The following is a 71,409-nucleotide window of genomic DNA, read 5'->3' as shown; positions in this document are numbered from 1 at the left end:
AAACGCGAATTAAAAGCGATGCACCCAAAATTCTTGAATTTAATTATATTTATATTTTAGAAGGATTGCTATGTATAAGACGAGTAGTGTGTCGGATTAGTTTGCCAAAAAATTTTAGGAGTGCCGTGCTTATCCGTATTGGATACGTGTGTAACGTACGTGTAAATACGTCTTAAAAATAAAAGGTGTTATCTTGTGTCGTGCAAAACTAATGCAAGACGTTGCTTTGTATATGACGAGCATACGTAACTACGTACACCTTGTTTGGATGGAGAGTAGAGGATGGGATGGGAGGTGAAGATTGGAATGAAATAGAAAAGAAAATTAATATATTTAATTTTTTTGTGTTTGAATAATTAATGAGAAAAAATAAATTTAATTTTTTTTTCTGTTTTATTTCTTGTTTGGTTAACTAAAATTATAGAAGGTTAATCAAATGATTTTAGTGTATTTGACTATTATACCCTTTACAATCTTAAAACACAATTAAATAATTTTTAAAAAAAAAAGATAAATAGATAATCATTGAAAATTATTTATCAAGAATTGTTAACTGACAGAAGATAAATAGAAATCAAATCTGATCTTAAGTTACTAATCTAAATAATCTCCATATTTCAGATAAATAGCAATCAACAATCCTCACAGTTGCAGCCACGTAGCCTATTTGTGTATGCCACCATGAACTATTAGATTAAGGAAACCCAATTAGAAGGTTGGTGTAAATGAATGACTACGTACAACAAACAAAATTGATGCTTGGTAAACTACTATACAGCACCTTAATACAGTAAATTAATTGATGCTTGGTTTTAGCTGTGGTAAAAAAAAAATATATATATATATATATATAAAAATTAATGCTTGGTTTTAAGCTATTTGGTTATAGAAATTGGTATTAAGCGTCAAACTTGATGTTTAAAAAATAAACAACGTAGATATATATATATATATAGAGAGTGACTAATATGCTTTCGGTAGCATATGGGCCGAAGTGCTACCGGTCCAAATTTGAACTTTCAAAATCCAAAAAGTCAATATGAACCATTAGATGTGATTTCTATATTGAAATGTGCTTAGATACCAAATTTTACATTTTTCTGAATTTTTTTTTACTATTTATTAAGCCACTTTGAAAATTGTTAATACAACGGTGGCTTAACAAAACAGTAAAATCAGAAGCCACCGTTGGATTAGCGATTTTCAAAGTGGTTTAATAAATAGTAGAAAAATTCAAAAAAATATAAAATTTGGTCTCCAAGCACATTTCAATATAGAGATCACATCTAACGGTTCAAATCGACTTTTTGGATTTTGAAATTTTAAATTTGGACTGCAAATCCGGTCGTAGAACGAGAGGGGAGGGATCAAAGCCGAGCGGAGCCGATTGGACCCGAGGGTGCGGTATTGTCAAAGCTTGGAGAGTAGAGTTTCTATCTCGATCGGAGCATGACGGTGAGTAAATCTGATCACCATCGGAGCACAGCGGCTGTTACGTTACGAAACTTTTACAATTACTTTTTAATGATTTAAAGGCAAGAATCGAAAATCGTGCTAACAAAATGGAAGTTTAAACCTTAATCAAGGTTCCCCTAAATAAGTAAATTAAGTATAAATCGAAACCGCGTCGGAATTTCGAAGTTCTAAACCTTTATAGGTCTAGTGCGTCCGCACTGGTGGTGAGTGCGGGTGACTGACCCGCACTGGATTCTGTTTTCCTTAGTTGTTTTCTGAATTTCTTCTCAGTGCGTCCGCACTGGATTGAGTGCATCTGCACTGGAGTATTCTTCTGTGTTGATTGAATTTCTTTCCAAAATCTGTCTAAGTACTGAGTGCGGGTGACCGACCCGCACTGAAATTGAGTGCGTCCGCATTACGCTCAGACATTTCCCTTGTTCAGTGTCGTTTTTATGAAAATTTGACTAAGTACTGAGTGCGTCCGCACTGGAGTATTCTTTTCTGTGTTTTCAAGCTGCCGAAATTCTGCCAAGTATTGAGTGCGGGTGATTGACCCGCACTGAAAATGAGTGCGTCCGCACTAGTGTATATTTCTGTGTATTTTCAACTGCTGAAAATCTGTTCTAAGTGCTGAGTGCGGGTGGCCGACCCGCACTGAATTGAGTGCGTCCGCACTCAGGGTATCTTTTCATAAAAGCCCAAAATTTCTTTCTTTCTCTCTCTTCCCCTCCGCCCCTTTCCCCATTATTTTGTGATTTTCGCCAAGAGAGAAGAAAAAGAGTGAGAGAGCTTCCCTTTCCTCTCTAACCCCTGATTGTTGCGAGAAATCGAAGCTGGAACCGAGTAAGCGCCCATGGATCTCTCCTAGCTCTCCTATTCGGTATTCTTTTCTCTTCCCGTTTCTCTCTAAATCTCGAATTTTCTCGATTTCTCGGATTTTCTCGATTTCTCGGATTTTCGTTTTTAACCCGAGATTTGTGTTCGAACTGCTTGTAGACTAGCCCCTTGAGCTTCTTTGACCGTTTATTTGCCGATTCCTTCCTGATTTTAGCTCGATTTCGGATTTCAATTTTTAGGGTTTTTGTGCCAAAACTGAAATTGGGCATAATCGTGAATTGATTTGTTTAATCCGACCGATTAGACTTGTAATCGGAAGGGTTACCTCCTGATCTTGAATTTCTAGAACATTTAACGACTGATTTGAGATTTGACCAAATTAGGGTTTAACCAAACGGTAAATTGAACTGTTACGAGAACCAAAATAGAGAACTGGTACCTAAATTGTTACCAAATGGAGAGTTTGTATGGTCCAGAGGACTTAGATGAGATTGTGTGTGGTTTTAGAGAATTTTGGTAAGAAATAATGAACCGAACAAATTGATACCAAAAGCATAGAGATTGATTAAAGAAGGTATAAGCCCTAGAAGTAACTCGAGTAAACCTCTCGATCGTGAACCAATGTTAAACCTAGTATACGTGCAATATAGGTGTAGGCTCGGTCGAGCAAGACGTTGCGAGGCATTTCGAGACGCCTGAACCATAATTTAAGCGGTACGCTCGTCGTATTCAGGTGCGGGATTCTTGGACTTGTTTGATACTTTATTTTCAGGAATTAAACTGTTTATTCGTTTGTCATGTTGAATATCTGATTGATTGCATCATTGAATTGTGTAGAGCATTTGCATAGCCCAATCAAATTAAACTCGAATTGATGTGACTTGAGTGATTTGCATGCTGGTATGGTTGTAGGTTGTGTCGATCTATTATGATCTGATTTGATTGAAAGTCATCACGATTTGATTTGATATGTATGTGAATGGATTTACGAAGTTAAGCACTTGGATCCAATGAATTTGCAAAGTTGGGCTGTATGCTGGCTTTGATTCTCAAGATCCTAAATGGCCTTAGGTGAACGGCCCTCAATGTTTCCCAGTACCGGTTGGGACGAGGGAGGGTGATTATGTTATGATGTGTGAATTGAGATCGTGGGTGACTAGTGTGTAATGTCTATGGCTCGGTGGCATTCTCCTACGTGTTAATGCATTTGGAAGGTCAACCGAATATTGCGAATATTGGAAACGACATCTCAAGAGAATTTTCTTTATGTGACTTGAACCAGACCTTAATAACTGTTAAGCCAAGCAATTGCAGATGGGTGTCAGATAAAGGGTCCAGCTCGATTGGCCATCTGTAGGTGTCAGTAACCCTACAGATGTGGGTTTGATAAAGGGTCCAGCTCGAAAGAACATCTGTAATTGCTACAAGCCCTAATGAGTCGAGTTAAGCCAGAATATGTGTTGTGTTTGAAATTCATCTTGGAAATTCCGTAAACTGTGATTCATCTGCTTAATTGTTGTCGAGCATTGGCATTCTGTTATTTATAAATATATATCTGTTTGAAGTGTTGTGGTTTGGGTTTCATTGTTGAATATAGAGTTTGATTGCAAGTCCAATAATCTAAACTGTGGCAAATTTCGCACTGGAAATTTATTCTCACCCCCACCCTTCGGGTTATATTACAGGTATTGGTGCGACTGATTCCGGGGAGGCACGGGAGTAGTAGGCCCTAGTAGCTTACCATTACATGACCCTAGATTCGTTTTGTTGTATAGATTTAGGGTAGGCCTCATGGTTAGTATCCAGATGAGATACTTTTGTTGTATTATATTCTGACCAGACTGTGTACTCTGATTATATATTTAGAAACTTGCTTTGTTTTACTTGGGGTTGTGTCTGAATTGTGAGTAGTCTTGTAAGCATACACGGCATTGTATGCTTACGGCGGGGGACTGTTGTGACCCGTGGCCGCGGGGTGTGACAGCGGCGGTCTAAAAAATGGATCCGATCGTAGAGCAAGATGAAAATTAAATTTTAAAATTGAGTATGAATGTAAATATTTACTTTTATATTATATAAGGAGATCAAATTTAGAATTTTATAAATAATATTTTCTTATCAATTTATTTATTAGTGATAATTAACGACCAATCATTAAAAAAATACTTTCATTTTAATTCGACACTGTTTTATAATATGATTTTATATATCGCTTACATACATGAATTTATATGCAAATGTATGTATTTACTTTTTGTTTTCAATTTTAGTAAGAGTGATTTTACGTATGTCCCTCAAAGTTCATTAAATTATGTATCGTTTTCCTCTAAAATTCATAATATCATATTTACCCCTTTAAATTGCAAAATCTCACAAATTTATCTAATTTATTTCTTTTTCTATTAAAATTCATTTAGATTTATAAAATATTATACCCTTTATTTAAAAAATAAATTATATGTAACATGTTTATCGGTCAGAGGGCAAATAATTTTTTTTTTCACTTATAACATGCACACAAGTAGGGCTGGCAAAAAAATTCGAGGTTCGTGATTCGATTCGGGTTTGATTCGAGTTTAATTCAATTCGAAATGGGTTCGAATTGAAACGAACCAAACCAGGTTCGGTTCGGAATTAATTCAAACCAAACTCAAACCTAGCCTGGATCGATCGAAATATGTTCGTGATTTTTTTGTGGTTCGAATCTCATGAAATCTCCGGTCATCCATTTACCTGATGAAATTAAAATTCAAGATAGAGAGTCATAATTTAACTTAGCCGACACTCCCTCGCTCTCAAATCTCAATAACCTAGTTCTCTCTCCACCTCTCCCTAACTCACTCTCCCTCTAGCTCTAAAATCTAGCCGATGTTCTCGGCGACTGGCTGTCTCTCCGGCTGTCACTCCTTTCTCCGACCTAGATGACTGTCTCTCCTCTCTCTTCGTTCGTCTCTCATAGTTCATACCAGGAAAGCCGTCTCTGGTGTATTTTTTCATGAACAATTTTTCAACTTAAAAACACTTATTTCATAGTTCATACCAGTAAAAGGAAGCCATGTGAATTTTGTCCCGCGAGAAAAAATTAATGTATAAACTACCGGTATAACTAGGGCTGCTAAAAAATAATTTAGTTCGTGATTCGATTCGGGTTTGATTCGAAAAATGTGTAGTTCGCAATTAATTCGATTCGAAATGGGTTCGGTTCGAAATGAATCAAACCAGGTTCGGTTCGAAATGAATCAAACCAGGTTCGGTTCGAAATTAATTCAAACCAAACTCAAACCTAAGGTAAGTTCGGTTCGTTGCCACCCCTACACACAAGCGTATGCATAAATGTTAATATGTATGCTTTAAAAGTAGAAAAATGAGTTATTTACTCTCACGAACTGATTAATTAGAAAACTGTAAATTCTTTTTACGGATTATTTATTTTTATTTGTAATTTTTTTTTTTATAAAAGTGGACTAAAGATCCACTGATTTCATTAGAAATTAGATTGTTAACTGAAAAAAGATACTTTTATTTGTAATAAAGAGCAAAATGGAAGTTAAAACCACCTCCGGATTCGAATTCGTATCCTCTGAGATATCTCAAACTGCGTGACTTTATGGAAAATCCCAACCGTTTAAATACGTTCTGCACGAATCTCGAAGCACACATAATACTGACCCCTACATCACCCCCGAATAGGTACCGGACACGTCGGTCATGCAAAAGTTGAGATATCTCAGAGGATACGCACTCTCCGGATTCTGGGGTATGAATCCGCTGCTCAGTATGTTGGGGCTTCAGTATCCCTAATAATTGCATCATAATATGAGGTTAGCGCTATTTTAAACCTCTATTGTTATCTTTCTGAACTGCTCCAATTGTCCGTTACTGACTGTATTCATCAAGTGTGGAGTTTTTGTTCAAAGTGCTTTGGACAAAATCTCATCCAAAGTCAGTTGTAAACTGTCCGATCTGTGTTAAAATTTACACGGATGGTTTAGATTTATAGAGCCATTTAAAATTATTAAGTTTTAAATATGTTGATACGAATCTTAAAACAAATCAAACGGTAATACCCAACTTTAGATGAGATTATGTCCAAAGCCCTTTGGACAAAATCCAACTCCATTCATCAAAATATCAAATCATGTGACCTGACACACAGACTGACGCCCCAACTTGCGGCCTAGTTTCCACTTTCTACTAACTCCAAACTCTCAATCCTAACAACAGATCCTCTGTTTCGAATCTTTCAACTGGATTTGAAAATTGTCTCCGACCTTAGGGACCCACAACATCTAACCAAATCTTTAAGAATCGTTTAGGCTCTGAGAATAGGAACAGATGATCCGTACCCGTTATCTGCTTGGCCCGCTATCTTCTGACACATGGTCCTTATCTGAGTAACCCAACATTTCTCAGTTGAACACTTGTACTCCACTTCTAGCTAAATTTTGAAGGAGGCCGTTCTCTTCCTCCTTTTCCAAAGCGAGACCCAGAGAAAAAGGAGTGCGTATCCTCTGAGATATTTCAATTTTTGCGTGACCAACGTGCACGGTACCTATTCGGCATAGCGAACGGGGCCAGTATTATTTGTGCTTTACGATTCGTGTAGAACGTATTTGAACAGTTGAAATTTTCCAAAAGAAACTCAAAGTTCGAGAAAAAGAGAGAAACGGTAGCCGCATTTATGAGCACCTCGTAAGGCTATACTATTTCTTTGTGTACACTTTGCCTTAAACCCCAAATCCATACCAAATTGTTCTTTACTCTTTTCTTTCTCTCCTAAATGCATCGAGACCACAAGCACATTACTTTAGGCGACATTAACGACCTCTCCCACTCCGCCGCCGCCTCCCCCGCTGTAAATCACCGGAGGTTGCGGGGACCAGTCCCGGTGGCAGTGCACTGGGTGCTTATCCCACTCCTCCTGGCTGGACTTGGCGTATCGGTGTTCGTACTCGCAGTGGTGCACAATGCGCTTCTTTTTGTGGGGGTAATCGTGCTCTCTGTGTTAGTCGTAGCTTTCCTGGTAAGGAATTTGATTGCGTCTCGATCAAACTCTGGCTTGTTGCTATTTCTCAATAGAGTCCCCGATTCTGACATTCGTACTGCTGCTGATGGCCAGATTGTGAAGATTACTGGGGTGTGCATTTTCAGAACTCAAATATTTACTTGTACTTTCCTTTTATATACTTTTAATTTTGTAAGATTTTAGTTTGCATACTGCGGAATAGCTAAGAATGTAAGATACTGGCATGTGATGCTGATAATAAAATCCATTGCTATCTTTATGACCTAATTAGACTTAATATTCAATTCTTCATGTAGATTGCTTCGTGTGGTGATGTGTGTTTGGTATCTTCATATGAGAAGGTTGCTAGATGCGTCTATACATCCACCTTGTTGTACACATGTAGAGGATGGACAACTATGCTATCAAATTTTAGCGATGGATGTATCAGATGGGATTTAGCTCATCTTGAGGTAATAGCTCCTTCTATATATTGAAATAACAGTATTATTAGGAAAATATGATATTTTTTTTTCAATTATTTGACAACAATGGTATGGCAGGCCTTAGCTTTAGCCTAATAAAAAAAGATAAAGAACAGAAATGATAAAAAGAGAGACAATAGTGTTATTGGAATGAGGGTCTTTGTTAGATAAATCTGCGAGTGAGTAACTTGACATTTGTATCTATTTGGGTGCAATTTTGTGCATAGCACCGCAAATTATCAATGATTCTAAATTGTAAGTTTATTGCATACCACTAAAAAACAGAGTTATATTATCATGTATACCCTATTAAAACACTATTGTTATCATATATTGTTGTTTCCTTCCCCATTATTCTCACTCATTAGCATACATTAGATGACAAGATATGGTACTGTCAGCTATAATAGGCTAGGAACATTCATTAAACATTTGTCATGCTTTAGCGTTTATTGAGATACTTCTGGTTCAGCAGAAGCAAATATGATATTCAAATAAGATGCATGGTCTTTAATGAATTCAAAACCTATATTGATTTGTACTTATCTGTTTTCCGGTTCTGTTGGAGCTTGTCAGAGGCAAGCAGCAGATTTCTACATAACAGATGCCAAATCAGGAACCAGGGTTCTGGTAAAAGCTGGCAATAACTCGAGAATGGTTCCTCTTATAGAAGAGAGCATTCTCATTAGCACTAGGGATAACAACAGAGAACTTTCTTTGACCCTAAAGAAGTGGCTAGATGAGCGGTATCTTTCTGTTGGCTCCCATCTTCTACGCCTAGAGGAAGGGTAATAATTCACTTTTTGGTATTTTGGAAATTACAACTGCTATTTTACACTATTTGTAAGTAATATATCTATTGTTTCTGATGTTCCAATCAATACTGAACTACTGTTCCTTATATTTGTGAATTGCGCCATTAGTCAATGTAATGGAAAAAGTGTACTGCGATTAAATATGAAAACTTGGCTGCTTCTGCTATGAAAGATATTTTTAATAAATTCAATAAGTGGATTTATATGTTTGTTCTGGTATCTTGAACTTGTTACAAAGCAATTTCTCAGGCTGAGATATATAACATTAGGGCAATTTGGTTATCTTATTACTAAATTAACCTTGACTACATGATTAGTGTCATTTGCTAATGTCCCCAAAATGTAGATCCTTATGTTAATTGCAAATGTTGCAAAATGCATAGTGCAATTTAAAAAAAAGGAAGGAATTATTTTGTCTTTCTTATTGAGTTGATGGTTGCAATGAAAATGTACTTCTAACAGTTACATCAAAGAAGGAAGATATATAACTGCAATGGGGATGCTTAGCAAGAAGAATGGTACAGTTGCAATTATACCACCATCTGAACCTTTTTCTACTGGATGCTTGAGACGGCAATTTCTCCTTCCTATAGAGATTGATAGTTTGCTTTTGAAATCTTCTGACATGAATGATTTTATGCCTGGAGTCGGTGTGGCGTGAATTGGCTGCTTTAGTTTTCATAGGTAAAACCTTTCGAGATTTGTATGTTGTTCTTGATCGGAAGAACTTACTAGGGATGGTCAGACGATTCAGTTAATTAGTTTTAACTGAATCAGATTCATTTTGGTTAAAACGGTTTGGTTTCTCATTATATTTGGTTCTGTCCTGCTTAAAATTATGGTATGGTTTTTGGTCTTACTGTTTGGTTTTGACTTTTGACAATTAAAAATCAACCTAAACATCAGTAAATATGTTGGTCTTATAATAAATAACATACTAATGCATAAATGAGGAGGGTTCAAATGCCTCCATTATTTGTACTTCCCTCTATGCCTCCATTTTTATAAGCTTCATAGCTTAAAACCTAAAACTCATATATCAAGATAAGACTGTTATATTGATCTACTCACCATTTACTATATTTCGATTTTGCTGTGACAGTCATCATGAATATGTAAAAATTACTAGTGTGGAAAATTTCTAGGTGTTGATTTTCCAAAATTTTGATTTACGATAATATAAAGCTGAAATGTCTTAATTTTTATTTGTAGTAGAGGGAGTGAAATGTCTTAATTTTTATTGGCTGTTTTCACCTCTTGCAGACCTAAAAGAAAAAATGGTTTCCGCAATTTTGTTTCAGTTTGATCCAAAATCAACCAATAAACATCCATAGTACGTACTATTAATTTTTAAATATGGCAATTTGAAACAGCAACATGCCAAGTTTGCCCATCCAAAATGAGAAAAAGGAAAAGGAAAATAGAAAAGGACAAAAGGCCAACAGATTACCAAGCTGTTACCGGTTGTATAATGGCTGGTATATTTGACACTATACTTGACTAGCATCATTTACTGGTTTGTTTACTAGTATTGTAAAAGTTCTGTTTTGTACTTTGTATAACCACTGGCAAAAACTGTTGTTCTTGTCTTTACCTGGATAAAGAAAGCGTAATATGTTCATCTCTTATTTCTTCACAGGTATGACTGCTAGGTTCACTGATGTTGGCTAACTTATGCCGTACATATAGTTATACTATTTTACTTGTGCTATACCAAGGTGCATTTTGCTCATTTGGATTGGCATTGCAAGAATTCTCGAAATTAGGGGATTCAAGACAGGTCTTGAATGAATTTTGTTTACTGCAGCACATGTATGTAGTTCACTGTTTTAACCAACTTTAAATGTTTTGTGCTATTTAAGATTGACATGTATAATCCAAAGCTGTGAGATATTCTTCTAATATACTTGTTTCAGATACTTGAATATCCAACAACTGCTATTTTGCCAAATGTATCCAGACATTTCATTATTTCATCTTCCCTAGAAAAGCATATATACTTCATTTTCCTAACAAATGCCAGCTTTATTATAGATATGAAGAAATGACATGCATTCACATTTTGCTCGCACTGTCAGTTGACTAAGTTTTTGGTCTTCTCGTAATACACATTTTCCAGTTTTACAAAGCCCTTGCTACCATGGTCTGCATCACTTCTCAGCCTGATCACTGCCTTTAGGTCCACCTCCCCTGCACCAGTACCATCTGCCTAATCAAGTTTGCTCATGGCTTTGTTTGCCAAAGCAAGTTTTGCCTTTATCCTCTCGGCATTATCAGTTATCACCAGACACCTCTTTCCTCAACTCATCCACCATCGTCTCTATCTCCGAAGCCACATCCGGAGAAATCTTATCTGAATTATCACTCAAGCTCTTCCCTTTGTTATAAATTATCAGCCTTATTTCTAACTTCAATAAGTGCCTTCCGCTTCTGATCCTTTTGTTCATGCATCTCAGCTTCCTGAACCATCTTTTGTATTTCTTCTTCGAGAGCCCACCCAAAGAGCGCATGGTAATCTGTTGATCCTTTCCAGTTGCTTTGTGTTTTGCAGAGATGGTCACAATTCCATTGGCATCAATATCAAATGTGACCTAAATTTGGGGCACGCTTTGAGGGGCTGGTGGAATTCCCACTAGTTGAAATCCTCCTAGGAGCTTGTTATCAGATGTCATGTCGCTCTTGCGTATCACCCTGATTCCTACTGGTATTTGATTGTCAGCGGCAGTAGAGAATACCTGTTTTATAGCCGGAAATCATACTAGTAATCACAGTTAAAAGGTAAAAAGGATACTTTTCTGACAACAAATTAGAGACAATTTCATACAAGTAACTTATTAACGATATCAAATCAACAGAAGAAAAATGAAATAGAGGTTTTCTCTTTACCTAGATTTTCTTAGTGGGGATGGTCTTCTTTGTGTTAATCAGCCGAGTAAATTCACCACCAAGAGTTTCAACACCAAGCAAGAAAGGTGTAACATCCAAAAGATGTTCCTTCACATCTACTCTGAGAATGTGGCCTTGCATACCTGCGCCCATAACAACAGCCTCGTCTGGGTTAACCATTAAGCTCCTCACTGTAGATACACCAGCATCTTTCAAACAATTCTTACCTGGTTCTGTATATAGTTCTATAAATGACTCAAATTTGGACCTTGTTAAAGTGGCGTGCCAATGCTTTGCACCAGATGGATTGAGGTTGATCTCGGTTAGGGTTGCAGAGTAGAGCTCAATTTTGGCTCTCTGTTGCCTCTCGAAGCCTCTGTAGTGACAATGAGTCCTATGGCAGGTCAAATGCCATCAATTCTCTTAAATTCATTTACATAATACTCTCGAATGAGTGTTGTCTAGGTCCCCTCCTCATAGAAACGTATTACCATTTGTCCCTTTTAATTTTTATTAAAGAAAGAAATATAGATAGAAAGTGAGTATTCAAAATCGTTGTTTTCACTTAAATGGAATAGCGAGTGATGGCCACCGAGCTATGTGCCAAATTGGAAGCCGCCCGTGTCGATCTCACGAAAACTGCACACTAAGACCATCTCTCTTATATACGCATCATACTCTATTCTCTTGGTGTTACATATGTATATCGGGATAAAATCTACTAAATTTTATTTCATTAAAATTTCGTGCTAGTTTCAAATTTATAAGTTTAACTCCAACTAACCATTTAATATTTTTATGAACTTAATTCCACCATGTAACATGTTTATATCATAGTGCTGAGATTTCTACATCGATGCAGATTCCATATAAAGATAAAAAGTTGCATTTATCATAGTTTCAGTACACGACGCCATTGATTGTGAATCCCACATTTTGTCAAGATATCACTAGAAAAACAAAGCATGACTAGCAAGGTCAAATTCACCTGATGGGCAAGATTATTACTAATGATGACAACAGGAATTGAACCTTCCACATCTCTTATTTATTTAATTGATACAAAAACCTTCAACATCTCTTATTGAACCTTCAACATCTCCAAAGAGTCAATGAATGTAAAATAATCAAATATTTTGACAAGTCTATAAAGGAGGTGCCGCTTTTCCCTAGGAGCTCCCTCAGGGACTACATTTTTGCAATTGATCCAGATTTATACTATGCTTTTGCTGGCTTTTCAATATTTAACTTGCAGTAATTTAAACTTAATCAAAATAATGATAAAAAGGAATTGGAGACAGATCTAAAGCCACTGCTCCAACTTAAAGGATGGTTGTGCTCTCATAATGCCTATGGAATGGTACTTATTTGCAAACCAATAGCATGAAGAAGAACAGCAGAACCTCACCAGTGTTATTGTTGTATGTGTACAATTACAGAAGAATCTGAGGGTCGATTGTTTTCATTAAGTTCGTCAGAAAGGTAATTAGCAGTCGATGTTTTTTCATCTCCTTGATTGTGGAGATGTTCAAGGAATTCCATTACAACAGGATCCGTCCATGGACAACCGAATGGGGCCTCGTCCCCAGCCACCCATCCAAGGTGGCCTCCTTCTGGAGTCACTATAAGCAGACAATTTGGATTCTCCTTTTGTTCGAAAGGATACACAGAGAGATGAGAATTACAAGATGTCCTTGTTTGAAAGATTAAAGATAGCTTTAGCAGCTGATAGATAAAAGGTGTGAGTACCTTAATATCTTCACGGGGAATTCCCCTTGATGGTGCAATTGGATCGTTTTCAGCCTGATGAAACACAGAGCAGAGTATAAACAACCAAAGAAAATAATTAATTTGGAATAGAAAGTGAAATTTTCTCCTAATCATATGAAAAACCTATCAAGCACAATTATCCTCCTCCTTTCATGTGCTTTTAAAGAAAATAAATTGTTATCCTCTCAGCTATAAGTAACCATCAGTTATTTCCAATTACAGAATAGGAAAGAAAAATCTCTTCAGAAAAAAGAATTGAAAAGAAAATAACCTGAATGCAGAGGAGAGGTACAGAAACATCTTTGATGGAGAGTGAACTGCTCGAGTTATAGTAGTAATCATCCGCTGAGTTGAAACCAAATGTTACTGCAGGCCCAAAGAAATCACCTTAGTAGGATTAACTGAGATAGTTAGAAGCATGCAAATACATGAAATAAAGCAATAAAAAAGTACCACGGGTCAATCCTTCATCAAAATCTCTAACAGATCTCGCATTTGCTACCATTGGAATGTTGTACTCACCACCAATGCCTTCAAATAGTAGCGCATGTCTGGGAAAAAAAGGAACTTATTACTTTCGAGTCCATGAAAGATCTATTTATTTAAGATTTGCAGTGGATGTAAAAATATTGTCTACTTTTTGAATATCTTGCATAGTCCTCTAGCAAGAGCACGGTCATAAACATTATTGAAACCTTTATGGAAATCTTCATCTGCTATTGGCAGATTGAAAGGATTACACAGGGATACTGCTCCGGAGAGAACACAATTATGTGATTCCTGCAAATAGTAAATGATGACGATGATGATGATAACAACAATAAAAATAATGATAATACTAATATTTATAATAATAAAACATTTACTTAATCAACAAATGGTGCAGGATGGATTGTCTCTTTTAAAAAGATAAGAACTCAAAAAAATAATTTTTTTTTTCTAATACAAAGTTCTGACACCTCTAATTTGAACTAAGCAACGATGATCAAAATGGAAGAAGATATTTAAATTAAAGTTCATTAGAGGAAGCATTATCTAACTAATTCAATATGAAGTACAGAAAAGGAAAATAGTTCATGCCTGACCAAGGTAGCGAACAAGAATATTTGCTCCAAGAGACCAACCAACTGCATAGAGTTTTGACTTTGGATAGAGAGTTGAGACATGAGAAACTACTTCGCAGAGATCGTCTGTGAATGAAGCTGAATAAAACTATATATAGCACGAGAAACTCATGAGATATTTTTTTTTATAATTTTGTCTGCTTTTGAAAAAGAAAAATAGGAGGCTACTTTGTATTGATAAAGTACCTGAGGTGTAGTTACAGGACTATCGGCACAACCACGACTGTTAAAAACCACCACGCGCCATCCTTTCTTTCTTGCTCTCAAAAGCATATGCCTCACATATGTATCCCCACTGCCTCCTGTTAGACCAGGCTGCACTGAAGATAATATTATAATTATCTAATTTAAGCCCATAATCAATAAAAATAAGCCTAAAAAACAGATATTTTTCAAAAGTATGCCACCAAAAAACATTGGAAATTCCCAATTCGCATATTACAATGGACGAACATAAACCAGGAATTAGATGTCAGCCCATAGATGCACGGTGCCAGGCCTATAAAAGGTATGGTTTAGGCATCCAGATCATGTACTATGACAATGGCAATGTACCACTGCAAAATATGAGAGAAAGGAATCAGAAAAACTACCAGAAGAATGAGCACAGGAGAACCAAAAGGAAGCTCTGTCTCATCTCCCGACACCCAATCAAGCGCGACGGCACCGTCATCCTTAGTTCGAAGGCACTCGCGTCTCAGCTTGACAACTGGCAGCGACCTGTAGAACGCGGCGAAAATGGTCTCCGCGTGGCGGTTCCATCCGAGCACTGGAAAGGCCTTGTACGGGCACTGGAGACTGGCGAAGCGGGAGAGCAACGACCGTCGCGCGCCGACGATCTCAAGCGAGGAACCGGGTAGATCGTCGGATTTGGTGTCTGAGGGAGAAGACATTGCGGAGAGAGGGAGGAGGGAGCGGCGGGGGGTAGGATAGGGTCGAGCAGGAGAGAAGCGTAGATGTGGGTTTGCCATTGGTGTGTGTTGGCGGAGTTGTATTCGTTGATTTTGTCTTTCCTTTGAAACAAAGAATATATGAATGCTTTTAAGTGGAATTCTCCTTTGAAATTTTGAATCCCTTTTAAGAAATCACCTCCTTTGACACGGAAAATAGTTTGCACATAAATCACTTAAATCATAAATATTGACCGTTTATATTGCTTTATTAGCTAAATAAATCTCAAATCATAAAAAAATAATATAAACGACAAAGGACTGCTTTATTTCTTGAATAATTATAGAAATCTCATCACCTCTGTCTCATCATTTATCTCCGCACTTTCTTTCTCAATATTAACTTTCTTAACTGCCATTGATCTCCCCATTTATTCCGCTAATAATTGACATTTATCCCCGCATTAAATTATACTATCATTTAATAACTATCTCCGCATTAATTATGTTATCATTTAATAACAATTCCCGCATTAATTATACTTTCCTCTAATAACAATCCCCGCTAATAAATGTTTATCTGTTTATTGATGTTCAACAAAGTATTTATCATTTTGTTTCTGAGAAGTTTTTATCATTGTCTTTGACATGGTGATACTTTGATTAAACATTACTTATTGACAAGTTCAAGAATAAAGTTCAAAAAAGTATTTATCATTGTTTCTGACAAGTATTTATCATTGTCTCTGACATAATGATACATTTATTTGATTAAACATTACTTATTGACAAGTCCAAGAACAAAGCTCAAAAAAATATTTATTATTATTTCTGACAAGTATTTATCATTATGCATGAGAAGTATTTATAATTGTCACTGACATGATGATACATTGATTTGATTAAACATTACTTATTGACAAGTTCAAGAACAAAGTATTTATGTTTCTACTGTCAAGTATTTATCCATGTAACATAAAATATTCATCTAATCTATTTAAGTCACAAATGTTTTACTAAAAGTTGCAATTATGTCTGAGAAATATTTAACTATTTATCCATGTAACATAAACTATTTATCATTATGTCTGAGAAATATTTATCATTGATGTTTTACTGAAAGTTGTAATTATGTCTGAAAAATATTTATCCATGTAACATAAAATATTTGTCATTATATCTGAGAAGTATTTATCATTGGATGAGGGGATTGTTTAATTAATAGTCCCCAGTTGTGTGGGGACGATTTAAAAAAAGGAAATTTTGTGCGGGGATAACTAATGAATTGATTTATTCTTTCATAAATAGAGATCATTGCAGATGAATTAATAATTTACAAATTCAACATAAATACTTTGATACTTCAAGTTAAACATTACTAGTTTCTGCGGAGTATTAATGATTGAGCGGTCCCCCCATGATTGTTTTGGAAGTTTCTGGGGGTTTTTTGCGAGATAAAGGTGCGGAGATTGTTATCAAGATCCTTATTTCTTATGTATAATTAATATCTTAAATTTTTATTAATATCCAAAAAAAAAAAAATTCTACCCACTTTTGTGAAGGATTTCGAAAATTGTCAAAATCTCACCTGTTTTACAAATTAGAACCAGTGAGATTTTGACCTGTTTCAAGAAAAGAAACCGGTGAGATTCTCACCGATTTTGTGTGTGTGTATTTTTTTTAAAAAATAATTTTTTTATTGAAATATTAGAAATGTTTAATATATTTCTTTGAAAATAGATGAAATACAATATAATTTGATTTATTAGAAATACTGCGATAAATAAACCGTATCAACATTTTTCAGGTCGGATTTTTCGCGGTTGTAAAAAAAATTAATATATTTCTTTATGTGTTATTGGAAAAAAAATAATAAAAATGCTTAGATTATGAGTTATTGATCCCGGTTTAAAAGTCACTTCTAGGTAATATAGAAAATACTGTGATCCTTCTAGTACATTTAATTTCCAAAAAGTTGTATCTATTTTGAAAAATCTTTTTGAATAACAATCATTAAATAATTTAAAATTTTGTTTTTTTTTCAAAAATAAATAAAACTTTTTAGAAATTAAATGTACTAAAATGATGACAATATTTTATGTATTTACTTAGAAGTGACTTTTGAACCGGTATCAATAACTCAGAATCCAAGCATTTTTTTTTTTCCAATAACACATAAAGCCTGAAAAATGTTGATTCGGGTTATTTGTCGCAGTCTTTCTAATAAATCAAATTATATTTATTCCATCTATTTTCAAAGAAATATATTAAGCATTTCTATTTTTTCAATAAAACAATAAATAAATTAAAAACATTATGTTTTGTAAAAAATATATACAAAACTGGTGAGAATCTCACCGGTCTCAAATCTTGAACCGGTAAGAAAATAACCAGAAAGAAGTTGAAAAACCGGTGAGATTTTGATCAGTTTGGGCAATTTCAAAATCTTTCGCAAAAGTGGGTAGAATCTGAAATTTATTATTTTTCTTGGATATTAATAAAAATTTCGGAATTAATATCATCATTATGATAAATCTCATCTGTCTACGTCTAAGAAAAGATTTAGGTTCAATTAATACAAAAAAAAATTAAAATAATATAATATCGGAATTATATATATTTCTAAATAAAGTTAAATAAATCAGTTATATTTGAAATTAGTTGTTCACATGTCTATCAAAATTTTCAAAATATTTAATTTCTTTATCAAAATATTGAAATATTACATTTCTTCATTAAAAATATTGAAATATCACATTTCTCCATTAAAAAATGTCACTTTCAACATTTCCCATATGGAAATGGGCGGCAGTCAGGGGGCGAATGTAAGATTTTGATCGAGTAGAATAATAAATTATTGAATTGGATTTAAATAGTTAATTAAATAGAATTTAAGTTATTGAAACGGATTCAAATCTATTAAATTGAAACTAATTCTCAATTTTTTTTAATGAAATCACTATTAGCAATCGTATCTATTATAGATAGTTAATTAAATTACGATTAAACTTAAATTGAAAGTAATGAGCTGCGCTGACAAATCAATTAAGCAGACGAAAGAGGAGCGTCTGAGCGAAGGAGGATAAGAAGAGCGCCTGACGACCAGAGATCCTGAGTGGCTAAGCAAAAGTTGCGGTTGCAGAGAAAGAGGCAATGCTTTGTCAAGATGAATTTGTCAGCGGAGTCAGAAAAAAAGAAAATTGTGATAGTGGGTTGTGCGATTTTTTTTTTTTTTTGCCAAATGCATGAATTTTAAACAAAATGAGTTGCATCTTAATTATTCTTTTTAAAAAAATTAGTTACGCCTACACAATTTTTTTTTTGTAGAGTTGCATTTTAAATTGAGCAAACCTGATTTCTAAGATAGAGCAAGACCTCAAAAACTCATATCTGTAAATTAAATTTCAAAATCAACTCTGCACCATACTAGATCCACCACTAGCAATAATATAATTGGCTAGAAGAAAAGGTTTTAAAACTATGATTATTCAAAAGTTAAAAGTTCGAACTCCTCTCACACCAACTTCTACCTTGCAGCTTCTGCAAAACTTTTCAAAAAAAAAAAATCGTATATGAAACAAACTTAGTGTTACGATTTAATTATCAACAGCTTATTGTCGTCTGATCGTCTCATCCCTATCCATTGATAGGATTTATGTCTGTAATAAATACATTTACAATTATGTGTAAATATTTGTCACTTTAACTATGGGTCAGTTAAGACTTCTTAATAGCATCTTTCGTTGTATTTGCAAAGTAATTGCTAAATGCGGTCGTGGTAATTACAGTTTCAGTGATGAAAATATAGAATAATTGTTAATTTAATAACGATGTTAAATTAAACAATCTATCTAGAAGTACTACGTTAATTTATAATTAATAACTACAAAGCTTGATATAGTAAAATTATTATTTTTATTTTTTTGGTGGGGGGGTGGGGTTGCCTACTCCCGTTCTATCCATTATTTTCATTCCCCATGAAAAAGAGAGAGAGAATTTCATATAAGCCACTAAAAAAAAATTACATATTTATCATCTCAAATTCTATAGCTAGGTATTTACAATATTAAATTATAATAACTCACATATTTACTTAATTAATCAAAAACTGAATTTAATTATGTTTAATATTTTATACAAAAACTAATCAAACCTCTTGTTTATTTCGAAAACTATCCAAACCGGAAAAAAAAAATTCCGGTTTCAATACCAATTTCCGAAAAAAAATTTTCCGGAAATTGAATCCTAAATCCGGAATAATTTTTTCCGGATTTAGGATTTTTTTTTTTTTAGGAAATTTTTTTTTCAAAAATTTTTTTTTAGGAATTTTTTTTTTCGGATTCTTTTTTTTCATTTTTTATAATTTATTTATTTTTTGTATTGAAGTATTACAAATATTTAATAGATGGTATGTTTCAAGTAAAAGATCTAATTTTAAGTTTATTTGGCATCATAATTCCTGTTTGAAGTATATTTTCATAGTTTTTACAGGATTTAAAGTGGTTTATTTCTTCAAGTTTCAGGGTATGAAGGGCAGTTTTGTCTTTCTTTGGCATGCTGCCTTGTGATTTTTGCACAGAGCAAACTACAGCTCCAAATCAGGAGTTCTTGGTACCAAAATTCTTAGAACATCATGTACTATCACCTAGATTAATCTCAAAGTTTTCTGAATTTTCTAACTGGGTCAAACTAGTAATTTTGTACTGTTCAGTTTTGGTACCAATTACCCATTGTACCAGTTGCTGGAATTTTTGAAATCTGATTTTTGAAAGTCCTTAATTAATTGTATAAAAATCACAAAAATGTGAAGTTTGCTTCTGTGAGTTCCTGGTAATGTCTTATATCCATCTATGCAAGTATTTGGTTAATTTATGACTTTCTTCACTAGTTTCTGGTCTGATTTGCGAGAGGGTTCTGTTTGAGGCATCGAGTATCTGAGTAATGTATATACTGGTACTTAGTAAAGAAAAAAATTCACTCAAATAAAATCATGTTTATATCTACTCATCAAATACCATTAACAGTATCATTTATCAACTTATTTTGCTAATTTTCTTCCGATTTCAGAGCTTAAGAATCAAAATTGAGAGGATAAGGAAAGTGAATGACAATATATAGATTGAACTCAGGCCACTCAAATCTTTGACATAGTTTTTATTCTTTCATATAAAAGCTTATTTTCTGAGAAACCAATTGATAATGCTTGTATAAAATGTGAAAAATATGGGCAAGAGGGGCAGCGTAGGAAGAAAGAAAGGAGCAATATAAATATTCTTTTAATTTCAATAATCAAATCTAATAAATGGTGGAGATAAAATATTACATAGTCTTGTAATTCTCCTTAGAATTACAACATATTTAATGCATTAGTCATACCAGCTTTCAATGTTGAAAACTGATGCAATTTGTAGTATTTTATAGTCAGTCAAATTGCAAGGTGTTGTAGTATTTTATTTAAATTTTTGTAATTTTTTTGCAATCAGATTTGAATTTGATTTCTATGGCCTCGATGCTTTCGATCAAGAGTTTTAATATTGGTAAATCAAAAGTTGTATGTGTATTGTCACATATTTTGTACTATTATTTTTGTTTCTCCATTATTTTGAAATGTTTGTTCTAAATGCAAGAATTTTAAGTTATCAAAGTATTAAATTCTTATATTTTGCTATTATTCGTGATGTTGTGAATTTTAATTAAAAGCTTCATTGAAAAGGAGATAACAAATAAACATAAATGAATCTGTCTCCAGTAAATAAACTATTGTATGGCTAATCTAATGCAATTGTTTGAAACTTTTAGTCCAAACTATTTACATGCGAATGATAGTGGACTATTTATATGGACCTTCAATAAAATATAATATAAGCATGGGGTTAAGTAGTTGCATGGACCTTTAATTAAATATAATATCTACTAAGTTTTTAAGTAGTTGCATGGCCATGGAGTTGAGTTGTTGCATGGACCTCGAATTAATTATAATATATGACCTTCAAAACTTATTTGCATAGTTGAACATCACACAGTTGCATGGTTGCACTTTACACAATTGCATGCGATACCTGTTACATGGGAATTCGCATGCAACAAGTTTAAAAAGTCAACAAACGCCATTTCTTTTGCATGAGCCATCTCTACCATGCAACAAACTGGTGCTGGGCATGCAAAAAACGATTATTCTAGTAGTGAGAACTTACGTGATATGTGTGATTAGTTTTAATTTATATTTGATTAATTGTTGTTTCAAAATTTTAAACAAAATTAATTGAATTTTAAACATAATTTGATATATATTTAAATGAGGAGGGTTCAAATGACTCCATTTTTTATGTCTCTATCATGTCTTTATTTTTAAAAACTTAAATAACTCAAAATTTAAAACTTAAACGTCAAAATAAAACTATTAGATGTGATCTATGTTATTTTCTCTATGTACCCATAAAAAATTATCACATTTTGATTTAGCTTTTATGTGAATCAATAAGTTAAAAAAATCAACGTCTAAAAATTATCCACATTAGTATACATTTTTACAAGCTCAAGATGACAACTAAAACAAAGTTGAAATGCCATATTTTTTTTACACGTGCATAGATAAAATGATGTAGTTCATATCTAACGGTTTTATTTTGAATTTTAAGATTTAAATTTTGAGTTATTAAAGTTTTTAAAAATGGAGATATGATGGAGGCATTTGAACCCTCTCTATTTAAATTATATTGGATAAATATATAAATTATTAGAATTTAGAATGATAAATATGTAATTGTAAAATTTAAAATGATAAATACGTTTTCATAATTTTTTATCAGTATACATAAAATAAAAACAAAAAATGAGAGGGGGAAAGTGATGAAACAAGAAACGAACAACCAAACTCCGATTTTTTTTATTTATATCCAAAAAAATATATAAATTTAAAAAACTAACCAAACCTCTTGTTTATTTCGAAAACTACCCAAACCGGAAATTTTTTTTCCGGTTTCAATACCAATTTCCGGAAATTGGATCCTAAATCCGGAATAATTTTTTTCGGATTTAGGATTTTTTTTTCCTAAATCCGGAATAATTTTTTCCGGATTTAGGATTTTTTTTCCGAATTTTTTTTAGGATTTTTTTTTCGGATTCTTTTTTTTTTCATTTTTCAGTTTTTATAATTTATTTATTTTTTGTATTGAAGTATTACAAATATTTAAAATATTTTTTAAAAATAGATGGAATACTATATAATTTGATTTATTCGAAAGACTGCTACAAATAATCCGGATCAACATTTTTCATGCCGGATTTTTTATGGCCGTAAGAAAAATTAATATAATATAATATATGTATATATAAAGGTATATATAATATAATATATGTATATCTATATATAATATAATATAATATACGTATATGTATAATATAATATACGTGTATATATGTATATATAATATAATATATATGTTAAAATGTTAATATAATATAATATAATATATATGTATATATATATAATATAATATATTAAATATTTGTAATACTTTAATACAAAAAATAAATAAATTATAAAAACTGAAAAAAAAGAAGCCGAAAACAAAAATTCCTAAAAAAAAATTTTCGAAAAAAAAATTCCTAAAAAAAAAAATCCTAAATCCGGAAAAAATTATTCCGGATTTAGGATTCAATTTCCGGAAATTTTTTTTCCGGTTTGGATAGTTTTCGAAATAAACAGGACATTTGGTTAGTTTTTTAAATTTATATATTTTTTTTGGATATAAATAAAAAAATCGGAACCAAACTATTTGTTAGATCGGCACATGTGGACGAGATCATTTACTTTATCATGGCCATTCAATTAGTTGATCTATGAAAAAAATTATCTACTTCAGATTTTTTTTTTTCTCTTTGAGGAATTCAACTTTAAGATTCTGGATCAACCAATGTATGTTCGCCGTTGGATTATCAAACCAGTGAATGTGATATTGCGACATCACCTTCTTTGATGTACGAGACTGGCTTTAATGGCTTTCCCTGTTTCCCATCGCGCGCCCGAATTCTTCTCTTAGCTGGTGTAACAGGTCTACATATTATAAGATGAAAAAGTAATTAGGTCCTACTGACCAGTGAGATTGTAGGCCCATGAAATTCCAGGCCCAACGAATAAAACCACGAGTATAATATGTACGATTGTAAGCCAAGTTCATTTTAAAGGTTATACTTTCAGGCGAACCGCTCTTCTACTCTTGGCCTCCCAAACCTGAACGCGCGTTCGCTTTCATCTTCCTCTCTCTTATCCAATGTATCTATGTACCTCATGCCTATATAAATTCAACCGTTTTGTTCTCCCTTACTAACACTCGCGCTTTACTACTTCTCTCTAACTAGGGTTCTGACCTCTCCAATGCACCTTACTATAGATTCTCTCCAGTCGTTCAACCCCCTCTCCGTCCCCTCCAATCCCCTCTCGAAATCGCGTTCCCTCCGATTCCCCAGCTGTCCTCGCGACCGATCAATTAACCCGATTCTTTTGTTCACTTCCGTTCCGGTTCATCATGCCCGGTTCGACCCGTTACACTTAATTATCACTTGCCCGAACAACAAATCGACCAAAATTTATGCCAACAGTTCACGCAAGCAAGATAGTGAGAGCTCGTCAAGAAATATCACTCTAGAAACCACTTCAACTAGTAGTGAAGGGATTCAGAAACCGGGAAATAGCTCAAATGCAGCCTCGGCATCAAATTCCCATTCGTCAAGTCCCCCAAAAAAGGAGAAGAAATGGAAGAATTTGTGGCGGAGAGAGAATCGCATTCGGTGGGAGTGGAAACCTATAGGTGAAAATCAAGATGTTGGCTTTCTCCTCTTACAGTTGGCGGTTTCTTTTTTAGCTTTTTGGATGCTCCTACTGGGTAATTCCTTCCCAAGTTCAGAACCAGTTACCCCTATTAGTGTGCCATACAGCGAGTTTCTCAGCAAGATAAACAACAATCAGGTGCAAAAGGTTGAGGTGGATGGGGTGCACATTATGTTCAAGTTGAAGTCTGATCAATCTAGATTTGGTTCACAGTCGACTCGACCATCACAGGAGATGGAAGAGGCAATAAGGAGTGCAGCGCCGACTAAGCGGATCCTGTACACCACAATCCGACCTACTGATATCAAGACACCTTATGAAAAGATGTTGGAGAACAGAGTAGAGTTTGGGTCACCAGATAATCAGTCAGCCGGGTTTTGGAACTCTGTTTTGGTGGGTTTTTGGGTTCTCTCTCTCCTTTACTTCTGTACTTTTATTTAATTATTGATGTTAGTGCCGCAATTATTGTATGCGGGAATTGGTGCATGCTGGAGTTCTATAAATGAACTCCATATTAATAGAAATATTTGTCCTGGCAGACTATGGTATGTATATATTTACCTTCTTATTTGGAATCAGTAACTTATGTTTGGTAAAATTTACAGAAGACGATGTTAGTAAAGCTTCTGAGTTACCTGATTAGTATCAGAAACTATATAGCTCATCATGCTTATTGAATTTAACTAGTGTTCATTTACTATGCTGGTACCATGCATCATGGAATCTGTGATTGGTGAAGCTATGAGTAGTTGAGAACTTTGTGTTGATATACTCAAGCTCCAATGTTTTATGTTTGGGCATTTGGCAAATAACAGAATGGGGTCTCATTTCTTTCATTATTTCTCAAAGAGACTGAAAAGCTTTTCGTAATCAGCTAATTGTGAATTAATTAGAGAATACCTATGATTTCCAAAATTCATTGTTTGTAGTTATGTGATTCTTTCTTCTCTCTTAATGCTCCAGGAAAATTTGACTATTATTATTATCATAAATTCACTCATTTTGAACAAGTAATAGAAAATTGTTAGTAAATCTGTGGGTGCAAATTTTATTTATCTAATAAGACTTAATTCCAATAAAGGACATTCAATAAAACTGATGCTCCTGGAACATTAATTAGCAGGAATTGATTTTTAAATAAGAAAAGTTGAACATTAATTAGCAGGAATTCATTTACCAGGCATGCCATGCTTATAAGAAATTATGTTCTTCTAATTAGTGGAAAGTAGGGCCTCATTGGTGCTTATTTCTAATTGCATTCATTTACCCCACAGGTTGGACTTTTCTATGTTGTATTGATTGGTGGGTTTCTTCAATGCTTCCCCGTATCCTTTTCAATGGTGTGGAAATTCTCTTTCATAATCTGTATATCTAAAGCATGAATTTGGCTAATAGTTTGTTTGTTGTTTCTACATTTTCCTAAAGCATACAACAGGGAATGAGGAAAGGAAAGAACTCAGGTTGTGGTGGTTCATAGGTGTCAGAACAATCTGATCTGATCACATTTGTTGATGTGGCAGGGGTAGACGGAGCATAGGAAGAGTTAGAAGAAATTGTTGTATATTAATCATTGTAGACGACTGTATACATAGGACATCCAAAACCAAAAGGCAGCGAGAAAGCAGTTGTTGCACAGCATGAGGCAGGTCATGGAGTTGTGGGGACAACTGTTGCTAACCTGCTTCCAGGGCAGCCCTGTGTCAAGGTCTATTTATAAATACATGCATTGACTATAGTTCTTTTCTCATAATTGGCTAATCACATTAGCAACTTTTCTTTATCTTGATTATTTATTTGTGTAGCTGTATCAGACACCAATTCTAGAAACCCCAGTTCTAGCTGAATCTGAATGCATTACTACAACACATAATTAATAGGGATTATCGTATATTTTTCTTGTGATGAACTATTTGTTTTTCTTTAAAAAATTTTGTCAGATGCTTCCTGTTAATTATTTGCTGAACCATAAGAAACCGCATCATTCTTAATTTCGAGTACAAGAAATGAAAAACAAAATGCTATCTGATTGCAACTGATCCACTGAAACCTCTGGCACTGGATGGGGAAGAGATCAGTTTTTATTTCTCATCTTATGTTTGGTTAACTGTTTATACATTTTGAGGTAGACGAGCCTTTCTGCATGTTTCTCTCAGGATGATCCACTATGGTTTTTAAATTCAGAACTATCTATAAACAAATTAAGTTCTGTCAAATGCAGGGTCATTTGGTTGATATTTATCCAGAAAGAGGTTAAAGGATTGCTTCAATCAGCTCTTGAAGTAGCTCTTTATGTGATTAAGACCAATTCTACTGTTCTGGTGGGCCTTGTTGCTTATTTGGAAGGTATTTCAAAATGAGTGAGGCTATGGTAATATTCATATAGGCTCATGTTATGGATCCATATCATTATTTTCAAAGTTCAAAGAGTCAATCTGAACAGTTAAACCTGATCTCCATATGAAAATGTCAATGGAGAGCAAATTTTGCATTTTTTTTTAACTTTTACTTTCTGTTTAGATAGGTAGAGAATCGCTGCTTTTGAATGGTCTAGAATTTTTAAATCAAGTGATTTTCTATTTATCTAACAGTAAAAAAAATATAAAATTTGGCTTGCAAGTACATTTTATTATGAAGATTATGTTGAATGGTTCAAATCAACTATTCGAACTTTAAAAACGAAGATATAAGTCCATAGCGCAGGCCTGTATGTAATATGCATATATAGCCTCATATTTTCAAAATTGTGCTAAAGGTCAAACCTCTTAAATTTGGTACAATTATTAGAACTAAAGCAGCAGTCTTTTTCATCCTAATTGAACATCATCTTGATTGTCATTATAAATTCAGGGAAAGAAAAGGTTGAAGGAGAGGAGCTGCAAGAGTGCTAAAGTTAGTTGTGGCTCCATCCGAGCTTGCATTCTTCATAAGAGGCAAGCATGAGAACATTCTTGAACTGGAAACAAGTTCATGATAGAAGCCCCTCCAAAATCAATCTGCAAATGATTAGATAGCTGCTATTTTTTTTACATTTCAGGAAACCAAATTGTAAGGGGCTTAGAAAAGGTACATCAGTGAACTAGTCTGCGTTCTGTACATATCAACAGCTGCCTTGTAATAAATAGAAGCCAGCAATTGCAATTATCTTATCAATCAGAAAACTAACATTTTTTAATTTTATGTCTGTGGTTATTTTTGTTTTATCTATATTTAGCGGTGTTCTAAATAGCTAGCTATAGCTGCGGTATAGCTTGTTCATACCATAAACGCTAAGCTATGAGATAAAAGTGCTCTAATTCAGCTACGACCGCTATAGCTGTAATAGCTGACCGTTATTACCGCTATGCTACATGGGCTTTTTTTTTGCGATTTACATGGGCTTTTGTGCCTTTGTTCTTATTTCTAATTCTACATGGTCTGCTATGATAAATATGCTAAATCTAACTATGCGCTTCTATTCCAATTTGTGATTAAGTCTCTCATTTTAAAATAAAAAAATATTCAAATATTAATTATTTCTTTTGATTACTCTGTCTAGTATTAACTTGTAAAATTATTATCGTTCGTTTCATTGAAAGTTGATTTTGATTATTATAATATATAAAATGTTCAAATAAGTATACTGATTTCATTTCACTTGTAAAATCAATTGTTCTTCGTCTATTATAATCTGTAATACTATGAAATATGAATTATTAAATAATTTTACTTTGTAGATTTTTTTTTCTTGTTAGTTGCATGATAGAAAAAAAAAGTATAGACTTAGATTAGTTATTATTTAGTTGTTATTTTAATTCTTCAATATTGATAATTTGATAATTAGTAAAAATATAGAATATAAATTTTGAAAAGAAAAAAAAATGCTATGTATGATAACTTTTGTTATAGCTACGCTATTCACAATAATTTTTTTTTTTTATCTCCACACTATAATCGCTATTTAAAACCTTGATATTTAGTGAAAATTTTAGTGCGAGAGAAATCTTAATTAATGATCTTATTGCCTCCATTGCTGAAATCGGCATTATGATTTGGTCGTATGAAGCCAACAATTGGGGAAGGACTCTCCAATGAAATGAACCAACAAAGTTAATTTTGTATGCCATGACATTTTTTTGACCCAAGTTCCCAACCATTTTAAAGAGAAGCATTCCATTTGGAAAGGACTCCAGCATCTGCAATTGTACACCTCAAATTATAGTATGAATTTGTGGTGGGTACGGGTACACAATGACAGGATTCACCAGGAAAGGTTGAAGAATTTGGATTAAGAACATGCATATTAATCTACAGTGTACTGACATGTTCTTCTTCTTCTTCCTTTTAGTGGAGACAGTATTGTCCCGTTTCAGTCTGCTAAGCTCAAAATTTTTATTTTGAATTTCTACTTTGGATGTCTCTCGGTCGCAATTAATTTCTTCAGGAGAAACAGACGAACGTGAGAATGGAAATGGTAAATGATGAAATTTGTCAATATGAGAAATGGAGTTTTGCTGTAAATAACTTTGCCGAAGACATTAAAACTCAGCTATATGAGTTTTACTTGAAAAATTAACATAGCAGTTTTGAGCAAAAAAATTAATTTAACTTAATTTCATAAGTCAACTTTTATCGATTCCAAATTTAGATTTTTTTAAAGTTTGATATGTATAAAATCAAGAAGCCCAACATTGCTTAAAATGAACTCACGAAAATAATCCATTTTTTGAGAGAACATTTTTAAGAAATTTAATACTCATATTAAATGTACCCTTTCGTTTAAAGGCTATGAGAAAATTTGGTGAGGGAACAAGTACAGGACAATTTAGAAGGTTTTGTTTTGTCTAAACGGAAGTGTTTTAGGATGCAATTTATTGATGGGGTGTTCAATTAGATTAATGATGATTCAAGTGATTTAAAGTGCTTTAATGCACACAATGGAAGTGTTAAGGTGCTTTAAGATTATTTTGAGTTAAAACACAGTAAAAATAAACCACCAAATTCCTTAGAATAGTGACACTACTTCACATTGTAATATAGTATTATAGAATAATTTTTTTTCATACTACATCTACTTCTCTACTACCAAATAGTAATGCTATATAGTGATTTCACATTTATATTCGCTTTAGTTTTACTTCATTTACCAAATACAGATTACACGTACAACATGAATTTGTGCAACCTTTATGAATGAAGAAAAATGGTTTAGATTGTATTGCTAGCTAGGCATTTGACAAGTGAAAGTATGGTTAAAAATAAATTATATTACTTTGAACTAAAGTAACAAAAATTGTCAAATAAAAATACTAAATTATCCTAAAAACCCTAATAATGTGGAAAAGGTCTAAAAGTATACAGATCTAGTGCTTGAAGTTCAAGGAACAAAATCTGCTCATATTCTCAAAGAATAGACCATCCTCTTCTCTTTTAAAATGAGAAGAGGGTCCTCCTATTCTCAAAGCAGATTTCCATCTGAAGTTCAAAACACCTACTAAGTTGCTTTGACTTTAAAATACCTTTAAACAGTTTTTGCTTAGCACCTTTCATAATTCATACAAACCTTAAAGACCATAATTGAATCTTCAACCTTCATGAACCAAACAAACAAACAAAAAATGCATCATGCTTTACTACTTTGGAAACATGCTTTGTCACTTGACATAACATCGATCACGGCAGTATTAAGTCAAGTATGATGTTGATAATATGAATAAAGCTGCAAAGTTGGGTGTGCCGGATTCACTGATATTTATCGGTGGAATCAAGACTTCCTACTGTGGGAGAACTGAATCTAAGCCACCCACCTACCCTTTCTGACAAATGATATTTCATTATTGTAAGCATTACAAAAAAAAAGAACTAGAAATAACTATTGCATTGCAATAAAAGCGCTTCAAAGTCCTGGAGCTACAATAAAACTCCCATATTTTTAACTTCAAATCTCAATAGACTAGAATACCAAGGTCATGTTCGACGAACCTAATTAATGGCCCCATTAATTTCCAAACACAAAAATAATAACTGTAGAAACTAAATTAAAATAACACAGCTTTATTGATCCTCAGATTTGGTGAAGTGCCTCACAGCAAATGCCAAACCAAGGATCAAGATGGGCACAGCAAACTGGAGTATTTTGACCACTATGTCAGAACCCGCATCAGGGCTCTTAACACCTTGTACAGGGGGGATGTAGGTCCGCTTGGCAGGGACAGTTGACTCGTCAATGTCTCCAACATAGTATTGAGCCATCATCTCCCTAGCAGAATTGCTGTGGCCAACATCTTCAAAATCATTTGTAGCGTCTTTTCCTGATATTTTGAGATGGAAGCAATTAGTTTTGCAAATTAATGTACATTAGATGTGAGTTGTGTTTCCTCTTTTTCCTTTTTTTTTTTTAAAATAGCAAGCATTGGACTATGTAATTGCATCATCTTATTAAACAGAAAATAACTAACATTGGTTTCTGATTGAATTATCTATATCATATAGAAAGGTTGAAACCATTATGCGAGAACAGAACCCAAACATAAAAAAAATCAATAGAAGAACAAGGGAGAACAGAATCAAGGCGTTGATAGGACAGAAAAAAAAAATTACCAGTAGCAGCTAGTAAGACCTCATCACCGCCAGGATGCTCATCCATAAATGGAGTCAGATCATAAACCTGATTGTTATGTTAAATAAAACAATTTGTCTTAATTAATAAGGATAAGTGAGGTGCACAATGGTAAATTGATACAGTGATACTCCATAGTAAAAGAAGACAACAATTGAAAGCATCAGCAACTATGTTTCCTATGGAAGTTGCAAATGGTTGTCCGCATAAAAAGGCAATTTCGGACTTAGTTGGTTAAGGTCATAAATTTATCAACAAACGGTCCACTTCCAAACTGATACCAGAACAATCAAAGTGGGTCCTTTGATCATTCTCCAATTTTATCAAATAAAAGGGATTTTTTTTTTCAAAAATGGTATTTGTCCAACTTGTAAGGCTATTTATAAAGGAATGATAGTTTCTGTGTATAAAATACAAGTCCACAGAAACTATCTCTCTTTTTTTTTAAATTAAAAAAAGAAAAAGAAAAAAAAGACAGTTTCTGTGAACTTGTATTTTAATACATATGCATATATTTTTCACAAGCATGTTTGTTTTTTCATTGCAACAATTGTATTGCTACGTGTATACATTCTTAAATGACTGGAGCCAGAAATTTTACCGATGGAGCTGAATACCATACTAAATAAATATCAATGGCCAGATAAAAGAGAGGATGTGGAAGTGGAGGATAGTCGCAGATAATTTGGGAGCCAATTTTCAATAATTCTAAAATAGTTAGATAGAAATGGTGCAAATTTAAAAAACTACACTAATTTTTGGAAACATATAGGGGCGAGGGACCCCCACTCATCAATTTTGCATCTAACTCTGGTTATACGTAAGGAAACTAAATGTCAAAGAAACAAGATTTAAGTTCCACAGCAACGACCTATATGAAGTATGAAATTTGATTGACATGCATAATAAACAGAATAGATACAGTAGCAGAGTTGTATGAGTGCCCTATCTACTAGTATCCTACAATTCAGCCAACATTCATTAATAAGCTTTACACTCCATCAAAAGAAAATATTATTTTAAGAAACTTAATGATATTGCTATCTTCTTGGTTGAAAATCATCTGAGGGTACAATTGGAAGAAAATTACTCTTCTCCATCAAAAATTCAAAAGGGACTAAAAGGATTATTGTAAACTGCATCCAATTTCATAGTACATCCAAGTTCTCATTCTTGGGTATATCAATACTTTGGTGCATCCAATTAAACTTCAAATATACTGGCAAGAATTTATCAAAGAATGGTCCAAAAAAATTGTAATTTTATCATCTAGTCTCATGTAATAGGGGTTATATTAGGCAAGATAGCTTCGGGGGGAGATTAATTATTCATGTAATGGTGATATATTATGACCAATAGCTTCTGGGGGAGATTAATTATCAAATCCTTGCACTCATTGCAACAGACGATATCAATTTGTGAAGTAATCGGTAAAATATACATGAAGTTCTTCCAGGATGGGGGTGCACCACCAGTTGATAAGATCCAAAAAATCAGTCTTATTAGGAAAACATAAATCAAGTACTGTTGTTAAAACCCTTGCCTTATCCCCTAAATCTTAGACCGTGATTTAATCGAAAATTTTGAAAAAAAGTACTATTACATAGACCAAAACAAGGACAAGATTAACAAACGAAGCATCTAAAATTGTAGACTAGAAAACAAATTTGAAGTGTAATAAGACTATAAATTAATAGATCTAAGAAAGCCAGAGACCTTGTTCGAGATGATGAGCCAGCAATCCTTAGCGATGTTGTGCTTGGCCACCTCATCGAACTTGAGCACCTTCTTCTCCTCCGCCATTTCCTCCGATTCCAAGTTTGCGAGCTCAACCTTTCGAGGGCAAGAGAAAAGATGGAGAAAATCAGAAGAAAACTTGGATAAAAAATCAAAGAGAATGATCTATATAACGAGAAGGAAGAGTTAAATTTACCTTTCGTTATTTCCGATGCTTCTGGAATTTGCTCCCAGTCCCAGCTATTCGGTTGAAATCGATGTGGTTCGACCCGGAATTCAAATCCAGTAAAGTAACCCAATTTTGGGTTTTGGATCGAGACCGTCCGATTTGAATCCGCGATAATCTATCCGAAGTGGAGGCACAGATCCCGAGAAATGAATTCGAATCACGAAGTAATCCCGAACGATGGATTCGAATCGAAAGGTCTCGATCCAAAACCCAAAGGTTGGGTTACTTTAGGCTTATTTCCTTGGAATGGGATCTTATCCAGTTTGATTCATACATTTTTGACAGGATCACGCGTCTTGCACTGTTAGTATGAAATCGAACGATAAAATCTATGCCTGCGTTTAGTCATGTACGACTGTCCGATCAGAAATTAACGGCCCAGATTGGTTGTAAGAAACTACTTGATATGAACAAAGGACAAGGAAGGAGAGGTTCGATGCTCGTGGAATCAAATTCGGATTTGACGGGTAGCGCTGCCGTAGGGCTACCGCTGCCAACCAACATGGACATGGGCATGGTCAATCAAAATTCAAAGGTACCCTTCCAGTATTTCCCTGATAACCTGATTAACAGAGTCAGTTCTTTAACAAATTAACTTTATTATTTTTAAACTTAGATTAACCAATTAATTTGATAGTGTTATCTGTTGCGCTCACTTTAACTTCATCCAAATAATTTCTTCTCCGCACTGCCGCATCTTCACCTCCAGTTGATTCCTCTATTTCTAAATTAATCTCTAACTAAATTCATTACTAAGCTTGATGTCGCTGTCGCTGCTTTAATTGATCGGGCCTATAGAATGGAGGCAGACATCCTTGTCACTCACTGCCATTATTGATTATATTTAATTTGCACCTATCGGTTTATATATATTAGGACTTGGCTACGGTGCTATGGGTAGCTAAGAGGCCTTCCGTGCTACGGCTCAATATTCGATTTTTCAAAATTCTAACGGTCGATCCGAACCGTTCATCTTGTTCTCCATATTAATATGTATTTGGAGACCAAATTTTACATTTTTTGGAAATTTTTTACTATTTTTTTAGATTTATTGAAAATCGCTGTTTTTCAGACAAATCTGGACCATAAAAAACAGCGATATTCAATAAATCTAAAAAAATAGTAAAAAATTTCCAAAAAATGTAAAATTTGGTCTCCAAACACATATTAATATGGAGAACAAGATGAACGGTTCGGATCGACCGTTAGGATTTTGAAAAGTCGAATATTGAGCCGTAGCACGGGAGGCCTCTTAGCTACCCATAGCATATTAGCCAAATCATAAATCATATATATATATAGAGAGAGAGAGGTAGACTAATATACAATCGATTGTTCCCGAGGTCCCGTATAATCAAGTCATTTTCCAATTTTTAAAGTCCAAATGATCGATCCAAACCATTCATCTTGTTCTCCATATTAATATGTGCTTGGAGACCAAATTTTATATTTTTTTTGAATTTTTTTACTATTTATTAAGCCACTTTGAAAATCGCTGATCCAACGGTAGCTTCTGGTTTTACTGTTTTGTTAAGCCACTGTTGGATCAGCAGTTTTCAAAGTGGCTTAATAAATAGTAAAAAAATTCAAAAAAATGTAAAATTTGGTCTCCAAACACATATTAATATGGAGAACAAGATGAACGGTTTAGATCGATCATTTGGACTTTAAAAATCAGAAAATGACTTGGTTGTACGGGACCTCAGAAACAATCGATTGTATATTAGCCTACCTCTCTCTGTCTCTCTCTCTCTCTATATATATATATATATATAGGATTTGGCTAATATGCTATGGGTTGCATAGAGGCCTCCCATGCTACGGCTCAATATTCGAGTTTTCAAAATCCTAAAGGTTGATCCGAACCGTTCATCTTGTTCTCCATATTAATATGTGTTTGGAGACCAAATTTTACATGTTTTTTAAATTTTTTATTATATTTTTAGATTTATTGAATATCACTGTTTTTTATGGTCCAAATTTGTCTAAAAAATAACGATTTTCAATAAATTTTAAAAAATAGTAAAAAATTTCTAAAAAATGTAAAATTTGGTCTCCAAACACATATTAATATGGAGAACAAGATGAACGGTTCGGATCGACCGTTAGGATTTTGAAAACTCGAATATTGAGCCGTAGCACGGGAGGCCTCTATGCAACCCATAGCACCGTAGCCAAGTCCTATATATATATATATATATAGAGGAGGGATCGGATGACACCGTCTATTTTCAAAGTCCAAACAGTCAATCCAAACCGTTCAACCTGATGGATATGTTAAAATGTGCTTGCAGATCAAATTTTACATTTTTCTGAATTTTTTTTGGGTTTATTCAGATGGGTACAAAAATTCAACGGTCCGAATATAGCGATTTTGTTAAATACTTAATAAATAGTAAAAAAATTCAAAAAAATGTAAAATTTGATTTGCAAGTAGATTTTAATATATCCATCATATTGAACGGTTTGGATCAACTATTTGGAATTTGAAACTTCAAAAATGGGCATTGTCATCCGATGTCACCAAAAAACGGTGTCATCCGATCCCTCCTCATATATATATATATGATATGAGCTACGGTGAGTTGCGAAGTAAAACGACTATTTTACTTCACACTCATATTTTGCGATTTTAAAGTTCAAAACGTCGATCCGAACCGTTCATCTTGTTCTCCATATTGAAATGTGCTTGGAGACCAAATTTTACATTTTTTGAAATTTGTTTACTATTTATTAAGACACTTTGAAAATCGCCGATCCGGTGGTCCAGAAATTTTTACTATTTTACTGTTCATATGGATTTTTCAAATTTTCAAAGTGGCTTAATAAATAGTAAACAAATTCCAAAAAATGTAAAATTTGGTCTCCAAGCACATTTCAATATGGAGATCACAACTAACAGTTCGGATCGACGTTTTGAACTTTGAAAATGAAGATATTGCGTGAAGTAGAAACGCGTTTTACTTCGCAACTCACCGTAGTCCACCTCTCTCTCTATATATATATATATATAGAGAGAGAGAGAGAGATAGAGAGAGTGTGACTAATATGCTTTTGGTAGCACTTCGGTCGAACAAAAAATAAAATCAGAAGCCACCGTTGGATCAGCGATTTTCAAAGTCGGTTAATAAATAGTAAAAAAATTCAGAAAAATGTAAAATTTGGTCTCCAAGCACATTTCAATATAGGGATCACATCTAACGGTTCAGATCGACTTTTTGAATTTTGAAATTTGGATTGGTAGCACTTCAGCCGAAGTGCTACCAAAAGCATATTAGTCACACTCTATATATATAAAATTGACTTTTTGAATTTTGAAATTTGAAATTTGAATTGGTAGCACTTCAGCCGAAGTGCTACCAAAAGAATATTAGTCACACTCTCTCTCTCTCTCTCTCTCTATATATATATATATATATATATACGGTCGATCCGAACCGTTCATCTTGTTCTCCATATTAATATGTGTTTGGAGACCAAATTTTACATTTTTTGGAATTTTTTTACTATTTCTTTAGATTTATTGAAAATCGTTGTTTTCAGCAAATGTGGATCATAAAAAAATAACGATTTTCAATAAATGTAAAGAAGTAGTAAAAAAAATTTCAAAAAATATAAAATTTGGTCTCCAAACACATATTAATATGGAGAACATGATGAACGGTTCGGATCGACCGTTAGGATTTTGAAAACTCAAAATCCGAGCCGTTGCATGGAGGGGCTCAATGCTATGCATAGCATGCTAGCATATTCCTATATATATATATATGATATGTTTGGCCTCTCTTTTTTCTTTTTAAATTTAAAACATAATTTGCATTTGCAAGATCCTGCAGATGATATTGCCAATAATATGTTTGTTCGGTGTTATTTGCAAAGTTGGATGGGGACAATTATTTAAGATCAATCACTTTGCAATAGATATTTCTTTTTCTTTTCTTTTTTTAAATCCTTGAAATCCATGATAAATGCTCACATGTTTAAATGTAAATGTGCTTATTATATCAGGTTCCTAAAATAACCACAAAGAAAACATGAAAAACACACTTAGATCTATACACTAGATATTTCTTGAATCCTTCTCTAAATAGCGCACTTCAACCAAAGTTCATTTTCCTCCAAAATTTGCACTGTCAACATCCTCGGAGACAATCTTTTACTTCTGAAGGCATACTCCTTTCTTTGCTTCCAAATACCCCATAGAACACCCATAAAATGAGTTGCTCAGACTCTCCTTTCCTCACTCGTACCAGCCTTGTAATTAATTTCTCCAAGAAGCGTCCCAGCTGGTTGAATCAATTGTATCTAAGCTGAGTACAAGCCCGCTCATGCAACTCCAGACTTGCCTTGCATAGGTACATTCAAAAAAGAGATGGAAAGCAGTCTACAACTGACAATCCGAACACATAGGATGATTGCTCGTCACAATTCATGTTTCTTCTTAGCATTCCCTCACGGGTTAGCAATCTGTTATGCAACAGAAGGTACGTAAGTGAAAATCCTTACCTTGGATGGAGCAAAGCTGTGCCATATCACCATGAATCCCCACTTTACCTTACCACCATATGACAAAATTTTGTAAACCGAAGCAGATGAATATCTTCCATCTTGAGACCATCGCCAAATGAGCAAATCCTCCCTGATCATTGAATACCGGAATCGAGTTTACCGGTACTGATAAAACCAGAGGCCATTTAGTAAGCATCTCTCTCAACGAGATTCCTTGCATACAAGGTCTGATAATACCATCTTTTACGGTTCTGATAGGAGGTCCATGCCAAGAATCGTACCAGTACTCTAGTTAGAAACATAAGAAGAACAACATTGTTGCTGATCATGCCAAGAATAGTAAGCATTATCATTTTCATTTTATTGTTGTTGATCTATGATACTTGAAACATAAGAGGAGCAACATTATTCGGTTCAATGTTAATTTGTAAGTATTCTATATAGGAAGCAAAAAAAAAAAAAACCCCCTCTTATTGTGTGGTATCCCTTTCAAAACACTACTCAATGTGGAATAATGTTTTTCTAAGTAGAATCATAATTGTTTCCCATCAAACACTACTACTTCCTGTGATATTTAACATATTCCAATTTGTTTAGAACGTCTGTGATATTTTGTGGTTTTGCTGGGGTGCAAATGAGTTTCACGCCTTTGTAAAAAGACTCATAGAACTCATTCGACACTAGCGCCTAAGCCCAATTTGGTCAGTGATAAAATTTGGGTTTAGTTGAAATCAAGTTATTTAAAAATAAGCAGTCCGAAAAGCCTATTTCTAGACTCAGAATATGTGGATTGAATTGCCGTTGCTTTTAGAGATTGTAACGATGGACCGGAGTACCGGACAGAGTTGATCTATGTGGATTTTTTTTTATAAACCATAAGTAGAAAAAAGAAAATTAACAAATTAAGTTTGATCATTTTAGTGTTTACAAAAAACTATTAAGTATTAAGATGGAAATTCGACCCGGATTATTTCTTTTTTGGATTGAACTGAATCTAGTTGAATCGAGCTAGGTTGAGTTAGACAGTATAAAATACACATAAGTTCATACAAATTTATAAATTGATGTCTAACCGAATTAGCTCGTGAGCTGACGAACAAGCTAGATCCAACTTAAACTCATTAATTCTGAATTGAACTAGTAACGAACTGGCTCGTTAAATGTTCGATCCAATAATAAACAAGCTATTAATAAACAAATCAGAATCAACTGTGAGTCACAATCCAATCACGAGCTACTATCTTTTTTGTTCAAACCCTATTTATGTTGGTTTTTGCATCAAAACAAACGGCCGAATTGGTTTTAGCTTTCTATGTTGAGTGGGCCCATGGAGATAGAAAAGGACAAACATTTGTCAAGTGCAAGTTGAGAAATTATATCAGGCTGTCAGCTTTTAACTGCGTCGTTTTGTCGTCACTCTAAGAGGATGTAAAGTAAATTGGACTTGACAAGAAAATTAATTATGCGGTTATCAATTCTGTCACGTTACGTTACAACAAATTATATATATACTTTGAGAAGAGTTCAAATGTCTCTATTTTTTGTGTTTTCTATTATATCTTTATTTTTAAAAATTTTAATAACTCAAAATTTAAATTTTAAAATTCAAAATAAAACCGTTGGATATGAACTATATCATTTTATCTATGCACGTGTAAAAAATTATGGCATTTAAACTTGTTTTGGTTATCATCTTGAGTTTGTAAAAATATATACTAATGTGGATAATTTCTAGACATCGATTTTTCAACTTATCGATTTATATAAAAGAAAAATCAAAATGTGATAATTTTTTTATGGACACATAGAGAAAATAACATAGATCACATCTAACGGTTTTATTTTGACGTTTAAGTTTTGAATTCTGAGTTATTTAAGTTTTTAAAAATGGAGGCATGATGGAGGCACAAAAAATAGAGGCATTTGAACCCTCCTCATATACTTTATAGTTTTAATCGCATCACTTTGTATTATGTAAATTGATTCAGGTCATCTCACATTATATAATTAGATTTTTTTAATATTATTTTTTAATTATAATTTATTTTATAACAGTTTCTTACTTTTAGTATATTTTGTTGTTATTTTTTATAATTAAATATGATTAATTATGTTATGTGTGATCACAACTTGATCATACTTGACGTGATTGTTCACGTGATGTGATTGTCATCCACTATTTTAATTACATCACAGTACATTATGTAAAAATATATTTTAAATTGTATTAAGATGTGACCAAGTTACATCATACTAGTCACGTTGCATTTTTCCTTTACTAAATATGGTTATAACATCTCTATACCAATATTTATAAAACTATGGAGCAACTCACAAACCATTTTTAAAGATGGTTTTTGTAAAATATAGCAAAATTGTTATACGCATTACTAATTATGATAAACAAATAAATTAATTTACGATAAAAAGTTTACTATTGTTGTAATAAAAAAAAATATATAGCATAAACATTAAATAGAAGATGTGTGTAGAACAAATTCGAAATTCGACAAGGGAAAAATTATGTTGATAAGGTGGTTATATATAGTCATCTATTTCATTTTCAGTACTCTTGTTTTTGGGAATCATGTATTAATCAATTAATAAATTAATAATGACTAGGCTATATTATTGTGGATCCGTATGTTCCATTATGCCTAGTCATAAAACATAAAAAATTTAATTAACTGACTCTCATTTTTTTCTTTTGTATTTATGTATAAGTTTTTATATTATTTAAAGTAAAATGTCATTGGTACGGTAAATTAACTATCATTTTTTAGCATAAAAATTTCATATGATAAATCTCTGGCTTCTAGAAGTGGAGCTACAGTAAATTAGGAGTGGGTATTGATTATAAAAATCTTAAATTCATATATATTCGAATTTTTTCCTACTCAGATTGTAAATTTTATCCACCCCTGCAGTAAAAATATGCAAATATGTTCTTCTCAACTCTCTCTTTCTACAAAAATTTAGCTTCAAATTTTTATTTCTTCATTTTCTATATAATAAAATATTAAACACAAGGCACACTAGGCACATGTGAGATTTATTAAGAGAAGAAGCCGACTCCTTATCTTTTCTCCTCCGCTCCATTTTAATTGAATATGATACCTCTATTTACTTTCATTGCAATGTATGGTAGCCTTGCTCTATAGAGAGAGAGAGCAAGGCTACCATATATTGCAATGTATAATTATCTTTATGACTATAAATCATTGTTGGACTAACAATTTTCAAAGTGACTTATATATATATAGATTTAACACATTTTTTGACAGGTAAACAAGTTTAACACCGCAAAAAAAAAAATTCCGTTTAATTTTAACGCATAAAACGACATGTGATTTGAAAAGTAAATTTGACATTTTGTTTTAGCGTAGAGCAGTCCGGACGAGCCCAAATAGGCATGCCATCATAAGCAAATAGGCAAACATGCGTAAACTTTTCAAAATCTAATGATTAATCTAGTGTCATCGTATCTTTGAAATAAAAAACTATGTTAATTGTACAATGCATCTAAGTCTCTTATACTTGTGTACTTTTTAATATTTTTCTGATGTAGATATAGTACTGAACTATTTAATATTTAATTTTTAGATATGTCAGTAATATTATACGATTCGTGACTAGGGCTGGCAAAAAAATTCGAGGTTTGTGATTCGAGTTTAATTCGATTCGAAATGGGTTCGAATTGAAACAAACTAAATCAGGTTCAGTTCGGAATTAATTCAAACCATACTCAAACCTAGCCTGGTTCGATCGAAATAGATTCGTGATTTTTTTGTGGTTCGAATCTCATAAAATCATCGGTCATCCATTTACCTGATGAAATTAAAATCTAAAATAGAGAATCATAATTTAACTTAGCCGACACTCCCTCGCTCTCAAATCTCAATAACATAGTTCTCTCTCCACCTCTCCCTAACTCACTCCCCCTCTAGCTCTAAAATCTAGCTGACGCTCTCGGCGACTGGCTGTCTCTCCGGCTGTCACTCCTCTCTCCGGTCTAAATGACTATCTCTTATCTCTCTTCGGTCGTCTCTCATAGTTCATACCAGGAAAGCCGTCTCTAATGTATTTTTTCATGAACAATTTTTCAACTTAAAAACACTTATTTCATAGTTCATACCAGTAAAAGGAAGCCATGTGAATTTTATCCCGCGAGAAAAAATTAATGTATAAATTACCGGTATAACTAGGGCTGCTAAAAAATAATTTAGTTCATGATTCGATTCAGGTTCGATTCGAAAAATGTGTAGTTCGCAATTAATTCGATTCGAAATGGGTTCGGTTCGAAACGAATCAAACCAGGTTCGGTTCGAAATTAATTCAAACCAAACTCAAACCTAAGGTAAGTTCGGTTCGGTTCGGTTCGTTGCCACCCCTATTCGTGACTTCAAATAATATTTGATTTAAAAACTGAGTCGTTGTAGAATGTTTAGTAGTAGTTTATACTTTTGTATGTATTTGTCTATCCTCTCAGGTATTGTATTCTACATTATATATTTTGAAAAGTAGTGGATTTAAGATTCACTGATTTTATTAGAAATCATCAAGATTAAGTATAAGTATTTAAAATACATATCTAAAACTTAGTCATAATGTCAATTACAAACACAGATCACCAAAACAACATAAATCTAACAATAAAAGACCTGCACAAATAACATAGTTTTGATCTAAACAACATACTTGTAAAAACATATAAAAGCAACAAATAACAGTAATCATCATTTATTTAACAAATTCCAATAAACATCGCCATCATATTTACATCTCCTTCAGACATTGGACTGAGCGGACTGCCAGATCCAAAATCCTCCCTGATAATGTCCAGAAAAGATTCTGATGCCTGGCTTCCTTCCTCTCTGCCATGGATGTGAGTGCCTCCACTGCCTCCTCTGCTCAGATTTGATTTGATAATTCCTTAACATCAGAGAGAATTATGAAGTATAAGTTTGAAAATGAATCATTATTCTTAGACTGACACCAAAAACTAGTTAAAGCAATAATCTTGATTCCTAAAGTTTTAGCATCCTACACGGTATGGATTTAATCTCAGCCAAACCAAAATAAATTCAGTGTCTATATATTAAAAATTAATGTAGGAGTCCGCTTTCAGTAATCAGTCAAGACTAAAAGAAATTCAGTGTGAATTTAGTAATTCTGCCCTCACCTGAAGCCTGAGGGGATGCGGATTCGTTTTATATTGCAGTAGAGAAAACCGATGTTCTCTTTTCTATGCATTTTTTTCTTTTCAAGTTTTTCTTTTCCAAAAAGAAAAAGAAAAATGAATGAGCTTTTTGAACAACCCAGAAAGAAAACTTGCAAATCGATATAGAAGATCCACCAGCATCCCCGCATCAGTCATGTCCCAAATATTCTTTCAAGATATAATCCTTTTTCTCCTGACTAGGGCTGCACAAAAAATTCGTAGTTCGTGATTCGATTCGAGTTTGATTCAAAAAAGTTTGTAAAAAATTTGATTCAAAATAGTTCGAAATTAATTCAAACTAAATTCAAACTGGACCTGTTTTGTTTGAAATAGGTCTGCAAGCTATTCTAGTTTGAATTCAAAGTAACGTGAACTATTGATTTCTGCTGATAATTTATGTTCGCTGATAACTTAAAAATTAAAACATAAGGTTGCCCAGTCATAAATCATAACTCGTAAGTCATAACTCTCGTTCTCATTTCTAAAATTTTAGACGACTTTCACCTCTCACTTTCGGCGACTATGGTCACTCTTTCTTGTTGTAAAAAAGTTTGTAAAAGATTTGAAATTGAGTTCGTAAAAAATTTGATTTGAAATTAATTTAAATTAAACTTAGTTAGAAATTAATTTAAACCAAACTCAAACTAGAATAAGTTCGATTCAGTTCAATTCGTTTGCAGCGCTACTCCTGTCCAAAGCAGAGAGCCAATTTACCTAACAAAAATGCCATTTATAAAATGATTGTGTGGCAATCTAGAAATTGCGCTGTAGTTTACTCCATGCGCCAAAATATGCCATAAAATACTAACAAAACCACTTTGTTTTTTGCGGGTGACTTCTCGCAAGTCCCTTTTTATAATTATTTTCCAGAGTCAATTTTCCTCTCAGCCCACCTTCCTTTAAATTTGTTTTAATAGATTGCAATTTCTTTGATCCAAAGAAACATTGTTAAAAAAGAGCCAATTAAAGTCAAATTTATTGGATTTTGTTTCTCGGAATGATGTGATACATAGGTGAAATGTGATAAATAAGATATATTTGGGGTGATTTCAAAACTCTAGCCGTCGCCGTTGCTGTTTCTCCTTCGCCACTCTCCTTCTAGATCTCATTTCTGACATAGCTTCTCCTCTCTTTCTCGGCTCTACTTTCTTAAGCTGAGAGAAGAATGAGAGAGAGAGGAGGGACCGGAACCGAGTGAAGCCAATCGGAGCAGAAAGTGCAGTATTATTGGAGTTCAAAATATTGAATCTCTACGCCCTCTTAATCGGAGCGCAGGTGAGTAGATCCGAACGTCAGAGCGCAATAGCGGTCGAAAGAGCAGATCCAATCGTTGAGAGCGATAGGGTTTAAGGTAATAGAGTATTTACGAGTATATATAAGTGAGATTAGAAAATTATAGTTATTTTGAGTAATTTTGTGAATTTTGTGGAAATAAAATATTATATTTTGTATTAGAGAGTCATTTGATTTGTTGTGAGTTTGTTTTTCTTATCAATGAAATTATAATTAGCACTTAAAAGCCACTAACATTTATAGAAAAAAAATAAGATATATCTGAAGTCCGGTAAAAGCTGCTTTGGTTTGGTGCAAACTGCTCATCAACTTTCCTCAATCGCATGCCTATGGCTATACGAAGGAGGATCAAAATCTGTTGATATTCTCGTGCATCAACAGTGTTTCTGCTATCCATGCTTTTTCAAATCCAGTCATTGAATTGTTTCGAGATACGTGCATAGAAAAGTTTTGAAAAAAGTTGTTCTGAGATTCGTTCCCGAAAAAAATTGAACGGTTGAATTCAAAAAAGCAGGAATAACAAGATTATTGTTCACGGAAAAAGAATAACAGCAGATTTCATTCCATAGGAAGGATCCCATTTAAATAAACAAATAACAGTTCATCAGAGGAAGAATAATTTGAAACAGTGCGAGAAATGCAGTAGGTCCATGCTGTCCCTGTTTCTGATAACACTGAAAACTATACAAGCACAAGTTGTGTAATTGCTGATCAATAATTGGTTTCCAAAGAGATGTGTGGCCCAAATAAAGGATCTGGAGAATCAATCAATAAAAGTGCCAAGGTCTTTTCCAAGATAAAAATGTTATTTAGTCGTTTAGTTATTTACCATTGAATGTGCGATATATTTAATGGGTTTTTACCTCGCCACGTCCTTTGCTTTAATTACAACCTTTGTTAGTTGTCTTTTTTGGACTATAATTGACTGATTAATTAATTAATTATTAGCAGTTTTGGAAATTTGGGTGCTGAGGTATCTCATCCAACAAATGTTGCTTCCAGGTCAGATTTTTTGAATAGATAAAAGATATCATGCCCTACACGCGCATCGAAATTCCAAAGTAACAAGACGAAGTTTCTTCATTTATATAATTTGATTAGCGGATGGCGCACTTTCAGACACAGCATGGGTTGTATACTCACGAGATTCTTTTACTATACAAGATTAATATTTAGTTTTAGTATAACGATGATTATTTGACTTTTGAGGTATGATAAGGAGTACAACTAGGGTATTCTTAAGTTCATCAAATTTTTTGGTGAACTCAAGTCTAAAGTTCATTTAATCGATTTCAAACAACTAATCTGAATCATTGAAACTCACTTACCTTACGAATAATGCGTCTATATGTAAAAAAAAAAAAAATTGAAATTAATTTTGCATAGAGTCAAGTGGTCAAAAAAAGTTTTAAAAATGAATGCGTTAAAATTAGTTTATTAATCTTCTAATTTTGACTGCTTGATTTTGTACTAAATTAATTCGAATGTTTAAAATTTTTACATGTAAACACATCATTCGTAAGGTAGGCGGATTTCAATGTTTAAAATTAGTTTATTAATCTTCTAATTTTGACTGATGGATTTTAAACTTGAGTTCACCAAAAGACTTGGTGAACTTAAGAACATCCTAGTTTTATTCTATGATAAGAAATGAAAATTACGAAGTATTCCAAGCCTTTTCTATTTTGATTGTTCAAATTAAATCGTTAAAAGTAAATTTTTGTAATTTTAGAAGAATAAGAAAAAAAAATTAACTCTCAAGGAAAGTCCATTTTCCAGTACTTGATCAAATTTAGTATAATAATTGTTGAACTTGGTTTATATACATCCAGCCGCATGCAAATTGTTCATTTGTATTGTCAGTTCAATTCAATCAGTTTGTTGTTGATACCTAGCTGACGTAATTCATATATCCATATTTCTGCAAAATGATAATGGAAAAAAAAAATAGAATGAAGTGGTTCTAGAGTTGCCAAGTTTCAACCTCCAATGAATAATTTATGTTTATCAACAAATACGAGCTAATAATATGATTCTGTTGCAACAATACAAGTTTTTGCAGTTAATTGATTGAATGGGAGAATAAAAATCAGATGCCTAATTGAATCAGGAGTAAATTGCATAAATTGTTCCTAAAATGCTCTTGTTGTTATTACAATTGAGCTAATTTGTATTAAATTTGTTGAGTATGGTTAAAATGCTCTGTTGGCTTTGTGTTTCAATTATTCTCTACAACTTTTATCGTAGTTCTCAAAATTCAAACAGTTGATTCGTACTGCTCAACATGATCTCCATATTAAAATGTGCTTAGAGACCAAATTTTATATTTGTTGGAAATTTTTTACTATTTTTGTAGATAGATACAAAATCACTGCTTCAATAACATAAAAAATAGTTATTTTGTACCTATCTAATTTTTTTTTATAAATATAAAATTTGATCTCTAATAACATTGTACTATGAATATCATTTTAAGCAGTTGATTCATTTGAATTCTGAGAATGAAGATAAAAATGTGGAATATATAATCGGAGCACAAAACCAATATAACATTTTAATGCTACTCAAATTTGTTATGCATCATAAATTTTATTAGAACTTAACAATTGAAACTTTTAAATTATTTAATTGAAGATCAAATAATTTTTAAAAAATTCTTAATTCTGATACATGTTGTTCTATCTAAAAGATGAAAACCCCATCTACAATTTGTGTATTTTAAAAAAAAAAAAAAAATTTGTAGATATGGAACGGGCGGTTCCATAAATAATATGCTAGTATTAATTATATATTATTAATATCCACATTATCTGTCTTATTTGTACCAGTTATAACCGGGGCAGCAGTTAATTAAGAAAATAATTTTTCTTTCTAAGTCAAACACCTGAACTATTATTTTTTCAAACGAAGAACAGATAAAGAGGTTAGACTGCCATCTCGAACAATCCCCAAATACAGGATCCTGAGCTACATCTCATAAACAGTACTTTCGCCATCACAATCTCCACCCACACGCTCTACCTTCCCCCCTATATCGCCCCTAGTATATCCCATACGCTCGCCGACAACCGGGTCCCACTTATTAACATTGATTACATGAACTGATCAACATATTACGCGCGGTAAGAGGAAAAAAAAAAATTATCTGTACAAAAGATTCCGAAGTTTTCCCAGATATTTGGGATTTGCTCGAACTATATCCGTGTAGTAACTGTATAGCAGTTTATGTCATGAAAACATTAATTATCCTTTATATAACCCACCACACCAAATAATGCAAAAGAGGTGGTATATATGGAAATTAAACTTCATCTATAAAACCAAGCTGAGAAGAACCACAGAACAAATGAGACATGGGCGAAGAATCTAGTAACGCGGTGACGATACCCCGGTCCTCCGCCACCTCTTCTCTGTCGCTCCGCTTTCTCGGCCTCTTGAAACAACCAGACGACTCTGATTTAGACCCAAACCTTACCGTTAACTCAGCTCTTGAGCTAGACGAGTCCGACGTCGTCTGGTCCTCCTCCGACAATTCTTCGCCCAGCTCCGTTTCCTCTCCAGTTACCACATCACCGGCACCTGTCCGACGCACGTCCCGTGCCTTCGTTCCAGGCTCCTTCGGCCTCTCAGCTCTGTTAGAATCCACCTCGCCTGGGTCTGGCCCAGGTCCGCTCCGGCGGCAATCTTCTCCAATTACACCTCCAGTGGCTGTTCCCTTCTCAAGACCCTCGCCTCCATCTCGCAAGGCGTTCAATCAATCGGCACCGATGGCGGTGCCGGTGTGGCCTGGGCGGAGGAGAGAGGGAAGGAAAGGGAGAGAGGAGGCATGGGATGACATGTGGGGCTTGGAAGAGGAAGAAGAGACGGATGAAATTGAGGAGGATGGAATGGAGGAGATGGTGCCACCTCATCTGATCGTGGCGAGATCGCAGTCGCACATCTCCAGTTTTTCGGTTTTGGAAGGGGCGGGAAGGACGCTCAAGGGACGGGATTTGCGCCGTGTTCGCAACGCTGTCTTGCAGAAAACTGGATTTTTAGATGTGTGAGACAAATCAGCAAATTCTGCTACAAATTTTTGGTCCTTCTCTCGCTTGTTCATGAATCATGATTTTTCATTTCTTTTCCTTTTGTTTTTTCCCCCCCCCCCAATTGATCTATTGGTGTTAGTTTTGGGCATATTGAAACTGAATTGGTGAGCATTTTACTTCTCGAGCTTTTGGGGCTCCATTGTTGTTGTTCAATCCGTCATAGTTCATATGCAAATAAATTTTGTTCTGGGAATGTTGCAATCGCTTTTGTGGTATAAAATTTTAAGCGAATTGTCTTATGATACAAATTCAACTGTGCACAAGCTCTGATCAAGAGGGACTATCTATGAATGAGATAATACAAAGTAGAGGACTGATAGCCATCCGATCAAAATCACAATTTGAAGTTTTCATCTTTGATCGAAACAGATTGCATGCTTAGATCGTTGAAAATTATCCTGTGTGTTTTTAGCTGTGCTTATAAGGCAATCTGTTTTGACTGAATCTCTTCTCTCAGCTTTTTATCAGATCATGTATCCATATGAATATGATCACAGGATGGAGTGCACTTAATTAATATTGTAATTACTATAATACGTGAGAAGTAGAAATACCGAAGAGCTAATTTTTTTATTATCTAATCTGATCTTTTGAATTTTTTTCCAAATAAGACAAAACCATAGTAACAGAATAAATGCAGAGAGTAAATTTAAGGTCGTTTTATCCTTTCTTAACTGGATTATGCAATGTACAATGGCCACATCTGAAAACGAAGTTCATAATTGCAAAACTTGTCAGATGCAATAGATTAATCATATTTAGGGATCAGTTTGGTCCTATTAAATTATATAGAAGGATGTCTTTTAATTGGCTTCCTTTCTTAATAATCTCAGTCCACAAACACGCAAACCATTTTACCTATTCTATAACAACAGTATTGTATTATTGTATTCTGTACATGATTATTATATTTTCAAGTGGCTAACTTGTTTATCTTCAAGGAAATTGTTGCCCAATGAATTCCCTGGAGTGTGCGTTTATGTTTTATCATCTGGAATGAATTATTGTGACTCATGAGTCGCCTCATTGACCCCCAATCCAGTGCAACAACTTTGGATCTACACAATTTGGCAACATGGAAAGGTATTAAATATTAATTTGACAATTTTTGCTGAAAAACAATTACACTGACAAAGTCATTCTAGAAATCTTCTTCCAAGAAGATATACACATCATCAAATCATGTCAGGAGGGATGCTATTGCTATGATAAATCGGTTGAAATTGTATTTTGTCAAATATATCATGCAGCCAAAGCAGTTGACATGTCTTATCAGTTATCATTGATCTCTCTTAATGGAAACGTATCAAAGCTGCCAAGGGTGATGTTGCAAAGTGTTACCTCAACGTGTCCATTAAACCTCACCAATGTGGTATGCTAGGGTGTCTTAATTTTACAATAATTTGACTATAACTGATCAAGCGCTTTAATTTAGCACTTTTACAAAGGAGCAAAGCCGTGAGAAATTATAGTTCAAGTTTTAGTTTCTGCTGGTACATTTTTGTACCATAGGGGACCAGAAATGGCACCATGAATGTGAGATTGAATTCATGGCAGTAACAAAAGCTGTTCAGTGGTGTGTACTGTATGGGCTATTTTTGATAGACTGCAGGGCCTTTATATACACATGTACAGCCAAATTGCACATGTACCAGATGTAGTGGATGTATATTTTATTGCTGTTTATATATACTCTAGTATAGTTTGTTAATGTTAGATGAAATAGTAGTGGGACAGCTCATTCTAATTTATTGCATAGCAGTGCCAATCACATACATCAGCATGTAGCAACAATAATTATATTTGATGTGATCTGTCCTTTTCAGCATTCAGCACTTGGATGCTAATGATGTAATTAATATAAGGTGCAATTTTAATACGACAGTGCCCTTCGCAAGGAATATTTCTTACATGTATTATAGAGTTATTTAAAGTTTACTCTGTACCTAGCAAGATTTAACTAAACATTAAATAAAAGACCAGAGAACTTAGAAAATGACAGGTCCAGATGGGCAGAGTTGGTTAATTGTATGCACAAAATATTATAAACATTGCTTGGGCCAAAAGACACAGTAAAGTAAAGCTATTGTTGCTATATTATATAAGCTTTTTCTCATCCCCAAAAACACTGGATTTAAGCTATATCACTACATGTATACAGGAAACGGCCTCTCCTAATTAAGTGCCTTAATTTTGCTTTTCAGAAAATTGGGAAGCTATACTAAAACTCAACTTATTTCATCAGGATTGATACAAATATATATTTACTGTTTCCCTTTGTCATCAGCCAAATTGCTGAGAATTGCATTTGTCTTGAAATTTTCTCTAATTCAAAGGTTAGGCCTTCAGGTTATGTCATCTCTAATGTGTAGCCATGAATTTCATGCAGATTGGTGGGTTGATTTTCGCCATTGCTAGCAAAGATGAAGGAAAGATCCACAACCCATCTCCACAAATCAAACCTGATGCCACAGCTGGTATCATTAATGTAGCCTGACTCGAATTAATCTTATGCCAAACAAACACTATCAAGGTTCCAATGCACATATCAATCGCAAAACTTGCACCGATTAGGAAAGGTGCAGCCATGGCCATTGGTAGTGGGACCCACCTACCGTATTTGGACGGGAAGAGGTCTCTCATTAGGTTCGCAACAACTGCAAACCCGAAGAATCCATAGCACAGTTGTAGGCAATGGTGTGGCAAAGCAGAGAAACCTTCAACTCCAAGAATCGCCATGTTTCTGTAAATCAATGCATACGGCGCCTTCCATTGGCCATCTGGATTGCCTATATCGAATGCATTGTAAAACATAAAGAAGGTGAGAGGTGCAATTATGCAACCCATTGCGGTGCCAATTGTCTGGCTAAGAAGCATTGACCTTGGGGAAGTCATGGTAAGATGGCCAGTCTTCAAATCATGCATTAGATCAGCAGAAATGGAAACAACTGATTTAATTAAACCGCACCCAACCAGACCGGCTACTACGCCTGAATGTTTCCCAGCCAAGGCAGCGAGAATAAATAATGCCACTTTCCCATAGTTATAGGCCATGTTTATGTCAGTGAGGCCGGCACCATATGCATTGCAGAACCCTAGTGCTGGGGCAAGGAGGTAGGCAACTATTACGTAGTACCATTTCATTTCAGGGAACATGAGAGGAATCACGATCAGTGCTACGATGGTCATAATCGCATAGCCGGTGTATGCCAGCCATAAAGGGATGCCGTCACGTGTAAAGACTTCGTTTCGACGGAGATCGTCCAACACCGAAGTGTCTTCATCTGCCACTTTAGATGATTTAACAATCAGTTAGCTCAGAATTTCCATAAATTTTACACCATTTTTCAGAGAACTCTGTTTTTATTTAACCCACCATATTAAATATCAAATTTAGTAGTACTGCAAGCCCAGGGACTGTATTTGTCTAGTACCTGACTGTACCACAATATTGTACTTCAGTAATGTAGGTGGGTCGGTTCGGTTGGTGGGTGCGGCTGGAGTATATGCAACAAATCAGCAGATGTAGTTGCTGGTAAAATACATCCTTTATGTATCTAAGTCCCAGCAACACTTACCTTATTTGTTTTGCATTGTAAATATGCTAATTTTGCTCTCTAGTCGTTTAGGTACAAAAATGGACCGCAAAGATAGAGAGGGCACATTTTGAGTTTAAATCATGTGTTATTTTCTATCAACTTCTATAACAATAATAAGCATAGATACCTTTCTTTAAGTTCTTGGCTCTTGAACGCAAATGCATATTTTTTGCAGTAAAGACGAGAATTTTGACAAAGTTATAGAGACCATCCCCAAGGATTAAAGCTATAGAGATGAAAACCTACAAAAACCAAAATAATTAAGCTTAAATATGATATGATCACTGGGTCCTGGACCGGGGACAGTGCCCATTAAGTTTTTGCCATACAGGTCAGTTGGTACTGGTTGTCTGGTACCAAAGGACCTGTACAATTGAAAAAATGTGCCATACACTATGGTACACTATCTGTAACCAGGACCTGTAGAGTAACAAAAGGACGAATATGATTTTTTTTTTTTTTTGTCAAATATCAATACAAACCTTATAACCTTGCAAACTGCGCATACTGCCCTCTGGTAAGCTCCTGGGATACCAATCACCTTTCAAATCAGCCAAAAGAGGCCACATCACACCCCAAGAAAGAATTGCCCCAAAGAGGAGAGATAGATTCACTAGGTGAGAGCAAATCATGCCTGCTCCCACATATGTAAGGCTAAAATCAAAAGAAAACCTGAAAAAAATTTCCCAAATGAACCTCATTAGTGTAAAAAATAAGGCTATGTCATGGATTGTGATATTCAAACGAACATAAGATAACATAGTGAAATTATAATGAACATAAAAAAAACAGAGCACTGGTGAATATTACGTTTGTTTCAAAGATTGCAAACCAAAAGTAGGAAACTGTGAAAAACCACATCCATCTCCGCCTGAATAAAACCATTCGAAAAAGCTCCAGAGGAAACTTATTGTGAAGTATTTAGCAAACCCACGGACCTGCTTTCTGTTTCAAAGTAAATAAAACATTTTTTACTGAATAGGTTTAAAATGTTAGAAAATAATGTGAATTTTGTGAACTGCAGTTTTTTTTTTTTTTTTTTATTCCATACTTTGCCATATCATCTCCTTGAGGTGTATGAAATCCATTTATCAGAACAGCAGTTGCGGTGCCACTTGGATATGTCAACTTGTAGTCTATTATCATAATCTGAATAAAATGAAACAATTATTAAAAGGAAATAAAATAATGATTTTAAATATTGATAGTTCAAGCCACTGCTCACGACTATCACTAATCCTTAAATAAAAGAGGTTTATTCCGTATAATATGCTAAGCTATGAAGGGTTATGGATCAATTTGGAGAACTTCATATTTTCAAGGATTGTTTTTGTGAAAATGCTCTTAGAAAATATCTTCCAAGAGGTTTTGTACTGCCCAACTCTTATCGGTTTAGAGTACTTTAATTGTCAAGGAGACAAGGATATTGACATCAGCAGAGACTTCAAATCAAAAAAGACAAAATTCAGCTAGCTCCTACATATGCTATCTTCCAAAATGATCATATTCTCTCCTAAAAAAAATATATTCAAAAGAAAACTAAAAATTACAAGAGCAATATCCCCTCCAATCCCTGCTATTTTAATATTCAAAATAATGTTTACCTTTTTTGTAGTATGAAAATATCAAAAAGTTTTTCTAAAACAAGGTACCGAAAGAAACTTATTTTCTTTCAAACTAACTTAAAAAAATTGTAATAAAACAGACTTTAATCTTTGGTGGTACAACGAGAAAATCATAAATTTTGAACGGAAATGACCATTTATAGTTAGATGCGTGCGCTCACGCTATCCAAAGTCAAACTTGTTTTGTGCAAGTTAAATAAAGAATACAAAAGAGCTCTCTGAAATTGTTTCTATGGTACAGAAACTACTATAATATATATCAACCAGGCAGTATCTAAGTCAGTAACCTATCACTGTATTTTTTTTGAAGTATCAGTTATAAGACGTTTAAATTGCAGAGATGAAGAAATTAATCACCTTTCTAAGTGGTACAAGAGCAAGAAGACCAACAAAGCTAACACTCAGCATAAAACCAGTCATCCATCCAATCCCAGGCTCTTTATAACTCCCCGGCACATTACCAGGCGTATCTTCTCCGGCTTGCTCATACGTCTTTTTGTTTAGACCCAACAGGTATGACCCAAAACCACCTTAAATTAAACCACTACAAGTGTCAAGAAAAAAAATAGAAAACAGAGCATGCAATGATTCAAAGATGTAGCAATATAAATACAAGGCCACAATTTGTCAGAGGTATAGTCTCACTGTTCATTTATTGCCATCTTGAATTCGGAAATACTTTCTAGAAATACTTCATCAAAATGCCTAGCTTATTGAAATCTTTTGGAATAAAATTCAAACGAAATCATGAGACAATTTCTTGGTACTTGGAATAATTTAAATTGAAGAGCTTTTGAGAAGGTTATTCTTATAGATTTCTGGTATAATAATAAAATAGAAGGGGCCATTTGCAAAAATACTTCTTTTTATTCTGGGCCTACTAGGCGTCATCCATGGCCTGCCAGATCTTTCCCTGGTGAAAGTTTGTCTAGCCAGAATCTGCTTTAGCCTTTAGAGGAACCTTATTTATTTTTATTTTTTTTTAAATGGCAATGCAATTTATGCAAAGCTAACAAAGCAATCAATTTTACTTTTTTACCAACCTCCAACGGCGATGCTGTAGCAAGCCACGGCGCAAGTCTGAACAATGGTGTTCTCCTGCCGTGTGAAAGGCGTCGTAACAATGCCGAGTCTATGCAAAAGCTTGGTCCAGGCTCTGAGAAAAACAAAAGCCAACAAGGCGGCCGAGACGTTCATGGTCGGTACAAGTCCAGTCGTCAGGTTCAACTTCATCACAATCACACTGTACATCACTCCGATAATTAGACTCGCCACTATGCCGCGTACCGTGATCTGTTTTGACCATGGTGGCAGCCGCCTGAACTCAATCGAATCAAGCGGCTCTGATTCAATGTCTGGTGAGGTTTTGTTTATCTCATTGGTGGGGATTTGCTTTGAGGAATCTGTTTCCATCAGCTCAATTTGGTCGTCTTGGATCTGAGGGCTTCTTTTCTTTCTTCTCTTTCCCTGCTGCATTTGGGAGAAAGTAATTTGCTTTTGAGATTTGGGAGCCCAGACAGAGTGGGGTTTGGGGTAATATAATATTAATTTATTGGTAATTATTATCAAAACAGGGGTTCAAGTCATCGACTTTGACTAGTCTAAACTGGCATGAAAAATGGTGAATTTTGAAACAAAAATGGCAAGCTGTACCTAATTTTTGTTTCAGCAGCATAAACTTTCAAATTGGGAAGATGATCAAAGGATAAATGATAGTATACTATGAACGAGCTTTGCACTTAATTGCTTGATTAAAATAAACTCTTTGTTTTTAGTAGTGACAGAAATAAAACAGAGCATTTTGCGAGGAAGAAGTTCAGAATATAGAAAGAAACAGATAACTAGATAAAGGCACAGTTTCCATTACAAGAACATTTACCCATGCAACTTCCGATCAAAACAAATATACTTGGTGAAGCTTATGCGAGAATGCAAGAAATTCACCTGGCTTATTAAAACGATCAGGTCTCTGAAATGGGTCTTGTGGAAGTGCTAACAATCAATCAGCCCAAGCTCCAGTGAGAAGCTAAGAGCGCACACACACCTTTTAAAGTTGGATAGTTTGCTCTCAAATTGGCGCGAGGGCGTGGTTAAAAAAAGTATCGCATCTACGGCACCTTTGTACGAGGCTAAGAGTGAAGTTGATTGTAGTACAAACCTACCATTATATCTTTGTTGTTTTATTATATATGGGTTTGGTAATTTGTACTGACCTCTTGCTTTAGAAGAAGAAGTGGGTCGGTGAGAATTAGGAGAAATTGATTGGAGAATCGCAAGTCTACGCTTGAGAGAGACACACAAGAAGAGAGGCCATGGACCAAGAAGCTACAGTCGCGTGGCTTTAACACGCCATCAATTGATAGATAAGTTCGTTTCGTGCAAACAATTAATTTGCGGAGATTTTAGCGGGATGGTGTCATCATTGAGTTGCGGAGAACACGTGCCGTTGGATCATGAAGGAATTGCGTAAAGTGTTATTTAGATGGTGATCGAAGAGTCAGTGCTAACTCCAAGTCTCCAACTAGTTAATTAATTTATTTTATTTTCAACCAGCTGATTTGATGGTGAACTAGAGTAGGAATTATTATAAGATATTAAATCGTTTTAAAACCAAGTTAAATAATTAGGAATATTTAGATTTCTAAACGGTAAATTGTTAATGAAGTAAAATTAATGTATTTTAAATTTATTTCGTCCTTTCTTTCAAAATAAAATAAATCAAGGATAAATTTCGATCGGAGGTTACTAAATTTTGTTCTTTGTCATTAGCTATTAGCTATTGAATTTTTTATTTGTTTCAATCAAATCGTTCATTAGCTATTAGCTATTGAATTTTTTATTTGTTTCAATCAAATCGTTCTGTTACTTTTTGTATTAATTTTGAATAAAAAAATAACAGAGTGATTTGATCGAGACAAATTAAAATTTAATCGTTACATAGAAACATATCAAAATTGAGTGTTCAATTAGTGAGAAATAATATTTTAGTGACCTATGACAAAATTTACTCTTAATTTATTTTATTTGTAATAAGCTGATTTTGATAGTGAACGAGGAGGGATCCAATTACATCTCTTTTGGTGACACCGAATTATACTCTCGATTTTCAAAGTTTCAAAGTTTAAATAGTCGATCCAAGCTGTTCAACATAATGGATATATTAAAATGTGCTTTCAGATCAAATTTTACATTTTTTGAATTTTTTTATTATTTATTAAATATTTAACAAAATCGCTATATTTAAACCATTGAATTTTTGTACCCATCTTAATAAATAGTAAAAAAATTCAAAAAAATGTAAAATTTGATCTGCAAGAACATTTTAACATATTCATCATATTGAACGGTTTGGATCGACTGTTTAAATTTTAAAAATATAAAGTATAATTTAGTGTCACTAAAAAAATGTAATTGAATACCTCCTCATTTTGTATTTAGAATATGTACTAATCTATTATTTCTAAAAAAATATATTCCATTAAGGCATTAACTCAACGCGATTGGAGAGAGAATTTTTTTATTGCACTCAATAAATATAACAATCTCCTTACCCTCCGACAGGAGCATACCGTTCAATGTTCTTATGGATAAATTTCTTAAAAAGTCCACCAGCTATGCTATTAAAACACTTGCTGTTATAAAATAAAGATAAATAAGCATAAAGAATAATAAACAAGATAGAGAGAAAAAATGACAATCTCTTTATTCATACATTTCTCATATGTGTACAATACAAGATTACAAAGTCTCTATTTATAGGCTACAAATTGTAAATGAAAAACCATCTAAATAAATGGAGAAATAAATTTTCAATAGTAGTGGCCATCAATTCGAATTAATCCAGTAAGTCTTCATCCGTCAACTCTTCTCCATACATTTGACCTGAAGGGCTGCCAGTTCCAGAAACCTGGGTTGACTCCTCAGAAACCTGGGTTGACTCCTCTTCCTCCTCCAGTATCTGATCTGGGAGGTCCTTAACATTATATGGAAACATTAGATTTAATTTCAAATATGAGTTTTCACAAATTTCTAAGTTATATGATAGTTTCTTTTGTTAAACTCTCAAAACTTGCATAATTCAACCGTCTGAAACTATATGAGTTCAACAAATTTCTAAGTTATAGAAGTTAATTATGAATTGAAAATATCTTAACCCGGCAACTATAAATAATGAAAAACATTAAATAAAACTCGATGAACTTAACCCATATAAACCCTAATTATAATTGATCTTTTGTTAAAATAATTGCTAAGATGTTAGCACGTTCGGTAGCCTGAAATTATTTTTTTCTTATTGGTCATGTTTGATTGAGGAATACGAAATTACTTACTTTAAGTTAAGATAGATTAAAATAATTATATTTGATTAGAACTTTATCAGAGTAAATTTATGAAGAGGGAAAATTATCACATGCGTGTTACTATTAGTGCATGATCCACGGATGAAATCAGCTACTTCATCAAATCTAAATTAACTCAAATATTACTCCATCTTACTCCTCTTTTGATAGTTTAAATATAAAGTAAAATATTTACTCTACCATTTACTAAACAACTTGTTTGGCCATTAAAATTAAGAGAATACTAATCTCCTGATTAAGTGACATTTTCGAATCTGCACTATTAAATGCGTACTTGAAAGGTGCTTTGCTTTTGTCACATGGCTTGTACTCTTCTTTTTCGCCGAATTTTTTATTTATATCATTTAAAAAAAAATCAAAACTCCTCAAAATATGAGAAATTCCAAAAATATCAAGGTCTTCAAATCAATCTATAGCCTCATGCCTGATGAACTGCAAATTGACTTGAAAACCTCTCAAAAATTTAAATATATTTAATATTACAGTTATTATTTGAATTTTTGGGAGGCCGCCACCACCAAGCCAATCTATGGCTCTCTAAAAATAAAACCGCAGATTAGTTTGAAGAGCATGACATTTTTTGAAATTTCCACAAAATATGTTTTTTTTTTACTCTTTTTTTTATTGAATATGATATAAATAAAAATTTCGATCTTTTTCGTCGTTGACCCCGCCATAACAAAAGGTTGCCTTGAATTTTGCTTATCTCTTATTTCTCATCTATAAAAAATTGCAAGAGGAGAAAAATAACTCAAATAAAAGATTCAAAAATTAAGAACAAAAAGGACGCACACGTAATAACTTTCATTTTAATTGTCCGCCCCTGATGCTGCGATGGTTCAAAAAATGGTCTTAGGCGACTTTTCCATTGATTATGTTTGTGTATTAGATATAAAAATATGTACAATATATTTTTTTAGAAGGGTAATTTTTTTTACAAGGAAAAACTAAAGTTAACTAAAATAACTTTTGGACATTCAACCAATTTTTATTATACTAATTTTTTAATAGATTTTAATGAGGTGAGTTCAAATGTTTTTATTTTTTTGTGTCTCCATTATGTTTCACTTTTTAATTTTTTAATAAAAAAAATTAAAACTCATATGTCAAAATAAAATCATTAGATGTGATTATATTATCTTCATTACATGCACATAAAAAATTACAACCATTCGATTTTGATTTTTATATGAAATTAATAATAAACTATTTAACTCTTCTCAATTTTAATGCCAATTATTTATAGAGGTCAAAATTAGTTAGACATTAATTTGTTAAGAATTTTGATTTTACGTCCATGAATGTAACTCTGCCAAAATAGTTTAGCCGCTCCTCATCCGATGATTTTTTGCCCAATAAAGAGGGGAATAAATAATAGAATTGTGGCCAAGCTTGTATATCCCGAATTTTTTATAAATACCCAAAATTCATAACAAATTACCGAATCTAACCCGTTTTTCAACTTATTTCGAAAACTAGCCAAACCGGTTATTGGATAACCGGAAAAACAATTTCTTTACGGGTCACGGGTGACCGGATTTGGGGCAAGAAACCGGTTAATGGGATTCTAGGTCCGGTTAATGAGTAACCGAAAAGGTTTTTTGTTAAGTCCGGTTATTGGTTAACCTTTTTTGTGAATTTTGCTTCTTTTTTTTTCTTTTTTCTTTTAAAAAAAAACAAAAATTTCTAATTTGTTTATTTTTTCTATTAAAATATTAAAAATGTTGAATATATTTCTTTAAAAATAGATGAAATACAATATAATTTGATTTATTAGAAAGACTGCAACAAATAACCCGGATCAATATTTTCCAGGCCAGATTTTTTGCGGTTGTAAGAAAAATTAATATATTTCTTTATGTGTTATTGGAAAAAAAATAAAAATGCTTAGATTCTGAGTTATTGATCCCGGTTCAAAAGTCACTTCTAGGTAATCCAGAAAATATTGTGATTTTTCTAGTACATTTAATTTATAAAAAGTTGTATCTATTTTGAGAATTCTTTTTGAAAAACAATCATTAAATAAATTAAAGTATTTCTTTTTGAAAAATCCGGCCTGAAAAATATTGATCCGGGTTATTTGTTGCAGTCTTTCTAATAAATCAAATTATATTGTATTTCATCTATTTTTAAAGAAATATATTCAACATTTCTAATATTTTAATATAAAAAATAAACAAATTAGAAATTTCTGTTTTTTTTTTTAATAAAGCAAAATTCACAAAAAAGGTTAACCAATAACCGGACTTAACAAAAAACCTTTTCGGTCACCCATTTACCGGACCTAGAATCCGGTTAACCAATAACCGGTTGCATGACATATTTCCGGTTAATGGTTAACCGGTTTCTTGCCCCAAATCCGGTCACCCGTGATCCGGAAAGAAATTGTTTTTCCGGTTATCCAATAACCGGTTTGGCTAGTTTTCGAAATAAGTTGAAAAACGGGTTAGATTCGGTAATTTGTTATAAATTTTGGGTATTTATAAAAAAATCGGTGTATATCTATAGCAATTACTATTACAAATTGCTGCATTTGATTAAAACTTGAACCATAGTCCTACAATTTCTTAGGAATAAGTAGATGTTTTTTTCCGAAATTTTTATTTATACCATAAACTCAAAATTAATAAACCAAAACACCTTAGTTCATTGAGAATTCTAAAAATATCCATGCCGTCAAACATCTCTATGACCTCAAAAACTGAGATGCCGTCAATTGGCAATGTGGCCCCAATCAAGAGGCCTCCCAATGGATTAGCAACTCTATTTTTTTTTTTTTGTAAGTGGCATAGATAACAATAATTTTTTGTCTTAAAACCAATTCGTCAGATGTGACTCAGAGAACAAGGATTTTTGTTTTTTAGTTTATGTCATAACTTGTTAATAAAAATTTATGTAAAAAAAAAAAAAATGGGGCCGCTAATCTATTGGGAGGCTTTTAAACTGAGACAGTAGGGCCAATTGGCGGCCTCCAGTCTATGAAGCTACAGGAGCATTTGGCTGCCTAGATAGTTTTTGGATTCCCTAAAAAATATAGTGTTTTGGCTTATTATTTTTATTATTATGGTATAAATAAAAATTTCATGTTTTTTGCAACATTTTTTTTAAACAAGATATATACAAAGAAAAAGAAAATCAGCTATCGGCCGACATTTTTATTTTTACCCCATTAAAAAATTATTTTAATAATAATAACCAAAGTTTAGCAAAAATTTTAAAAATACCCCACCCGTGGAAATTTTCCACGGGCTGGAATTTTAATTCCTTTTTTTTTTATAAAACAGAAATTTATTTTTATTTTTTATTTTTTGTATTGAAATATTAGAAATGTTGGATATATTTCTTTGAAAATAGATGGAATACAATATAATTTGATTTATTAGAAAGACTGTAACAAATAACCTGGATCAATATTTTTCAGGTCGGATATTTCGCGGCTGTAAGAAAAATTAATATATTTCTGTATGTGTTATTGGAAAAAAATAAAAATGCTTAGATTCTGAGTTATTGATCCCGGTTCAAGAGTCACTTCTTTGTAATCTAGAAAATATTGTGATCCTTTTAGAACATTTAATTTATGGAAAGTTGTATCTATTTTTGAAAAAAAAACAAAAACTTTAAGTTATTTAATAATTATTATTCAAAAAGAATTCTCAAAATAGATACAACATTTTATAAATTAAATGTCCTAGAAGGATCACAATATTTTCTAGATTACATAGAAGTGACTTTTGAACCGGGATCAATAACTCAGAATCTAAGCATTTTTATTTTTTTCCAATAACACATACAGAAATATATTAATTTTTCTTACAGCCGCGAAAAATCCGACCTGAAAAATATTGATCCGGGTTATTTGTTACAGTTTTTCTAATAAATCAAATTATATTGTATTCCATCTATTTTCAAAGAAATATATCCAACATTTCTAATATTTCAATACAAAAAAAAATAAATAAAAACAAATTTCTGTTTTATAAAAAAAAAATTGGGGAATTAAAATTCAAGCCCGTGGAAAATTTCCACGGGTGAGGTATTTTTAAAACTTTTGCTAAATTTTGGTTATTATTATTAAAATAATTTTTAATGGGGTAAAAATAAAAATGTCGGAGCTATCGGTTGTTTTTGTCTTTTTGAACCTTTTATTCCTTAGAGAAATGAAAATGGACAAGACTTTAGAAAAAGGAGATGTTACGTCATGGTGGAATTGGAAAATATAATGTGAGATTATCAATTTGCAAAGGCACTTTCGTCTTTCGCTACGCCTTTACAGACACTAGGCTGTTTTTAATGGTATTCGGAAGTTTTTCCGATGTACTTTTATTTACTTAGGATATGTATGGCGGTACGAAGAGAAAGAGAATGGATGCAAGATATCAAAATGTTTGAACTGAAAATTACTATTTACGTGGGAAAAAAAAAAATTCAATGTGAGTGAATTTTTTTTTTCTCCACGTGAACAGTAATTTCGTTGCTGTTGCCAAACAGACCCTTATTATAAATCGAGGATTCAAACATTATAATTAAAAATTGAATCCTACTCAAATTATATTATTTCTATTTTAAAGTCAGGTTTGATTGAGTAGAAGATAAAGAGAACTTTTATTATCACTTTATATAATCTATGAGTTATCATCTTATCCATTGACCTTATCCCTTTATCAATCCATGATATTTTGAAATGTTAATTTAGAAGAATAAATTGGTCTTACCTACAATGATAGAAATTATTAACAACATCTGAACTTTTATTACTCTCGCTAATATAATTTTAAATTTAGTCTATGTAGTCTATGGAAGAAAAATAGATTAAGGACATGTTCGGCGTGCATGTAGGAATAGGAATAGGAATAGGAATAGGAATGCAGAATTTTTGAACTGATTTTTACTGTTCATGTGAGAAAAAAAAAATTGAGTCTGAGTGAATTTTTTTTTCCCACATGAACAGTAATTTCCGAACAGGCCCTAAGTGTATGCATGTTTCATGTTTGTTGAATGATTTTTATAAGTATTTGATTTGGATAAAAAAACAATTTGCATTACTTTACTAGAATTTAGCTGGTAGTTTGAAGCTGCAAGCTACACTTTAAGAGATTGTTTTAAAATCTCAATAAACATAAACATAATATAATGAGAGACTTGTAAGCCTTCTCGATCTCTCAAAATATAATTTTTTTACTTGAATGACAACATTGTCAATTTTTTGTTTATTTTTTTTTGGACCTGATTGAAAATGCAATATAAAATTTCAAGATGCAATAAGATTGTCATGTCATAAGCTGAGATTTTTTTTTAATAATTTTCTTGAATATTGTGGTGCCAAGAAATACAGGCGTTTATTTTATGAAAAGGGACTGTAGAAATCATTTTTCAAAGAAATATAAATCTTTTATCCGAAAATATTCTTATTTAATTGTGGTTATTATTCCTTATACTGAGGAGCCATAGTAGAATAAGTTGAAGCTGTAATCTCGAACGGGAGAATTGTTATTTTTCTTTTTGACTAAAGAAACCAAATAGCTAAGTTCTTATGAGAAATAATGACCCCAAAAGTGAAACTAATCTGAAAATAATGTTCCTTGCAGATGAAAACTTTTTAAATCTTACTACATACATCAAAAAAAAAGTAGGGGAAAAACAAGCTGGAAAGGTTTTCTTTCAAAAAAAAAAAAAAAAAAAACCAAAACACTCCATATTATGGGAAATTCTATATTTATTCGGACCTCCAAGCCAATCTGCAGTTCATTTATGAAGGGCAGTAAATTGACTTAGAGATCCCTCAAAACTTAAATATATTTAATATTACATTGTATTTTTTCGGCTTTTGGGTGACCTCTAAGTCAATTTGCACCCTCTATAAATAGGTCGCAGATTAGCTTAGCGGCCCGACTAAATGTGGAATTCCTCATATTATGGGGTATTTTGTTTTTTTTTTTATTATGGTATAAATAAAATTTTCGGCTTGATAATATTCTTGCAACACGGAAATATTTTTCGTGCTCAATTAAGTATACACCAGGTATGATTTTTGGAGTGGCAGAACTAGGGGTGAGTAAATTGCTCATAACTCGCTCATTAGCAACTCACTCATTTATTAAATGAGCGAGCATGAGCATGCCCCAACTCGCTCTTTTAGAATTTGCCACATCTAATCCCTGCCACATTCAATCCCAAATAAATTTCTGTCACATCAGCCTTGCCTCATTAAATCCTGTGTAATATTCATAATTTCTGCCATGATAGCTATTGGATTTTTATTAGTGATGTTGTTAGTTTCTGTTAGATTATTCTATTTTTGTAATATGTTGATTGTTGTCTATTGATGCTACTGTGAAAGTATTACACTTTGTTGGATGATACTATTGATTTTTGTTATATTCTATTGTTGTTTGTAGGATGATAGCTGTGAAAGTATCACTGTTGAAGTATTGATGATACTGTTGATTTTTGTAATATAATTCTATTTTTGTTAGATTTTTATTATATTTTATTTAAATGAATTATGACAATTTATTAAATTTTAATACTCATAATTCGTGAGTCGCTCATAACTCGTTCATTTCCAACTCGCTCATTTACTAAATAAATAAGCATAAACATACCCTAACTCGCTCATGCTTGCTCATTAATCACCCCTAGGCAGAACCACCCCGCATGTTCCTATTTGGATGTGTGCTATGTCTTGTCTTTATCGAACTCGCTTTTGATGGAGTTGACCGGGGGGAAGGGGTACTCACATTAATTATGCGAAGCAAGAAGTCTTTTTGCAAGCATAATTGGATGTCTCTCAAGTCTCCATCAAAAATGTGGTGGTCTATTATGCGAAGATATGATATTCGATTGCTATGTTCCTTTCAAAGTTGAAACTGACGATTGGAATTAATGTTCGTCAATAATATAATTTCTTAACTATTAAAATAGACAGTACATTAAATTTGGTGTAAATTAAAAATCATGGATTAAGTGTCTTAATATTTAACTTTTAGGGAGGATTTCATGTATTCCACTCAAAAACTATAAAATTACACATTTACTATCCAAATTTTTATAATTACATATTTGTCATCTAAAAATCTAATAACTCACATATTACCCAATATAACTTTAGTATATATCAAATATACTCAAAATTCAGATTAAATAGGCTTATTTTTATAAAAAAAAACTATAATTAATCAAGAATTAACTTAGCACCATCTCTTTCTATCCTTAGAACCGTTCTTCTTTATACCCAATATAAAAAATATTAAAAACATATATTACAAATTGAGCCAGTAACAAAACAAAAATTCTCAAACTCAGTTACTACTTTAATAACAAGTTGCGATATCATCGTCGAATTCAGAATGAGTTATTTTGTTAGAAAAGTTGGAGTGATTATCTTGTTTTTAGACGATCAAGCTGGAGTTAGAATCCTTAAATTCAAGTCTGCTGTCCTTTCTCTCCGGGTTTAAACGGGAGAGACGGAATGAGGAGAGAGTTTAAGCGAAAATGGAAAGTTACGTCAAAAAAGACAGGGGGAAAGTTTGTGCGCAAAAGATCGGAGCAGAGAAGAAGAAGAGACTAAATAACTTTTAATTATATTTTATATAATCTTAAACTTAACTAATCTTGTATTTTTATTAATTGGATAAATATGTGAGTTATTAAATTTTTAGATGGTAAATATGTAATTATAGAAATTTGGATGGTAAATACGTAATTTTACAGTTTTTGAGTGGTATATATGAAAATTTTCCAAATTTTTAAATCACTGATCAATCAACTTTCAAACTGGTATCAAATTTGATGCACTATTTCTATAACTCACAAGGAACATGTGTTCTCAGTTGCGGACCCAGTGTACATCAGGGAGCAGTCGCTTTCTTTGGATTTTAAGTTTTAGTGGTGATTTATCAGTACTGATCGACTCTGCCTCTCTTTAGAAATTTTTTTGCCTCTATCTGAATGTTTGATTTGTAATTCGGGTTAAATTTAGTATTAAAATTAATATAAATTTCTTGAATTATGATTGGCAATTAAAATCAGGCTTCTAAATAGCTAGCTATAGCGGTTTTGAACCCAGAAAGCTAACTACGGGCTAAAACTGCGCTAATCAAGCTACGACCGCTATAGCGGTAATAGCGGTCCGCTATAGCGCGTAGCGGCAATAGCGGTCCGCTATGCTACATGGGTTATGATTTTGCAATTTTTTTTTTTCTGAAAACATGATTTTACAATTTTAATGGGTCTTAATATCTAGATTGGTTTTGCTTTTTACTTTATTAAGCTATATCAATACAATGGAACATGTGCGGGCTATACCGCTATATCAATTAAATTTTGTATCATGCATTAATATATGGTAGTGGTATATTTTGAATATAAAATATATCGATAGTTTTTGAATTAGGGATATTTTGAATGACAATTTGAACTTTGTATTGGTTTAATATGAATATTATAACATCTTAATTAATTTGATATTTTTTTTCTTGATGAGACATTTTTACTATTAGTAGAAATATAAAATATAATTTTTGAAATAAAAAAACGCTATTTATAATAGCTTTCGCTAAAGCTTTTTTTTTTGTCTCCCTGCTATACCGCTATAAACGCTATTTAGAAGCTTGATTAAAATTATAAGTTAAAACATCATAAATTACAAGTAAGAGCATTGGAAAATATAAGTCAAAGCATTTTTTTATTGAGTACCTAATTAGTTAATGAATTTAAATCTGATAAGCTATTTAAATCCGATTCGGTATTTTTTTGTCCCTCTAACGAAAATTCTGAATCCGCCCGTGTGTTCTTCAAGTTATTATGCTTGTCACTAACTTCAAGGCCTGATTGTACGGATTACATAAAACCAGGGTTCTAAATAGCTAGCTATAGCGGCACTATAGCTACGCTATAGCTTTTCCGGACCATAAACGCTAAGCTATGAGATAAAATTACGCTAACTCAGCTACGACCGCTATTACTGCTATATGAGACCCGCTATAGCTACCGCTATGCTACATGGTTTTTTTTTGCAATTTATATGGACTTCTATACTTCTATTCTTATTTTTAATGCTACATGGTCTTCTACGATAAGTATACTAAACCAAACTATATGCTTCTATTTTTATTTGTGATTTATTCTATCATTCTATATCGAGAAATATTCAAATACTAATTCTTCATTTTGATTACTCTTTTTATAGTGTTCATTTGTAAAATTATTATCGTTCGTTTCAATTGAAAGCTGATTTTGATTATTATTATAATTATAAAATATTTAAATATGTATATTGACTTCATTTACCTTATAAAATTAATTGCTCTTTGTCTATTATAATATGTAATACCATGAAGTATAAATTATTAAATAATGTTACTTTTTAGATTTTTTTTCCTTCTTATTTGCGTAATTGATAAAAAGTATAGACTTAGATTAGTTGTCATTTAGTTGTTACATCAATTCTCTAATATTAATTATGTTGATAATTAGTAGAAAGATAGAATATAAAGTTTGAAAAGGGAAAATCGCTATGTGTGATAGCTTCCGCTATAGCTACGCTATTCACAATAGCATTTTTTTTTGTCTCCCCACTATACCGCTATAATCGCTATTTAGAACCTTGTATAAAATACAAATATCCCGTCACGCTTACTAAAATCTGTTAATTCTTTTTTTTTTATTTAAAGATGAAAACATCTTTATGTCGTTATAGCAGCGTGTGAGCTGAAAATTATTACAAGAATCTTTATGTTGTTATAGAATTTCGGTTTGGAATAAAAATTTCAAACCGCAGAAATTACTGCGGTTTGAGCATTTAAAAAAAAAGTTTGAAGAATTAGTTATTTATAATAAAATATATTAAATAATGAATATAAATAAAAATGACGGCTTTGGCTGTGTTCCACGTCTTTATCAGACTCACTTTTGATGAGGTTAACCTTCGTTGACTGGGGGATTCTTATAATTAGAGAACATAACATATATTCCTACTTTACCCGTGAAAATATGATCAGAAGTCTTTTCGCAAGCATAAATGGATTTGTCTCAACTCTCAAGTCTCCACCAGAAATGTTGCGGTCTATTATGCGAAGATATGATATTTGATAGCTAGGTTCATTTCAAACTGATGATTGAAATTAAAGTTATTTAATAATATAATTTTTTAACTATTAAAATAGATATTGCATTAAATTTGGTGTAAATTAAATATCATTAATTAATTAAGTGTCTAAACATTTTATTTTTAAATCACTAATCAATCAATTTTTAAACCGGTATCAAATTTGATGACAATTTGTATAACTCATATAAAATATGTTTTTCAAGTTATTATGCTTGTCGCTAGCTTAAAGGTCTGATTGTACGGATTACATGAAACCAGTGTTTTAAAAAATGTCCATTTAGGCCGATTAATCGGCCAATTAGCCGTTGGCGGTACCCTGTTCGTCCGACGATCGCATACTGTTATTTGTAACACTGCATGAAACACAAATATTCCATTACGCTTACTAAAATCTGTTGATTCTTTTTTCTTTTTTTTAAGATGAAAACATCTTTATGCTATAGCAGCGTGTGAGCTGAAAATTATTATAAGAATCATATTCGTCAACAGTATATCAAAGCAAAACAATGTGCTAAATGCGAGGAGGAATGGTGGTAATCTTTAAAAAAAAAAATGTTTCTCGTGAGCTAGTGAATGAGATGCTTAAATTGATTAGTTTGTAGGTGGATTCGTCATTAATCTGAATTTTTTTTCTTATCATTTTAAAAAAATTAGAATTAAATGAATACTACCTGTTTATTCAGGTTTAAGATTTTATTATGAACTCCGACTACATCTGCGAACGGATCTCCAACCCGTGCACGTATTGGATCTGTGGACCAATCCGTTCGCGTATTGAGCCTACACACGGATTGGTACGCGTACTCAACATGCGGACGAAGCTTCTATTGATTTCTTATAATATTAACCTGAGGGGATGTGATTTGGCGCATATATGGATACACTTTTTGTATATTTAAATATTATAAGCTCATTTTGGATCCTCTGTGGCGAATAAATGTTTTCATATGTTTTGGCCAGTTCAAAAGACCCTCATATCTCTCTTTTTTTTTTTCTTTTTTTTTTTTTTGATAAAAGTGGTTAATGTTAGAAATATATTTTGAAAACACAAAATTTATTTAAATAAATATTTATGTTAATATTAACGTTTTAATTTTATGAATTATGGAGCTATTTGTGAATTAGTTGTATGATCCAATTTCCATACGAAAGCTCTCTATTCCACTGCCACAGAAAATCAAATCAAATAGATATGGTAGAAAGCTAGCTGTGCGTGATGCAATTTCTAAATCTTGACATTTACTCATAATCAATTGAATTAATTGCACCACCTTGCACAGAAAATAAAATCCAATTTCCATTTGCGCAGGATGTGATTAATTACCATTTATTCAAATATATATGACCGTTTCTTTGATTCACATTACATTGTTCAATTTATTTTAAAAGAAACAGTAATATATTGAATATTATTTTAATAGTCATGAATGCACAAATTAATTGATATCTATGGTTTTGCCTATAAATAGCACATACCATCTGGAGAGCAATTATCCAATGATTGATCTACTCTCTTCTTCCTGTTAGCTCTATATTTCATAAATTCAATTTTTATTCTCCCACAAATAAATATTTTCTATATAGAAAACATATTATTCTGCTATCATTGTTGAAAGAAGCTACATCAACCTCTACCACGGTTGCGCCCGCAGGCAGAGGAATACCAGCGTAACTTGGGGCAATTTTAACCGATTATTCCTGCGCTTAGGACGGGAAGTTGCCTTAGGTCCGCATTTTGCAGCTCCGGGTAATAATGTTTTAATTATATTCTTGATTATATTTTTAATATAATTGTTATTTATTTTATTGATTAAAATTCAGATTTAAAATTAGTTGGTTAGTTAATATTTTTCCAACAGTTAATACCACATGTTTCTTATAGAAACGGTAAACATTGTTCATACAAAATGTGTGGAGGACATACTCCAAAGTTCAGAAACAAAACACTACATATGATAGGTAATACTAACACATAAACTGATTCATCAGGAGACATATTACACACACAAAAGCTGATATTAAGAACGTAAAACTTCTGATCTCTAAATGTCTAGGAGTGAATAGATTCTGTTGAATTAGAACTGCAATCCATATAGGAATTATTAGAAGGTGTTGATGCAGACCCTGAATTAGACACCTCGGGATCCAGTCTGGCTACCATATACTCCGAAAGATCCATTACCCCGTACCCAAGATCTGCGTCCCCTGTATCCCCTAAAAGGTGCTCTTCTTGGGTATCTGAAACCGACAGAATTGTCAGACTGCCTCCCTGATTCAAGTTAGAAACATTCATAGGCAGAATTAATGTTAATTTAAAGTAAGTATCATCATTTCGAGTTTTACACCAGTAGGAAGCTAAAGAGATAATATAAGAGCCTAAACTAGTTAGAGGAGGTATAGTTACATTTTCAAAGCATACTTTATTTCTAGTTAACCAAATGGACCATAAAGTGGTTGCTCTAACCAATTCAACTAATAATTTATCCTTAAGGAGAATGCAACTGTCAATTAACCAAAGATCTTCTACTGTCTCGTAATTAAAAGTGAATCCATTGTTGTTTGCTATCCATAACCAAATGGATTTTGTATATGGGCAAGTGATGAATAAATGGTTAGAGGTTTCTACTGCTCCACAGAAAAGGCAAGTTGTATCTCCTTGCCATCCTCTATGAATTAAATTTGATTTTGTAAGTATCCTATCCTGTTTTAGTAACCATAGAAAAACCTTAATTTTAAGTGGGATTTTTGCTTTCCAAATGGTATTGAAGTAAGAGTTTGTTATGCCTCCAAAATCTAACCATTTGTACAAGGAGTGTACAGTGAACCGACCATGTGCGGTCCATCTCCAAGTAATTAAATCATATTCAATTTTATATGTAAAAGAAATAGAATGTCTCAGCTGATGCCATTCTAATAATAATACACCTGTTAGTTGTCTATTGAAAGATAGTGTTAATGATGAAGATGTAGGAAAGGCTTCAGCTACAGTTATAGTTTGGTTTGATGCAATTTGAAATAGATTAGGGTAAAGACAATATAGACTACATTCACCTATCCATCTGTCTAACCAGAAAGCTGTATCCAGACCATTATTCACTAATCTATTAATTCCTAAGTCATAGATATCTCTAAAAGTAAGTACACCTTTCCAAAAGTAAGAAATTCTAGGTACATCTAATCCTGAAGATCCATATTTTTGAATCATTATAGTTTTCTATTTTCCTTGAACTGTGAGATCCTTAAATCGAAACCACCATTTTTCAAGAAGTGCAATGTTCATTCTAATAATATTTATAACTCCTAATCCCCCTTGATCTTTTCCTAAGCATACATATTCCCAAGCTATTAGAAGGTATTTTTTACGTGTTGAAGAGCTTCCAGCCCATAGGAATCTTCTTATTTTATCTATTTTGGTACAAACTAATGCAGGAATTTTATATATGGATAACCAATAAATGGGGATAGATAAAAGGACTGAATTGAGAAGGGTGACTCTTCCTCCTAAGGACAATAGAGATTCTTTCCAAGATTGTAATTTCTTTTCAATTTTATTAACTAAAGGATCCCAATCAGCTGTACTTAAGGTTTTCAAATCCCAATAGAGACCCTCATATCTCTATATAATTTTTTTCTGTTAGGGATAGGCTACAAGGAAAGGAGATCTTTACTGGTATATTAAATTTGGGGTCTTGCTGGGTTGGGCGTCAGAGTTAACTGTGATAGGATATTAAATTTCTTTCTTTAATGTATTCTGATATTCGATTGACGACGTGTTAACTTTCAGAGTGAGTCTATGGTACTATGCATATTACGATTTGTTACCGTGATACGGCTTTATATTCGAGTTTTCAAATCCTAACAGTCGATCCAAATCGTTCATCTTGTTCTCCGTATTAATATGTGTTTGGAGACCAAATTTTACATTTTTTCAAATTTTTTTACTA

The 71,409-nt window shown here is 33.0% G+C and overlaps 6 protein-coding genes across 15 annotated transcripts; 3 read left to right on the top strand and 3 right to left on the bottom strand.

The window, feature by feature from the left end:
* Nucleotides 1-7,000: 7,000 nt before the first annotated feature.
* Nucleotides 7,001-10,500, top strand: LOC144562396 (putative membrane protein At1g16860). Of its 2 annotated transcripts, XR_013514074.1 has the most exons (6): nt 7,001-7,432; nt 7,618-7,773; nt 8,362-8,573; nt 9,063-9,284; nt 9,974-10,078; nt 10,240-10,500. XR_013514074.1 is itself a non-coding variant. In XM_078311614.1 (5 exons), exons 1-4 carry the CDS (start codon nt 7,076-7,078, stop codon nt 9,259-9,261), a joined length of 924 nt encoding a protein of 307 aa, XP_078167740.1. In that variant the 5' UTR covers nt 7,001-7,075; the 3' UTR covers nt 9,262-9,284; nt 10,240-10,500. The 2 variants fall into 2 exon arrangements, 1 of the variants encoding a protein (XP_078167740.1); XM_078311614.1 differs by lacking the exon at nt 9,974-10,078.
* Nucleotides 10,501-12,605: 2,105 nt separating this feature from the next.
* On the bottom strand, nt 12,606-15,390 carry LOC144562100 (esterase/lipase/thioesterase family protein). Its single transcript, XM_078311261.1, has 8 exons — nt 14,974-15,390; nt 14,567-14,695; nt 14,337-14,468; nt 13,894-14,036; nt 13,710-13,807; nt 13,528-13,622; nt 13,236-13,289; nt 12,606-13,133 (listed from the first exon to the last, which is right to left on the bottom strand). Exons 1-8 carry the CDS (start codon nt 15,349-15,351, stop codon nt 12,900-12,902), a joined length of 1,263 nt encoding a protein of 420 aa, XP_078167387.1. The 5' UTR covers nt 15,352-15,390; the 3' UTR covers nt 12,606-12,899.
* An 8,129-nt stretch (nt 15,391-23,519) lies between these two features.
* On the top strand, nt 23,520-27,272 carry LOC144562094 (ATP-dependent zinc metalloprotease FTSH 9, chloroplastic-like). 6 transcript variants are annotated; one of them, XM_078311250.1, is made up of 5 exons: nt 23,520-24,493; nt 25,375-25,440; nt 25,526-25,805; nt 26,319-26,443; nt 26,948-27,272. In XM_078311250.1, exons 1-3 carry the CDS (start codon nt 23,648-23,650, stop codon nt 25,592-25,594), a joined length of 981 nt encoding a protein of 326 aa, XP_078167376.1. In that variant the 5' UTR covers nt 23,520-23,647; the 3' UTR covers nt 25,595-25,805; nt 26,319-26,443; nt 26,948-27,272. The 6 variants fall into 6 exon arrangements, with proteins under 6 accessions (XP_078167376.1, XP_078167375.1, XP_078167378.1 ...); XM_078311249.1 differs by having other exon boundaries at nt 26,096-26,443; XM_078311252.1 differs by having other exon boundaries at nt 25,526-26,174.
* A 2,617-nt stretch (nt 27,273-29,889) lies between these two features.
* Nucleotides 29,890-32,618, bottom strand: LOC144562097 (cytochrome b5-like). The gene is made up of 3 exons (XM_078311259.1): nt 32,412-32,618; nt 30,677-30,743; nt 29,890-30,387 (listed from the first exon to the last, which is right to left on the bottom strand). Exons 1-3 carry the CDS (start codon nt 32,496-32,498, stop codon nt 30,131-30,133), a joined length of 411 nt encoding a protein of 136 aa, XP_078167385.1. The 5' UTR covers nt 32,499-32,618; the 3' UTR covers nt 29,890-30,130.
* Nucleotides 32,619-46,971: 14,353 nt separating this feature from the next.
* Nucleotides 46,972-47,965, top strand: LOC144562096 (uncharacterized). The gene has a single exon (XM_078311258.1). It carries the CDS (start codon nt 47,038-47,040, stop codon nt 47,728-47,730), a length of 693 nt encoding a protein of 230 aa, XP_078167384.1. The 5' UTR covers nt 46,972-47,037; the 3' UTR covers nt 47,731-47,965.
* Nucleotides 47,966-49,844: 1,879 nt separating this feature from the next.
* On the bottom strand, nt 49,845-55,448 carry LOC144562093 (putative metal-nicotianamine transporter YSL9). Of its 4 annotated transcripts, none has more exons than XM_078311246.1 (8): nt 54,941-55,448; nt 54,040-54,466; nt 53,354-53,526; nt 52,423-52,520; nt 52,182-52,316; nt 51,854-52,043; nt 51,499-51,613; nt 49,845-51,056 (listed from the first exon to the last, which is right to left on the bottom strand). In XM_078311246.1, the coding sequence occupies exons 2-8, from the start codon at nt 54,407-54,409 to the stop codon at nt 50,134-50,136; spliced, it is 2,004 nt and encodes a 667-aa protein (XP_078167372.1). In that variant the 5' UTR covers nt 54,410-54,466; nt 54,941-55,448; the 3' UTR covers nt 49,845-50,133. The 4 variants fall into 4 exon arrangements, with proteins under 4 accessions (XP_078167372.1, XP_078167370.1, XP_078167371.1 ...); XM_078311244.1 differs by having other exon boundaries at nt 49,845-51,062; nt 54,941-55,447; XM_078311245.1 differs by having other exon boundaries at nt 49,845-51,062; nt 54,040-54,463; nt 54,941-55,281.
* Nucleotides 55,449-71,409: the final 15,961 nt, after the last annotated feature.

This window comes from Carex rostrata, chromosome 11 (genome assembly GCF_964058835.1).
Source record: "Carex rostrata chromosome 11, lpCarRost1.2, whole genome shotgun sequence".
NCBI lineage: Eukaryota > Viridiplantae > Streptophyta > Magnoliopsida > Poales > Cyperaceae > Carex > Carex rostrata.
This window is presented reverse-complemented; position numbering and strand designations above follow the sequence as displayed.

Excerpts from the sequence above, each read along its gene's own strand:
- LOC144562396 (XM_078311614.1), top strand. The coding sequence starts at position 7,076 with ATGCATCGAGACCACAAGCACATTACTTTAGGCGACATTAACGACCTC. Across the intron at positions 7,433-7,617 it reads AGATTGTGAAGATTACTGGG|ATTGCTTCGTGTGGTGATGT; the intron begins GTGTGCATTTTC and ends TTCTTCATGTAG. Across the intron at positions 7,774-8,361 it reads GGGATTTAGCTCATCTTGAG|AGGCAAGCAGCAGATTTCTA; the intron begins GTAATAGCTCCT and ends GGAGCTTGTCAG.
- LOC144562100 (XM_078311261.1), bottom strand. The coding sequence starts at position 15,351 with ATGGCAAACCCACATCTACGCTTCTCTCCTGCTCGACCCTATCCTACC. Across the intron at positions 14,037-14,336 it reads TTGTTCGCTACCTTGGTCAG|GAATCACATAATTGTGTTCT; the intron begins GCATGAACTATT and ends TACTATTTGCAG. Across the intron at positions 13,290-13,527 it reads TACCTCTCCTCTGCATTCAG|GCTGAAAACGATCCAATTGC; the intron begins GTTATTTTCTTT and ends GTGTTTCATCAG.
- LOC144562094 (XM_078311250.1), top strand. The coding sequence starts at position 23,648 with ATGCACCTTACTATAGATTCTCTCCAGTCGTTCAACCCCCTCTCCGTC. Across the intron at positions 24,494-25,374 it reads GGTTTTGGAACTCTGTTTTG|GTTGGACTTTTCTATGTTGT; the intron begins GTGGGTTTTTGG and ends TTTACCCCACAG. Across the intron at positions 25,441-25,525 it reads TCCCCGTATCCTTTTCAATG|CATACAACAGGGAATGAGGA; the intron begins GTGTGGAAATTC and ends ATTTTCCTAAAG.
- LOC144562097 (XM_078311259.1), bottom strand. The coding sequence starts at position 32,498 with ATGGCGGAGGAGAAGAAGGTGCTCAAGTTCGATGAGGTGGCCAAGCAC. Across the intron at positions 30,744-32,411 it reads GGCTCATCATCTCGAACAAG|GTTTATGATCTGACTCCATT; the intron begins GTCTCTGGCTTT and ends CATAACAATCAG. Across the intron at positions 30,388-30,676 it reads GGTCTTACTAGCTGCTACTG|GAAAAGACGCTACAAATGAT; the intron begins GTAATTTTTTTT and ends TCAAAATATCAG.
- LOC144562096 (XM_078311258.1), top strand. The coding sequence starts at position 47,038 with ATGGGCGAAGAATCTAGTAACGCGGTGACGATACCCCGGTCCTCCGCC.
- LOC144562093 (XM_078311244.1), bottom strand. The coding sequence starts at position 54,409 with ATGGAAACAGATTCCTCAAAGCAAATCCCCACCAATGAGATAAACAAA. Across the intron at positions 53,527-54,039 it reads CTACAGCATCGCCGTTGGAG|GTGGTTTTGGGTCATACCTG; the intron begins GTTGGTAAAAAA and ends GTTTAATTTAAG. Across the intron at positions 52,044-52,181 it reads TTGCAATCTTTGAAACAAAC|GTTTTCTTTTGATTTTAGCC; the intron begins GTAATATTCACC and ends AATTTTTTTCAG.